Here is a 72,089-nt window from a genome sequence, read left to right as displayed (position 1 = left end):
AAAGTAAAAAGAAAGAATTAAGAAAAGACCGTCAAAGAGGCTTACAAAAATCATTTCGAGAAAGTCTTTGTAAAGTCTGTAGGTCGAAATGCTCTAAGGTGTTCAAAGTGTAATAGTAAGGATCATTTTGAAAAAGAGTGTCCTATGGTTTGGAAGCCTGTTAAAAAGGTATGGCCTAGTAATGCTCATTCTACTAACGCCAAAGGACCCAAGAAAATTTGGGTACCAAAGAAAGCTTGAGATTCTCTTTTAATGCGGGTCTCTTCAAAAAGAAAGTTAAGTGGTATCTTGATAGCGGATGTTCAAGACACATGACAGGAGACTCAAATTGCTTTATAAAGATTGTTAAAGTAAATGGTGGAAAAGTTTCATTTGGAGGAAACAACAAAGGAAGCATTGTGGGTTTTGGAACTGTAAAATTGGAAATCTCACAATAAGCAATGTCTCTCTAGTGGAAGGACTCAACTACAATCTTCTAAGCATTAGCCAATTGTGTGATATTGGTTTCAAGATCTCCTTTCAAGAAGGTATATGTTCTGAATTAGCAAAGACTCAACTCAGTCTTTCATGGGTCGAAGGCATGGAAATATCTACCTCCTTGATGTAAAACCAAATGAAGCACAATGCCTAATCTCAATTCAAGATGAAGCAGTCTTATGGCACGAAAGCTTGGCCATGTCAATATGAAACAATTAGCCAAAATCTCATCAAAGAAGTTTGTTCGAGGTCTACCTAAATTGCCATACCAAAAGTCTCATTCATGCACTCCATGCATTCTCGGGAAAGGTAAGAAATTCATTTAAGCCAATAAATCATGTCTCTACTAATCATGTACTACAAGTTGCTTCATATGGATCTCTTCGGACCGACCGGAACCCGGAGCATTGGAGGTAAGAAATATTGCCTAGTAATTGTGGATGATTACTCCCGCTTTACATGGGTATATTTCCTTGCAAGTAAGTCGAAAACCTTTTCGTATTTTGAAAAATTTGCCAAAAAGGTTCAAAATGAAAAAGGATGTGCAATCTCAAGCATAAGAACAGATCATGGAAGTGAATTTGAAAATCAAGATTTTACGAAATTTTGTGATAAATCTGGTTTTAATCATATGTTTTCCTCTCCATATACTCCTGAGCAAAATGGAGTTGTGGAAAGAAAAAATAGATCTCTTCAAGAAATGGCTAGAACACTTATAATTGAAAGCAAAATTTCTTCACGATTTTGGGCTGAAGCTGTTTTAACAAATGCTATATTATAAATAGAGTCTTTTTAAGACCTATTTTAGAGAAACCCCTATGAATTGTTCAAAGGTAAGAAGCCTATTGTTTCATACTTTCATGTGTTTGGTTGCAAATGCTTTATTTTGAAAAATGCAAATGATCGAGTTGGTAAGTTTGAAGAAAGATCGATGAAGGCATCTTCCTTGGATATTCTACATCAAGCAAAGCCTACAGAGTATATAACAAGAAAAGCCAGTCGGTGGAGGAATTAATGAATGTCAAATTCCAAGACTCAATGCAAGATGAATCCAGCCAGACTCAGTATGAAGAGTCTGAACCCACTCCTGAACTTCCAACGCTTACAACTCAAGAAGCATCTCAGTCTCTGGAAGTCCAACATCAAGAAACTCATGAAGATTCAAATAAAGATAGAGATCATCAACCGGGCGAGATCAACCAAGAATCGGAAGCATAAATCCGGTCATCCCAAAGATCTCATTATTGGCGAAATCAATGAAGGAATCCACCACCGATAAAAAGGCGTGAAGAATCTAGTCTTTGTGGCTCTCATTTCTGAAATTGAACCAAAAAGCATAGAAGAAGCTTCATCGATGAAAGTTGGATCGAAGCTATGCAAGAAGAACTCGAGCTTTCAACATCAATGATGTCCGGGAATTGACATCTAAACCAAAAGGTAAAACTGTTATTGGAACCAAGTGGGTATTCAGGAACAAGATGAATGAAGAAGGAAAGTCGTACGAAACAAAGCAAGACTCGTGGCCAAAGGATATACGCAAGAAGAAGGAATAGACTATGATGAGACTTACGCTCCAAAGCAGGGTTAGAAGCTATTCGTCTATTACTTGCGTTTGCTTGTTATAAAAATTTCAGGTTATTCCAAATGGACGTCAAAAGTGCATTCCTAAATGGATTCATCCATGAGGAAGTTTATGTGGAACAACCACACAGGTTTGAAGACCCAAAGAAGCCAAACTCGGTCTTGGGACTGAAAAAGGCCTTGTATGGTTTAAAGCAAGCACCTCGAGCTTGGTACGACAGACTAAGTAAGTTTTTATTACAGAATGGTTTTGTCAAAGGTAAAGTAGATACTACCTTGTTTATCAAAAAGGAAAACAAAAGCTTTTACTTGTTCAAATATATGTAGACGATATTATATTTGGATCACCAAATGAAAGTCTATGCAAGAAATTTTCTAAGTCTATGCAGGATGAGTTTGAAATGAGTATGATGGGAGAATTAACATTCTTTCTTGGACTTCAAGTGAAACAAATGAGGGAAGGAACTTTTATTTATCAAGAAAAATATGTGAATGATCTTGTCAAAAGGTTTGGATTGGAAAAATGCAAAAAGACCGACATACCAATGTCATGTTCTCAGAAGATAGACAAGGATGAAGAAGGGAAGAAAGTAGATCAAAAGCTGTACAGGAGCATGATCGGTTCACTTCTTTATCTTACTGCTTCTAGACCTGATATTTTGTTGAGTGTTTGCATTTGTGCTAGGTTTCAATCAGATCCTAGAGAATCCCATCTTAGTGCTGCAAAACGTATTATCAAATACGTTGCCTCATCTTCAAGCATCGGTCTCTGGTATCCCAAGAAGGGAGACTTTAATCTTCTAGGATACTCGAGATGCGAGATCGGCCGGTTGCGAGTCAATAGAAAAAGTACTTCGGAACTTGTCAACCGCTTGGAAACAGGGACGGTGTCTTGGTTTTCAAGGAAGCAAAGCTGCTTGTAGCTCTCTCAACGACGTGCGAGTATGTAGCTCTTGGAAGCTGCTGTTCGCAAATTCTATGGATGAAACAATAGCTACAAGACTTTGGGATTGAAGACTCATGCACAGATTTCAGATGTGACAACACCAGTGCGATCAATCTCACCAAAAATCCAATCCTTCATTCAAGAGCAAAGCATATTGAGATTCGACATCACTTCATTAGAGATCATATTCAAAATAGAGAAATCTCAATTGAATTTGTTGATTCAAAGAGTCAACTAGCGGATATATTCACAAAGCCTTTGGAGAAAAATCAATTCGACTTTATCCGTTCAAGACTGAACATTTTGAAGCTTGAAGAAGTTAAAGTCTAGAGACTCACCAACTCTAAGACTCTAATCTTTCAGACTTTAAATCCTCGGACTCGCATTCGTGGCTATAGACTCCGTAAGTTGTAAAGGTACGAATTTTCGTTTAGGTATCTAAACTCGAAAAGGTACGATCTTTTGTTCGGTTATTCTATAATCCGCTTAAAATTTGAAGACTTGTCTTTTAAAAAAAAAAGAAATAATTTTGGCGTTATTGATTTTGAAAAGAAGTGTTCATACACTTTCCTTGCACCGATTGAACTTCCTTTTTCAAAACTGAGCTATATATATACAGTTTTTCTTTTCCCAATCTTCAAAACCCTAAAAGGCACTCTCCTCCCGATACTGTTTCTACTGCTTGTTCGTCGTCGAGAAAGTAGTCATTCTTCTTGGGAAAGCAAGTGAAGGAATCTTCCAATCGACAAAGAAAGATGTCTTCTTCGAGGAAATCATCAAGAATCGCAAGTAGGGGACCACAAAGAATGGAGAAGGGACCGACTCACTTCGATCTCACCGAGGAAGAAGACTTAACAAGTCGTGACAAAGTCCGATTCGCTCTCATCCACGTCATTCAACGCCTCCTGCCCCCACAAGGTGAAAGTCATCTTACGGAAGAAGAGATAATCGAGGATGCCGACCCGGTAAGAGTCCAAAACCCTCCTTTATCTATAAACTTTATCGTGCGTTGAAAAGCATCGGTACTCCATTGAAATATATAGATGACTTCCTTAAGGACAAAAATTATGGGAATGAGTATCTTTTTCTGAGGAAAATGGAGGATTTGGGAATTGCCCCGAAAGGAAAAGCAGAGGACGCACTTGCAAACATTCCAAGCGATCCTCGTATGCCAGGACAAAATTTAATTGAAGGGAACGATGATGACAGAATGTTCCTTGAATTTCAACCGAAAATGGGAGTGGCAGCAAAGGTGAAAGGAAATCGGATGGATTTGTTCAAATCCAAGGATCGGGAAAAAGTGTATTTCGGGCTGTTGAAAAGAGGGGTGATAAACCCTAGAAGTGTCGATTTTGACTTCCCGGACGCTATCAACATAAACTTAAGAGAAAAGTTGAATTTGTTTCAACTTGAGAATTTTTGCTCTGATTCTACTGACGGGTATGCTCATCTGACCGCTTATTTCTATTCAAATCTTAGCTTTCTGGATGCGAATAGAATTTCATTTAGTGTACGAGACCAAGTCTACGTGGTAGATGTGAATATATTGGCAAACATAGTTGGAGTTGAACGAGGACGTTATCTACCAATCAAAGTCTCACCTACTCGTACTACTCTGGAACTTGTCAAAGATAGGAACGCAGAGAAGAAAGTTACCTATTCCAGGATGAATGCCATCAACATTGTGCTTCATAAGATTGTAATCAACCGTCTCAGACCGAAGTCTACGTCAAAGACTTCTGTGTCTCTTTCTGAAGCAAAGTTGATGTACGCGATCAACTCAGGACGAAAGTTCTCTCTCCCGCACACTATTATCTTCCATATGTACAGAGCAATGTCGAAAGACAAAGGACAATTGCCTTATCCTGGTTTGGTGACCAAGATCTTCAGACACATGAATATTGAACCGCCACAAACACTTTGTGTTCAACCGTGTGATAAGATGGTGGTAGGTTTGAAAATGTTAACGAAGATGCGTCTGCAAGAACTTTCCAAGGCAATGGAAAAATTCAGAATGAAATCTCCAGTTCAGTCTGCTTCAAAGAGAAAAGGAAAGGAGGCCATTGGTGCCCCATCGAAAAAGAAGAAAAGAACTCTCATCCTGGAGGATGAAGATGAAGAGGATGAAGATCCTACCATCCATGCACTGACAAGAACCGGACGTTACGTGTCTCGGCCGACGATCTTCGGAAGAAACGAGAGAGAAGAAGAAGAGCAAACCAAGAGCGAGAAGAAGAAGAGCGAGAGAGAGAAGGAGAAAGAAGCTGAAGAAGAGAAAGAAAAGTCTCGCCGCTGAATGGGAGAGAAGGGAAATCAAGAGCATGATCATCACTCTTCCCCTTTGGATGTCCTAGAGACGGGGAGTTGGCGAGCAAGAAAGGTCTACACCTCATGCAGCCGATAGTGAAGGTCCAAGACAATCTCCAGCAGACCCGGAAGAATTTCAGGCTTCTCAATTGCACCGAAGAAGGTGATACTTCGACACCAAATCTGCAAGACTATACAGAAGCGCCATCGTCTCCATTTAATCCATCTGAGAAAGCTCATGCCAGTACACAGACGGAAAATTCTGCAGATTTTCATCGCATTATAGATATTCTTCTGGAAATGCGTGGTCAGATATATGCTCGGACTGTGAAATTCAAACCATGAAGAATCTTGGACAAGCATCTTGACCTCGGAGGATAAGATGAAAGACCTCGCTCCGCAACTTCAAGCCAATGCCAAAGGAGAAGAGGTAGCTCATCTAAGGGAGGATTTGAAGAGGCTAGAAGGCTTAATTAAGTCAATGGGAGATTTCCGATCGTGCGCATTCCTAAGCGAGACATGACTCCTTTCTCACCCTTTTTAATGATGACAAAAAGGGGAGAACCAATTTGAACCAAAACAATTCTAAAAAACTTTGACTTTTGTGGTTGGTTATGTTTATTTTTGAGTATGACTTGAGAACTTGAACTTGGGTGTGATTTTAAATTTGACTGAATTGTATGTGGATTTTGATGCTTGACTGGTTACATTTATATCAAGTTTTGTTATATGGTATTACTCATGAAAGACTAACCAATTTTCTGTGGATGCAGAGTCTGGTTGTTTTATTAATCTTTATGAGTTAGCCATATTGCTTGAGAAATGTTTTTGCAGGTCAAAGTTGTTCAAATCTACAAGAAAGTTTTGTCACCATCAAAAAGGGAGATTGTTGGAGAAATCTTTCCGAATATTTTGAAGGCGACAAAACATTTCTATTAGTCTAGTCGGATATCGGCAGTTTAAAGTCTCAAGACTTTGTAAACTCAAGACTCAAGACTCAAGACTCATGACTATTCTCACCGATCTTTCTAATCCGGTGACGAAGGAAATCCAAAGCCGAAGTATATGGTTGAGGATTCGATCCTATCCTCTGAAAAGATCCCTTGGTTGGATAATCATTTCGGATTCTTTGATTCCTATCTAAGATCAATTGAAGATCCAATGATCGACGAAACATTCTTGGAATGTTCTATTCTTGGAAACCAAGATCCTGATTGTATGGGCGAATAGGATTGATGGGCTATCATCAGATTCCTTAAATAGCTCGGATGATCTTCTTAATTGATTCCGTCCAACGGGCAGATTGGAGGAATTCCTTTGGTAAGTGCCAATGGCTATGATGGCATAAATGAGTATAAAAGGAAGACACTCTAGTTGTTTTAAGTGTGTGATTGATAGGAAAATTCCAGAATCTGAAAACCTTGATTGTTAGTCGATACGGTTCGAGCGAAATTGTATACACAGAGAGTGTTTATACTTGGTGATACCTTGAGCGAGTGTAGTAGATCATCTACATCGAGAAATCAAGGAAGATCAACACTGTAACATCTCTTTGTTCATAGTGGAATCTAGCCAATCGGCTGTCAGTGCAGAAGAGTGGACGTAGGCTTGCATCAAACCGAACCACTATAAACCGCGTGATCAATTCTCTTTCCCTTACTCAGTCTTACGATTGATTTTTTAATTATTGCAAATCCTTCATCTGTCTAAGTATTGTGCAATCTTCAAGAAAACTTTTATAAACCTATTTACCCCCCTCTAGGTACTTGTACTAGCAATATCAGTTTTAACTTTGGGAATAAGGGTTATGTGAGTTTTGTTGAGTTGAGGGTCGAACTCACCTGATTCCACAAAGTTTCTGACCATATGCAGCACATCCATTTTAATATCCTCCCAGTAATGTTGATAAAATTGGCCATTCATCCCATCTGGGCCAAGAGCTTTCTGTGCGCCAAGCTGAAAAATTGCCTCTTTAACCTCTTCCATCGATATAGGGGCCATGAGATACTCATTCATTTGTGTGTTTATAATTGTTGGGCACATGTCCAGAATAGGCTGAAAGTTTCTTTGACCCTCGGATGCATATAGTGAGTAGTAGAAGTCCATTATGTGGTGTTTCAGCATGTGGTGGTCTCGGCGCCAAGTGTCTTCATTGATGCGCAGCATATAAATTCTATTTCTTTGTCTTCTCTGAAGTGTAGTAGCGTGGAAGTATTTTGAGTTCCTATCTCCCCACCTCATTCAGTTGATGCGTGATCTCATACCCCAATACATTTCCTCCCTACGCCAAAGCCTCTCAATTTTCTCTTTTATCTCTCGACATGCCATTTGGCTTGAACATTCGGAGTCCCCATTTGTAAGAGCAATAAGTTGTGTTTTGAGATCTCTAATTTGGACAGCTGCATTAGAGAACTTAGATTTGCTCCATCTTGTCAATTCCGTGTCACCTTCTGTAATTTCTGAGACAAATTGGTCTACTGGTGCCTATCATCTCCCTAACAGCTTTTTATAATTTCCCCACACTCTTTCTCCTCCATCCAGTAGGCTTCAAACTTAAATTCCTTTCTCCTTCTTTCTCTAGCAGGATGTAGGGATAATACTAATGGGCTATGATCTGAACCAACTGCTGGGAGGGCCACCACTTCAGCATTAGGGAAAGAAGTTATCCATTCCATTGTGCATAAGACTCTATCCAACCTCTTTTTCACTAAATTTTCCCCGATTCGATTGTTTGCCCAAGTATATGCACAGCCTTTTGTATCAATATCCATTAAGGAACAATCATTTATCATTTCCCGGAAAGCAGCAATCCAGTGTTGGTCAGCTTCCCTCTTCCCTACCTTCTCTTAGGTGTATAGGACTTCATTAAAGTCCCCCATACAAAGCCACGAAATTTGATTAATAGGGTGTAATTCCCGAATCTGTTGCCATAAATGCAGCCTCTCCGTGAAGTTGGTAGATGCATGTATGAATGTGATTCTCATCCTATTGCCACTAGAAGGATCCCTGCATTCTACATCCATATACTCCTCTGAACTAGAGTTTATTGTAACATCCGCCTCATCATTCCACATCAGCACCAATCCTCCGGCAATACCAATAGGTGGCTCTATAAACATATGCTGAAAGTTGAGTTTTCTTCTGATTTTATCTACCATCGTAACTTTGTTTTTGGTCTCCATCAGAAAGACCATGTTGGGCCATTCTTGAGACTTTAAGGCTCTAAGTTCTTGAACCGTCAAGGGATTGCCTAGCCCCTGACAGTTCCAACTTATAATCCTCATGGTGTTTTTGGTGGCTTATTAGGGCTAGCCACCAAAGCCCAATCCTTCCCTTCTTTGACCAGCTGAACAGGGGTCTCTAACAGCTCCAAATCATCAAGGAGGTAAGAGCTAGTAGATTATGCTCTTTTCTGTTTTTTGGCTTGTTGGTGTTTCTGGTTTTTCTTGCCATCACCCCCTATTTGCTCAGATCCTGCAACTTGAGGGCCTTCAAGGTACAATCTCTGAGTTACATTCCCCTCTGTAGCTGCTGCAGGTTTCTTTCCACCCTCTCTGCCCTCCTTTGAAGAAGGACTATCGACTCTTTTCTTATTTCGCTGGTTGATGCTTGTCTCGGGTTTAGTAGGGGCAACCACTTCCATGTTAACTGCCATTAAGGGAGTTTCAGGGACTGATTCTTCTTCTTCCTGATTTGGATCTGTTTTGCCATAAAATGCTGCCCAGTGTGGGCTATGATCTCGAACTTCTGCTTTGAGCCAAGGACCATACTTACCCACCTTGTTAGCTGCCCAATTAGTTGTTTCATATGGTATATCCTCGCAATAAGATGCGTAGTGACCAATTCGACCGCACGAGTAGCAAAAGTGAGGAAGACGTTTATACTTGAACTCCACCCATAGATTTTTGTTTCCGATTTTTACTACCGCCCCTGATTTGAGAGGGGCTGAAAGCTCCATCTCCACTTTAACTTTACCAGTTTTGTAAGGGCTATTTCCTCTTGCCTCCAGTTGAATTTCTTTGACTACACCCACTTTAGCAGCTACATCAGCAAATACTTCTTCTATGAGCCACCCCGGGCGAAGACCAATAAGATGGATCCAGAAGTCATATCTCGAGTAATCATAACAGTGTTCGGGAATTTCTGGTTCACATTGCTTTAATACTAGGAGGTTGCTAGCAAAGGACCACGGTCCTGATTTCAAAACTCTTTCCTTTTCTTCCTCTAAATCAAAAACAAAGGAAAAGAGTCCCGGTTCTTTCTGGGAGCACACTACTTTCTCTGCTTTCCACGCCTTCTTCATAGTAGTCCAAAATGTTGGAAAATTAACATGGGGTTTTGAATAGAGCTTACCGAAAAGTGTGTGATTGCATTCAATTCGTTTATTGAGAGGGATTTCCTGTTGTACTTCCACCACATCATTTTCTGACCATAAATGGCCTAAACTTTTGCACAGGGCATCAAGATGGCGTTGATTCTCCTTCGGGTCCTCCATTCCAGCTCCAGAATATACTTTCTTGCTCTCGGTTGATGGATGTAGCTTTGGGGGTTGGGTGATTGAAGGGAGCTCCGCTGATATTAGGTATGGGGTACAGATTCAATGTGGTTGTTGGGGGCAAGGATGGGGTGAGAATGGTATGTAATCTGGATGGGGGCTGGTTGTGCGAGATTGTCGTCCATGGTGATTGGGGAAGAAACTCGCAATCAGTGGCAATCTGAAGGTTCGGGTATTTAGGGTTTTGTGGTGGAAGAGGTGGTATCGGGGAAGAGATGGGTGGTAATGGGGTCGATGGTTTGGGGTTTGGTTTGGGGGTCTCCCATGAGATCGGGAGGGAGGGTTTTCATCAGACTACAGGCTGCCGAAGAGACCAGAACAGTGGGATTTGGGGATGAGCTCCCATGGAAGCGGGAGAGGAAAGCTCTACCAACGAGAGAGAGAATGCCAAAGGGGATCGAATTGTTGAAAGACCATGATTTGTCAATTCAATCACTTGATCAATATCTTGTTACATTGCAAAAAATTAGGTCAGAAATCAAATCCATAGGTTCTTTCAGTGAATCCCATCACAATGGCAACACTAATGAGAATGGTTGCTACGAAATTGACTTGTTAGATGAGGATGGAGACAAATGAAAGAACTTGCACAAAATCACAAGGAAATCTCCAAAAGAAGACAAGTGCGTGCATAAAATCACCAGAGGATCACCAAAAAAAGCCAAGGTGTAAAATTTCTTTTATTGTTCACTCTAGACAAAAGTGACCGAAAGACATTATAAAAGGAAAACAAGGAAAAGAAAAAAGCAAGGCCTTCAGACTACCTAAGTTCAAGCTTTCTCTTGATCTTTCGAGTGCTCTCAAGCTTTCCTTCTGGATGTTGTATAATATTCGTGGGTTCATTATCGTGAACAACTATTTGGGTAACTTGGTTGTCTAGTTCCCATCATTTTGGTAAAACTATGTCACTCTAATTTATTGACCTGGTAATGATTTTATTAGTTCTAGTGCTGTTAGCTTGAAGTAGGAGGATTTCTCCTTTTGGACTATGTTTGAAAGTTTTGATTCCAAATGCAAAAAGCATAGCTTTGTAATGGATTCCATGGACAAGGGCTAAGGGAATAAATCATTCTGCTATCTTCTAATTATGCGTTTTGAGTTTGAGAGTTAAAGATTTGATAATATTTTGATTTTTGAGTGATACTGAAAAATTAGGCTAAACAATTAAAATGAATTGGGCCATTATAAAGGCTTGTTTCTACGGTTCCTAAGATGGATTCTTCGACGTTTAATAGTCTTGAATCTTAAGACTAGAAGAATAAAAATATTTAAATCTTCCTTAGTAAGGGGTTTAATACCCACTTGGACCAATTATATTTTTGCATGTGTTTATTAAGGGAATCTTGGTTTGAAAGTGCAATCGTTTCACAAGGTCTTGAAAGAGGCATATCTCTTTTTTCAATTATGATTACGTAATCCAATTTTTTCAAAAGCTTATAATTTGATTGTTGAAATATTTAATCAAGTTGGACTTTAGGAATCTTCCCATTTTCTATGTTTATATCTTTTCTATGTATAAGACCTTGATTTGAAGATATTCTTGATATAAAACTAGAGAAAGAAGTTGATTTTTTTAATAAATTCATTTTAACAAGTTTGTTTTACACTACGTAGGTTTTCAACTAGAGCTGACCAACGGTCTCACCACACCAACGGAGGTTTATTGCCAGACCACTATTGATTAAACAAACCTCACTTAAGATAAGTTTGAGTCAAACTCGACAAATCTATTAAAAAGAATGTATTCAGTTAATCAATATTTCCCCCTAGATTTAACGCCACATAACCCTCAAGGTTTGAGGATCTATATAAAGAAAAGAAGTTAGCAAAGAAGATTTTTAATACATCTTTTAGAAAATTGAGTGGTAATTATTTGCTAATTTAATTGTCTATGTTTATTAATTTTAAAATAAAAGTGAAAGAGTTCGATGACTTCTATATCTGAAATATAATTAATGTAATCAGTGAACTTCATCGGTTAAATTTACGTGTTTTGTATAAACAAATAAAATGAAACATTCACATGGGCGATAGTCCGCACTCAAAAGGGTATGGTGAAAAATAATTAAATTTACATGGTGACCTCACGCAAGGGCAGTAATCTCCACTCGAGCAGAGATCCTATTGATAAACAAACTAAGGGAAAAGTTAAATGTGAGTTGCCTCTGCAGGGGCAGTAGTCTGCACTAAACTGGAGATCTCACTTATATGTAAATAAAATAATAGAACTTAAATTATAGAATAATTATGCCAACCAAACTTTGGTTTGTAATTTCATTAAGAGGTAAAAAAAAAAAAAAAAAAAAAATTTCATTAAGAGGTAAATAATACTTATAAATAAAGTGGTACAAGTGATTAGGGGATGATTACAGATTGAGAAGTGAATACAAATGTTTCAAATTATTGGAGAGTGATTTTGGGTGTTCTTCTAGAGTGAAGAAGTGAAGGCAAGATGATGAAAGTTGAAGAGGAAAGTAAAAGAAGGAAAGATGGAGAGAACTTAAAGAAGCAAGAGAATATTTGATTTCTAATATAAAACAGAAAATTCAAAATAACTAAAAATTATTGTTTTCATTTGTTTCGATTTGCAATAGGTTTTCAAAATCTTAGTTAAAAATTAGATTCGTTATTTGCTTTTCATGAAAAGGTACCAATTGAAGTTGGGGGTTTCTTCAAACAATAAGTAGTTGAGCCAACTATTTAATGAAACGATATTGAACATATTTCCCATCTTTTCTCAAGAAACAAGTGGGCTATTTCTTTATAAAATTATTCTCAATTTCAAATGTGAAATTCAACTGAGATCTCTTCGTTAGCTGGGGAAGAATTCATCCAAATCATAATTTTTAGGGACATATCAAAAGAGAATTGGATTTGTATGTATATAATTGTATTTATATTTATTACATATCTTGGATATATTAGTACAATTTATTAGCTAATAAATTTTTATTAAGTAACGATGGAAGGGATTAAAAAATAAATAGAATAGAAAAAAATTCAAAAAGTGACAAATTATAATAAAAAAGTAAATGATAATCAAGTAGAAGACCCCGAATTTACAATTTACAAATTCAAACTTGAAAATAAGTTTTCTAATTCTCGAAGGAGGTGTGGACACCAAAAACTGACCAACTTTTTGGTTAATTTTCGCATAAGCTGTCGCGACCAATATTTTCGGGTGTGAACCACCTTGGGTTTGGCTAATGGATTGTTAAGCCTAGACTTAACTCGGGCTCTCTCAAGCCCATACCAATTCGCGACTTAGGTTCAAGTTCTTAACATGCAAATGATATTTCAATTAGGAGTCGCCACTAATTTATTTTGATGGGTCGATTAGAAACCCAAGTAAAATAATGGGAGAATTATTTTACTCCTACGAACTAGAGATTATGGGTACGGGGACTTGGTTACGCTAGATTTCTCTAACGCCCTTTCAATACCTTTTTTTTTATTTTGAAAAATGTTTGGCAAGTAGCTTGAATTAATTTTAGGCTATTTCCCTAACATGTGAGGCGATCATGCGGGTGCGCAATCCACCAATTTAAGACCCAAGAAAACAAATAATAAAAAATGCAGGACTTTCCTCGTAGCAACGAAAGTATCTGCGTTGTTAGTTTAGAATTCACATAAGCAGTCCTAAATATGATTTCTAATTAACATGCAATTTCTCTTCTTGTTTTCACTTAATTAATGAGAATCATGCTTTATGCAATGTATGCCACTATTTAACATAAAATGATATGACATGGCAACATAACTTAGCTATATGACCTAAGCAATATGACATAAATAAGCATGTAGCCTATCCTAAGCATGAGATGGATTTATTCTAAATAATTTTTTGTATTTTCCATGAGATTCGAAATTAAAAAAATGCAACACTTAAATATGCAATCTAAATTAATCTAATGATTGACAATTTCTAATTAAATGAACCTAACAAAAATCACTAAATGACGTGCATTGTATGAGCCTAATTCTATATGACGTGCACATGATTTTTATTTTCCTAGTAAGCATGCGATCTATGCAATGACGTGCAAAGAATGTCCTGATTCTAATTTTTTTTATGAAATTCGAAATTTCCAAATAATTAAACGTGTAATTCAAATTTAAAACTAACACCCTAAATGAATGCATTTTTTTTTTTTTTCGTTTTTTCAAAAATTCGAAATAAATAAATATCCTATTCTAAACATGCAGGATAACCCTAAAACGATGAATATTCTAAACAAACCTAATCTAAGTCAGATTTTTTTTGGATTTTTCCTTTCTTTTACCGGAGCAATCAAAATAAGACATCAAGACCAACACGGCAACAAATCAAGCAAGATATCATCCATGTCCATTTTGGAAATAAATTGACGAATCGTATATCGCGCATGAGATTGGATTGGCCAATTTCAAATAAAATCGCGAATCGTATCTCGAGCGTGAGATCGGATTGGCGATTTTTCCGTGCGATTGCGAGTCGTATTTCGAGCGTGAAATGGGACTGTCAATCATATGCACGTTGCGAAATTAGGAAAATTTCCTAATTCATAAGGGCACTTCAGATTACGGATATGATAGCATATCGGGAATTTCGATCATATGTATCGAAATTTCAAATAAGAAAACTGAATATTCGGAAATTTAATTAGATAAGATTTTTACCTAATCCGAATATTAGCTTCCAAATAGGGCAAGTCGCGAACCACGATCCTTGGATGATGGATCAATGGAGGAACAAGGGAGGTGTAGCAACTTGGACACTTGCTGGCCACCAAAATTTGTTGTTGAAATCAACAAAGCGTTCTCGATGAAAGAGTGGGTATCGAGAGAGAAAGTCTCCATTGACCTCAAAGAAATTGGCCTCCCTCTGAGAGAAAATCTCCAAAGTGGCGTGCCTTCCTTTAGCGAAAGTTTTATCTAAACTTCCTTTAAAGATGGACTTGATAACTCACGAGAGGCAACAACAATGAGCTTGAGGAGACACCAGCAATAGGTCGTGAGCGAGATGGTCACGGTGGTGAGGAGCTGCGACGACCGCAAGAACACACGAGACTTCCCCGATGGATTGAACTGGAGCGTTTGGAAAAACCTACAAAAGAAATTCAGCAAGCACAGCAAGGCGATTGATATGGCTCGGGGTTGCCGTTATTGGCCAGCGTGGACAAAACGGATGATGGCGGAGCAATCGAGTCGGAATATCGATAGCGCTTGAGTGCAGGACACCCGAGCTTTGCTAGAAGTGACGTCGGACTTGTTGAAGCCAGGTTACAGGAGCAGGAACGGTGGTAGTGCTCGGAGACCGGCTGAGGACTTTGCCGGTTGTCTTGTGCTCGCTGGATTCGGATGAAATTCAGTGGGAAATCTGGGTCCCGCTGAGCAGTGCTTGCCCCTTGGAAATTGCTCACCGGCCTGGAATTGCTGGAGATTCTGGTTTCGCTGAGTTCCCTTGTATTGATCTTCCGTTGACCTACAAAGAGAAAAAGAAGCAAGAAACTTTTTCCTTTTTTACATCTCCTCCCAATCGTGGCTATCGTTTTCTATATCAGGGAGTTCAACCAACATTAGAATATTTCAAGGAATGGCAACAGAATATATGGGAACCAAATTGACCAAAATTCTTAGCTAGCTCTTGATATCACTCGGATGTGTTTCCAAATTTGGACTTGTCGGACGGCAGGAGTGGGGATGGTCACCGTGGGATGCTCATGAACACATTGAGTAATGGCTATAGACGTGGCCAACGAGGACTAAGAATTTGGCACGACCAAACAAAGAGGCTTGATGATAGCGTGCAAGCACGGATGGGACTTATTGATTGCAGCTCCGGGGGGTAATCTCCCCACAAGGCTGTTCTGAATATGGTGAATGACCTGCAGAAAAAAGATTCAGCTCGAGAACACATCCGTGGACTAGAGATGTCGTAGGGATGCTTGAACGCTCTCTGGAATTGCAGGAGCTCGTCTAGAATCGCTGGGCGTTCGTTGGTGGGACTCCTGGATCACTGCGACACTCGGCATGGCGGTGCATGGCTTGTGATCTGGGCAGTGCTCGGCTTGTTGAATTCTTGCCATAGTCCGCAACTCGGACAAACCAGCGGGTTGTCCTGTGGTGCAGGAGACAACAACTTTGTCGACGCTTCCAGCGTAGACAACTTGCTAGAAAATCCGGAAATAACCTGTGAAATAGAGAGAATAGAAACGCAGGTCGTGAGACCAAGAGGAAGCAGCAACGTCAGGCTCAATTCGGCTGAGGAGGCACTTGAGGAAGAAACGCTTCCTCTCTCTTATTTCTCCTCTTTTAGTCAGAAGCTCCCTACGGATGATAGAAAAATTCTCCCTCTCACACACTCTCCGTATCTCTTAATGTGGCCGTGTATTCAATATGTGTGGCCTCCTCCTCAAACCCTATGCATTTAATCTATTTATAGGCCATGATTAGGGTTTTAATTTTTCCAAATCCGTATCCACGAAAATTTCTTTTTCCAAATGCAATATTTACTTTTTATACGATTTAGGATTGTAAGAGGATTATTCTAAAATTTGAAATCTCGCACAAATCAATCCGTAAAATCTTTCCGAGGATACGGGCTTGAGCCGATTTACTCCCTTCGGGCTTAGTCCAATTCACCAAATTAACATTCTGAACCATTAATTTGAACCCATTTGTCACCGGCCCAATATAAATGCAAATTAAAATAAATGCACCTAAAGCTATATGTTATGCAATTAATTAATTAACTAATATTTTTAAGGGTTAAAATTAATCCCTAATTTTTTTTAATTAAAAGGGTCACCAAAATTTAGGTGTCAACACAAGCATTAGACTTAAATAATAGTAGAATTTGGTCAACAATGAACAAAACAATTGACAAATTAAAGAGAGACGGTAACACGCTAAGGAAGTCATTGACAACATCAATCATCAAAAAGAGTTTTTATCAAGATTTGGTTCAACAAACCAGAAGCCAGGTGTAGAAACGGGGGACGGTGAGGGCTGTCAGTGGTGTCCCCTATTCGGCTCAGGGGCGAGGAATGAGAGGCGAGCTCTATAGATCGGACTAGGTCTAGTCGCCTTGCATTCCTCCAAGCTAGAATCCTTGGAGCTGTGATGTGCAAGACTCAAGCTCAAGGCTTACCTCGAATGCAACTTGGGGAAAACAAGGACAATAGGCTTGAGGGTGCGTTTGGGAGCCGTCGAGCGAGCTTTGGGCGTGGCCAGACGGTCGGAGGACTCCTTTTTTCCGGGCTCTCCCTCTCTTGATTGCTTTCTCCTTTCAGATCTCTCCCCTTCTCGGTCTCTCTCCCCTTGGACTCTTGCTAGAGAATCTCCCCTCTCTCTCGCCTCTCTCCTTTTTAACGGCTAGTGATGGGTTTTTATATTTGATGGGCCAACTTAAGCCCGTCTGCCCATGTTGGGCCAAGACCCAACCCGTAAGTGAAGGGCCCATAAAAGAATGCAGTTACTGTAATACATAAAAAAGTAAAAAGGGGGATATCTGTATAGTTGCGTTTTCAGAGAGAGAAATACATTTTCTCCACTTTCCCCCTTGAAGTAGTAAACTCCTCTCGATGAATGGAACCTAGGGCTTCGAAGGATTCCTAAAATAAAAAAAAAATTGTACTTAATATGTGGCAAACAAGATATGTTCAACTCCGTGATATGCCTTCGATTAGTGGAACATGTTTCCTGGGCACTTTTTCTGCTTTCATTTTTCGATATTCAATCGTTTGAGTATTGGATTGATTTTTTAAGGAATTTGTTTCCCAACATTGGTATCAGAGCAATGCTGTTCATGTTTCCCAATTACTTTTGATGTTTATAAATTGCTTTTGGTCGAAATTTCGAGAAACGGTGTCTTTGTCGGACGCTCGGGGATGGAAATCTCGACACCCCGTATCTTGTTCACCCCCTTTTTGATTTTCCGTAAATCAAAACTCGTTTTTGATAGTGCAGGGTTGTAGTTCTCGTTGAGATGAGAAAATAACGAGTGGCTTGCCGCCGGATGCGCTGCCAAAAGAAACAGCCTTGTCGCGAATGCGACCCAAGTGCGGGGTAACCGCCCGCGTGTGCACCACACATGCTAGTTGACGTCATCGTGACGTCAATCAGCAGTGCCCATGCACGCGCAGGGCACGTGCTGGTGACGTCACAATGACGTCACCTAGCCAGGTCGGTTAGTTTGACTCGACCCAACCCGGTCTTTGTTGACCATTGACTTCTTGACCGTTGACCGTTGACCCGTTAACCCCCCCCAAACACACACACACATGAAGAATTTGTTTCTTTTTCAATTAAGTCTCTATGGATTATAAGTAATCCATATTTGTCATTTGTTGTAGGAACAATGCCTCCCCTTCGTAAACGTACACCTATTCACGCACAGTCAGAAAGTCAAAAGATGAGGCTTTCAAGGATAATAACTGAGTTGACTGATTATCGATTGGAAAATTGTGATTTAATTGAATATGTTCTCGAGGTCAATAAGAAGATACAATAAGTCATTTGAAAGGGTTTGTCGCAACCTCTTTTTTGGTGCTCGATTAAGGACGGGCGCCTGCGGAGGCTAATGGCTCGGCTAGGTCTATTAGGCTTAGTCCGGGCTCTTCCAAGCCTACCAATTCACGACTTATGGTTCCAATTTTAAACCTATAAATTAATTTTGAAAATGAGTCGCCACTAATCAATTTGGGATGGGTCGATTAGAAACCCAAACAAAATATTGTGAGGAATATTAGCTCCCGTGCAACTAGAGAAATTAAGATCAGGGATTTGATTACATTAGTTAATCACTAATGCCCTTTCGGTACCTAATCTTGTTTAAACCCTAAGGCTTTTGGATTTCCAAGGGATTTTCTATGCATTTGTGGAGGAAAAACATATTTTTTTGGTCGTTTTCTATTTTTGGACCTAAAAAGCATTTTAAAAATTTTTTGATCCTTTTTAAAATCATTTTTTTGGCTTTTTCTTATTTTTTTGGAAAATTATGAGATTTTTCGATTTCTTTTTTGATTTCTGAAAATAATTTATTTTTTTGATTTTTTGATTAAATTATTGTTTTATTATTATAATATAGTATAAAAAGCGACCCGGGTCAGATTCCCGAGTCCCGGAGTCGGGACTGACCCAAGTTGTCCACCCAAGGCATGGACGAGCCTACAACATGGGCCCAACCTGAGATTCTTTTTTTCTTTTTAAAACACAAACCGAGCCCAAACCATATTGGCCCATCCTCATTTTGAAAAAGTTCTGGCCCAAGAATTAGCTGGCCCACACACGCATACTGATGAGGAACCCATTTAGCAAGTCTTATGTTGACCCACATCGTAGTAGTACACTTGGTATACGTAAAAACTATATTAGGCAATACAACCTCCTCATAATCATACTCAATGTCTACAAGGGCTCCAAAAGCGGTGGTGGGGGTGGCACTTCTACATGTCTAAAAGATAAAGGAATGATCTCGAAGCCTAGCAAGTGAAATCTCTAAATTTAAAATAGGAGTTCAATTTCGCACCCACCCTAGCATAACACTCACAAACAATCGGAGCAACATAATCAAGACATAAGCATACACCATACCTTCTTTATAAGTATCTCACACGAATGCATGGTTATTACCTACTCAATGCACACGTATGACATATAATTTTTTGATGCATCAATATCACTTGGATCTTTATCAACATGCATATATGTATATTATTGAGCATGCCTCATCTTATTTACCTCATCTCTCAAACACTCCCGGGGCATCTCGACACGCGGGACATCTCAACGTCATATCACCCTGCAGTCATGTTTTGTTGTAAAAAATTTAGGGAATTTATAACTTCATGTGGATAAGTGTTGTAGACGATAAGGGGTAGTGAATAGCACAACTTATTGTAACCGTTGTTATTTATTTTATTCAATTCCAAAATTGTAACCGTTGACTATGGGTCATAAATATATGGGTTATAAATAGCCACACCATATTCTTGGAAAAATTGTTTAGAAAGTCATAAATTTATTGTACATTGGCTTTAGCCTTAAACCTTTTAATTGTGCTAATTTAGTCCAAAAACCTCTTAATAATTTGCCAATTCAGTTTTAAAATTTTCAATTATGTCAATTTAGTCCAAAACCCTTCAACAATTTACTAATTTACTCCTAAACCTTTTAATGCATTGCCGATGTTGTCTTCTTGACTAATTTTAGCCAAAAATTATTAATGTAGTGATCTAGTGAACGTTGAACATCCTACATGGCGCAGCCTGGGCTAACATGGACAATTTTTGATTTTTTTTTAGATAGGAAAACCAAGAAAAGAAATGAAAAAAATAATAAAAATAATAAAAATTGATATATTTTTTTTTTAAATTTACAAATCATTCATGCTAGTGCCAGCTGCACCACATAGTAAGACTAACATTGACTAGATCGCCATGTCGGTGATTCACGGTCAAATTGGCTAGAAGAACTGTTATTTGTAAGAAGCTTAGGATTAAATTAGTAAATTGTCAAAATGTTGGGACTAAATTGATACAATTAAAAGGTTTCAGACTGAATTGACTATTTTACAATAAGTTTAATGCTAAATTAACATAATTGAAAGATTTATGATTGAATTGGCTACTGTACAATAGGTGTAAGGCTTTTTGGACAATTCCCCCCTCCCATTCTTTGTAAATCTTGATCAATCAATTAAAGAACTCAATGTTCTTGCAAATTTATCTTTATTTTTACTATTATGCAACTTATCTTTTCCGCTATGTAGATATCTTTCAATTTTTATACTTTAATTGTAGTTTACAGATCTTTGTCATTGATTAAATTCCAATGTTGTATCTTTGTCACCACACTTTGTTGTCAATTAAATTATGGCAAAGCTTCTTATGTCATCATATTGTTGATTAAATTCCATAAAAATCAAAGATGAATTTTGATGAGAGATATTTTGTCGATGATCCAATTTTGATGAAAGAAAGGGGCAACGAGATTAATTAAAAAAGAAAAACTACGCTCTTCGTCTCCTTCTCTTCCGTATCTCTCAATTTTGTTAAAACTTCACGATTCCTTCATAGTTTTTTGGATCACGTTAAAACTTCATGAGGACGACGAGAGAGTTGAAGCTCATTTTCCTCAATAACTCTCTGGTTTACGCCAAAAGTCAACGAAAGCAGCAACTCATTCTACTCCATAACTCTATGGTTCAAGTTAAAGGTGCACAAAAGTAGCGAGAGAGTCGAAGCACTATACTTTTGAGTGTTGCGAAGTTGAATGATCATATTTGCTTCCTTACTAGATTTGGCATTCTCTAGCAGATCTACCGCATTGATGTTACTAGAGTTTGTTCATTTCTTGTTATAGTTGAATGTGTGGATCTAGAATGTTGCAATGAGCTCTTTTGCTATTTCATATTTAGATAGTGCAATAATCATGGATTGATTGATAAAGCTCATTAACGATTTAAGATTTAGATAGTACAATAATCACGATAATTGATGGAAGTTATCTTTGTATGCACATTTGTGTTTTTTTAGCTTTGAACCGTGAAAGATTCTTACCATCTCCACTTGTGTATTTTCAGGTTTGCACCAAATAATGGATATAATACAATAAGAAAGTATCTAATTTTATTATTGCTATTAATCAAATAGTGGATAAGATATAGCAAAATATTTTATATCATAGTTTATCTGGTCCTATTTTGACTGAAACTTGAAATGGCAAAATGCAGCTTTAATGATGGCTATGGTGAGTTTGGGTTGGCTCGATTTTATTAATTTGAGAAGTTAGTTGTTACCTAATGTCCCATGCATTCAATGCAAATTTGAGTCTTGAAAGCAAAAGAAAATCCTAAGGGACGAAAGGACAAGGTGGTCCGATCTTCATTTGGACTATTTACAATCAAGCATGCGGTACCGTTCATCTTATAGCGTGTAAATATGCCTAACTAAAGTAGGAACACGAAAGATTGCTGATATCCAGGAGGTCCATTGGATACAAAATTCGAGATGCAAAGAGAATGACATAAGAGATACGAAACAAGTTGACTTTCGAATGGTTTGGTCTTTGATTACCCCGCAAAAGGTTCATGAAACTGACTTCTTCGCACGCCGACAATGTAATCGACCTTTTCATGCAAGTGTTAGAGCCTCTTTTAGCTGTCGTTTTTAAGAACCATCGAATTAAGAAATGTTTGGCGAAAAGATGCTTGCACAGGCTAAGATCCATATATGCCAGAGCCTCGCGCAATCTCGCCTGAAAATTATAAATCGGACACTCTCGCACTCCTCCCCCTTCCCCGCCATGCAAACAAGAGCTTCGATTTTTAGACTACTCCTTTAGATTCTGATTCGTGTTTTTATCCATTCAAGAGGTACTGACTTCGTACGTTCCGGCACTGTTGTGATTCTCCCGCCATTCCATCCGTACTGAAAATTCCCTCATTTTCGATCTTCACGCAGGCATGGGGTCCCTGGAGAACGGCTCCGACGAGCCCCTGACACCGATAGGGCGCCTGTTCCTCCAGAAGGAGATGAACCAGGTGATCTACTGCGCCTTTGGCATGAGGCAACCCCTCGATGTGGACGCCCTCAAGTTGGCGATCCAGAATTGCCCCATGTTTATGCACCCCAGGTTCTGCAGCCTCTTGGTACGGGACTCCGCAGGCCGAGAGCACTGGAGGAGGACCCGCGTGGACATTGACCGCCATGTCATCCTGGTCCACGGCCCCATCGCCGAAGGCCTCTCTGACGAGGCGGCGGTCAACGAGTACCTCGCCAACCTGTCCACCGACTTGCCGGGGCTCATGGGCAACGACAAGCCCCTATGGGACGTTCACCTCTTGATGGCCCACCAGTGCATGGTGTTACGGATTCACCATGCACTTGGTGACGGGATCTCACTGATTTCGTCGTTCCTGGGAGGGTCCCGGCGGGTGGACGACCCTGAGGCGGTACCGACGATCGGTCCTCCATCATCAACGAGGAGGAGGAGGAGCGACGGTGGCGGCGAGTGGTGGAAGGCAGTAGTGAGGGTGTTGGAGGTGGTGTGGTTCACGGTGGTTTTCGTAGTGGAGCTTGTGCTGAGGATCATGTGGGTGAGCGATCGGACGACGCCGCTGAGTGGTGGCGCAGGGGTGGAACTCTGGCCGAGGAAGCTGGCCACGGCGAGGTTTTCGCTGGAGGATATGAAGGTGGTCAAATCAGCAGTCGCTAATGCGGTAAGCTCCATGTGTTTATCACCCAAAAAGAAAAATAGCACCGCTGATTCAATACTTTCCTAATTTGTTCAATCTTCACTTTATACACAATATTTTTTCCAATGCGATCCCCATTAATATTTTTGTTCAAATTAAACTTTTCATTTAAAAAAAAAAAGGTATGACAAGCAGTTGAATGATGATGTAATGGAGCCATTGCGTATTTATAATTTTTTTAGTAACATAAAAACAACCATATTTAAAAGGGTTACTATTACGAAAAACTCTAAACGGTATAACTAATTAAATTTACTAAAAAATTAAAACTTTAAACTATGAAAAATTACTCCTAAGTAATTTTTTAACCACCAAAACCCATAAATTGACACATTTGTGATAAATTTACTCTCTGTTAGTTTTCATTAAATTATATTAATATCAAGAAAAAATCACAAATCAGTATACTCGTGACAAACCGAGGATAAAATAAAAAACTAGTATATTCATCAACCTGTCACTTATCATTCAACTTAGAAATTTGATAGTAAAATTTAACGGAAACTAATAAAAATAAATTTGTCATGGGCGTATTAGTTTGAGATTTTATTAATTTGTAGTAAATTTTTTTATAGGTGTACAAGTTTAAGGTTTTTCGTGGTATTAACCCCATTTAAAATGCAAAAAATAAGAAAAGTTGAAGCTTATAAAGAAAGAGCAACAGAAAACGCAGATCCCCAACAGGCGCTGTTGCCGATTTCAGGGGCTGGTTGGGTTCGCTCGAATGACTGCCGGGGTCGACTGATCTTGACAAGTGCTTACCAGGGGTTTGCACGACTCTATCGAGCGCGACCAGTACTCCATTCATAGGTCATTTATCTTTAGAGGAAGAATACTACATGCTTTTCTTGTATTTCTTGTATTTCATGACTACCAATGCATTTTGTTGAAGTCAACTTCCAGATGATGAATATTCCATGCTAATACCAAATGATGATGAATCTCATTCACTGCTCCAAATGCAGACCATTAACGATGTTCTCTTCGGGATCATATCATTCGGCTTGTTCAAATACATGGACCACCAGTCTCCCAATGGTAAAAAACGAATAGCATTTCCGCACATACACTCTGATTTTTGTCGATTCAAAGATGACGAATCTCAGACGACTAAAAATGCTCATTTGCCTTTGTCAGCCGTGCGGGAAGGGACTCGAATAACGGGAGTGGCGATTGTGAACTTGCGAGAACAACAGGGGTTGCAGGCGGGTCTCGCTGCTGTTCCTCACTTCTCTTTTCTTTCATGATCTCACTTCCTTTTTCGCCTTTTAACTGAAGTTGACCGAATCAAGTGTGATGTGGTATTAACCAGGAACTATCCAATTTGATGGAAGGCAACCCGGGACTGAGGTGGGGCAACAAGTTCGGGATTATGCCCCTCCCCGTTCACTACAGCAGAAGCTGTGGCGACCCTCTCGAATACCTGAGAAAAGCTAAGTCGATGGTGGACCGGAAGAAGAAATCCCTGGAGGCTCACTTCTCCTACAAAATCGTGGATATGGCCATGACTTATCTAGGAGCACACGTAAGGATCAGTTTGTGCTTCTACAATTCGAAAAACAGAACGACAATAAGCTGACAAATGCGCAATCTGTCTCTGTTTTTGCTGATGCAGGTCGCAAGCCTGCTCTACTACAGGATCTGCTGCAACACCACGTTCAGCATCTCAAACGTGTTTGGGCCGCAAGAGGAGATCACGTTTGGGGGGAACCCCATCACGTACATAAGGGTGAACGTCTCGAGTTTACCCCACGTAAGGCTCCAAAATACTCGCGCCTCATCGTTTTTCTCTTTTCCTTCTTTTTCTGCGGTATCTAGAATGAAATCTTTATCAGGACTGATGTGGGGTGTTTGAGAGGCGATGCATGCAGGCACTCACGATGCACATGGTGAGCTATGCGGGGAGGGCGGACATGCAATTTCTGGTGGCCAAGGACGTCAACCCCGACCCTGATTTTCTGGCCAAGTGCTTTGAGGATGCTTTACTCGAAATGAAAGCAGCAGCTTCTACAGCCTCGAACTCGAAGAAGTAAACAGGGAAACATTCCTGTGAGGTTAGGAGGGGAAAATCTGTATTTTATTCTTATAGATGTGGGATTATACATGGGATAAAAAGAATTGATCCCATTTATATGATGTTCTATTGGGACATGAATAACTATTTTAGGCCATCGATCCGAATTTCGTCTTATGTTGAGCTCAGGATCCATCCACTCTATGTTGAGCTCCAAGCAATTGAAAAGAGAAATGAAGAGAACACATTCGATTGTATGGCAAATAAAGATAGGTACACTAAATTTTAAGATGATGGGACAGGTTTATGTTATTTGAATGTCCATGTCTACCTTTGATCACATCACTTTAACACACAATTTCTCTATCAATCTTGTGCACCTAACATAAAATATTATTGCTCGCCGTATTTAGTTGGTTTAACAGCCGTGCATTGATGATGTACGTCAATCGCTGCATGTATATTTTAATTTTTTTCTGATGTGATTGAATGTAGACAAAAGTGAACATTCAAATAGAAGAAACCTGCCCCATTGTTTTGAAATTTAATGTACCTAGCTTCATTTGTCATCAATCTTGCACGCCTAATATTAGAAATTATCGCTGTCGTATTGGTTTACAACAAATGTGCATTGATGATGGATGTCTCAACCACTCTACACATGTTTTTCTTTTTTCCCATTTTTTTTTAAACAAGCTTTGGCCGTATGTGGCTTCAGAGGGGACTTTGGGTCTTCAATGTTTTTTAGTGAAAATTGTAGTGTTTTGGTAAAATTTTTGTGGATCACTCCAACTCAAAGCTACCACTGGCCCAAGGCAACTCCTCCCAGTTTTGGCTTTGCAGTGTTCTCGAATTTTTTCTTTTTAAGGTCAGCAGATAACATTTTCAAATTCCTATTTCCTATCTTTCCCTCGATTCTACTGTTCTTCGTCTCTCTCAACACCATTCGCTCTTAATTCCGGTCGACGTAAGCCCAAAGGCTATGGTCATTGGGAGATGGTTGACGATTACCGAGATTCGAGTTTGCCGGATTTGGGTTCATTTTCTCCCTTGTTGTTCATCTTCTACCGACATAAATACACTAGAAGTGCCAAAAGTTATATACGGTGCTCATTGTGGTACCAAAAGTTTCTTTTGAATCATGTAAGTGTCACTTTAAAAAAAAAACGATCACTTAAGTACCAACTTTGATCAATGTTGCCGGAAATTCAACGTGGTCATATTTTATTAATTTTTTTTATTCTACGTGGCTTATTGGCGTGGCCAATCAGCATATAAGACCTAAATGACACTGTGTAGACAAGTTGACGAGTGATCATTTGAGTGTCAAAAATTATAAATATGGATTAAGTGAGTGTTAGTTATTGTTAAAAGTGATTACTTAAGTGTTGGTCATTAGTAAAAAAAAATCAGTTTAGTGCCAATCGTTATTAAAAAGTGATCAATTTAGTGACAATTTCATTTAAAAGGTGATTATTGTGCGACGTCATTTTGGACGCCCACGTGGATTGGATTTTTTTAAAAAGGTGTCAAATCACATGGAAATTTTAATTATAACTGCCGTGTAATCAATTTGGTTAGAACATCTCGTTGGAGGCACTTAAGTGATCGTTTTTTTCTCCGATTTGGTACTTAAGTGAGTCGGCGAAAACTTTTGATACCAAAATGAGCGCCATACACAACTTTTAGTACTTTTAGTGTACTTACCCTCTTCTTCCTATCTAATTTCCAGATTCGGTCACTGTTTTGACGGTTCAGTTAATGGTTATGCTCTCCTTGCCGACGGTTCCTAGTTGTCGATGAGGGTGGCCAAGGGTCACTAAGGGTCTGGGTTTGAGCGTTTGGGTCATCGATCATGGGTCTTGGTTGCTGAGCATATGGGTTCGTGAGGGTCTAGATTGCCGAGGTCATGCAGGCTGCAGCCCTCGGTGTTGTGGCTTCTTCGACAGCTCAATTGTTGCCCAACGCTGATCCGGCCTCTTATATGACTGTAGACCAAGCTCGAATATAAGTACGGCCTTATGCATGTTTCTTTTGCACATGTAATAATGATCAAATAAGTTCATCTTCTAAAACATCATTAATAAGTTCAAGGGCAATGTGAAAAAATTGTTGATAACTCTATAAAATAGAGTTATTTGACCTATTTTAGGAAATAAATAATGCAATATCTATGAGAAAATATTTGGATTTCCTTCTAATTAATCGAATTTTCCTTATTTATATAGCATAATGAGATACGAAAAAGATCTAGCAATCGAACATATATTTATGACACGTAGCCAACAAGGGAAACTTTATGATTTTGATCTAGAAATTGAACGTACATTTAAAATGCAGCAAGAGAATAGAGAAATCATGCCAAGGAGATGATAGACAGTGAGAATGAAAGTCGGTGTAGATGCTTGAGAGATTATGCTATGTCCACAGTTTAGGGCACCGCATCAAGCATCAAGAGACCTGTAGTACAAGCAAATTACTTTAAGATCAGGTCATCACTCATTTAGATGCTTCAACAATCAGTGAAATTTAGTGGGCCACCAAGCGATGATCCAAATTCTCACATTGATGCTTTTCTTGAAATTTGTGACATCATTAAATACAATGGAGTTATATATGATGCTATTAGATTGAGATTATTTCCATTCTCTCTCAGAGACAAAGGTAAGTGTTGGCTCTCTTCTTTTTTTGCATAATCGATCACTACGAGGAATGGTATGGCTCAAAAATTTATTGGTAAGTTCTTTCCACCTGTAAAGTTTGCAAAATGCGTGATGATATTATTAATTTTATGCAAATGAATGATGAATCATTGTATGAAGCATGGGAAAGATTACGGGAGTTTCTTAGGAGATGCCCACATCATGGACTACCCATGTGGATGCAAATACAAACTTTTTATAATGGGTCTAGTACAAATTTCCGTTCTATGATTTATGCAACTGCAGGGGGAATTCTGAATCATAAAAAACCAGAAGAAGCCTTCAATCTATTAGAAGAAATTACATCCAATAGTTATTAGTGGCCTACTAAGAGGCTACCAATGCAAAAAACTAGCGGAGTCCATGAAGTAGATGCTTTCGCTGCAATTGCTACATAATTTGAAACACTCAACTAAAACCTAGATATTTTGGCCATGAAATTCAAAATTTGACATGTGATCACATCACTTTAACACACAATTTCTCTATAAATCTTGCGCACCTAACATCGAAAATTATTGCTCTAGTTGGCTTACAACGGCCGTGCATTGATTATATATATATTGATGAGACTGAATGTAGATAAAAGTTGACATTCAAATAGAAGAAACCTACCCCCATTGTTTTGAAATTTGATGTACCTAGCTTCATTTGCCGTCAATCTTGCACACCTAATATTATAAATTATTGCTGTCGTATTTAGTTGGTTTACAACAGTTGTTTTGAAATTTGATGTACCTACCCCCATACACAACAGTTGTTATGATGGATGTCTCAACCACTCTACACATGTTTTATTTTTTTCTCATATTTTTGTTAAGACAAGATTTGGCCGTGTGTGGCTTCAGAGGGGACTTTGGGTCTTCAATGTCTTTTGAGTGAAAATTGTAGTGTTTTGGTAAAATTTTTGTGGATCACTCCGACTCAAAGCTACCATTGGCTAAGCCTAGAGCCCAAGGCAACTCCTCCCAGTTTTGGCTTTGCAGTGTTCTCAATTTTTTTTTTCTTTTTAAGGTCAGCAGATAACACTTTCAAATTCCTATTTCCTATCTTTCCCTCGATTCTACGTTCTTCGTCTCTCTCAACACCATTTGCTCTGAATTCCGGTTGACGAAAGCCCAAAGGCAATGGTCATTGGGAGACGGTTTGACGATTATTGAGATTCGAGTTTGCCGGATTTGGGTTCATTTTCTCCCTCGTTGTTCATCTTTTACCGAGGTAAATACATTAAAAGTGCCAAAAGTTATGTACACGGTTACTGTGGCACCAAAAATTTCTTTTGGATCATGTAAGTGTCACTTTTTAAAAAAAATGATCATTTAAGTGCCAACTCCGATCAATGTTGCCGGAAATTTAATGTTCATATTTTATTAATTTTTTTGATTCTATGTGGCTTACTGGCGTGGCCAATCAATAACACCTAAACGGCGCTGTGTACACAAGTTGACGAGTGATCATTTGAGTGTCAAAAATTATAAATATGGATCAATTGAGTGCTAATTATTGTTAAAAATGATTACTTAAGTGCCGGTTGTTAGTAAAAAGGATCACTTTAGTGCCATTGGGTTCATGAGGGTCTAGATTGTTGAGGTCATGCAGCCCTCAGTATTGTGGCTTCTTCGACAACTTGATCATTGCCCAACGATGATCCGGCCTCTTATGTCATTGCAGACCAAGCTCGAATATAAGTACGGCCTTATGCATGTTTCTTTTGCACATGTAATCATTATCAAATAAGTTCATCTTCTAAAACATCATTAATAAGTTCAAGGGCAATGTAAGAAAATTGTTGATAACTTTATAAAAATAGAGTTATTTTACCTATTTTAGGAATAAACAATGCAATATCTATGAGAAAATATTTGGATTTCCTTCTGATTATTCGAATTTTCCTTGTTTATGCAACATAATGAGATATGAAGAAGATTCAGAAATCGAACATACATTTATGACACGTAACTAACAAGGGAAACTTTATGAGTTTGATCTAGAAATTGAACGTACATTTTAAAGGCGACAAGAGAATAGAGAAATTATGCTAAGGAGATGATAGACAGTGAGAATAAAAGTCGTTAAAGATGCTTGAGAGATTATGCTATGCTCATAATTCAGGGCATCACATCAAGCATCAAGAGACCTGTGGTACTCGCGGTACAAGCAAATTACTTTGAGATGGTGGTGGGGGATGAAGATGGTGATGAGATGAAGATGATGGTGAGGGGGAAAATGGCCTGAGAAGAAGAGAAGGAGGGGAAATGGAGGCTGGTCGGCAGAAGGAGGGAGGGAAATGGCGTGGGGAGGAGAGAAAAGAGAGGGGAGGGAGAAGAAAGAGGGAAAAAAAGAAAAAGGAAAATAAAAAGAGAGGGGGGGGTGTTGGGGGAGGGGGCAGAAGGTGGCGTGAGGGAGGAGGGAAAGAGAGAGAGAGAGAGAGAAGGGGAGTGAGTGGGTTTGGCAGAAGGGGGAGGGGTTGGACGTGAGAGGAGAGGGGGAAAAGGAGAGAGAAAATAGAGGGAGAGTGAGAAAAAGGAAAAAAAAAAAACTTCTTTTAAGATTTTCCTAAAATCTTCATGATTTTCCCTTCCATCCACATTCCACAATTTCCTCTCAACCAAGAAATTTGTCCACTCAAATTTCTTTTATTTTTAATTTCTTAATTTGGTCCCAAATTTCAATTTTGTTTCTTGATCCGAATTTCTTTTTTTTTTTTTTTGTCCGATAATTCCTTTTCTGAAAATTTCAGACTCGCCGATAATTCGATGGATGATGAGACGGCATCCAATAATTAAATCTCAAAACCCTCGAAAATCAATACCCGAAATTGAATTAAATTTCATGATTAAAATAAATCAAACGCGACTTTAATGCGACATAATCTATTGGATGGCTTTTAGAGGTTCTCGCGTGGTTGACCCGTGGCCAATAATTTTCAATCCACATTTATGCCTTTTTGAATTACGGACGAGCCTCAGTTGTCATGTAATCACAAGGATTCAATTTTGTACCATGAATATAATATCAATAGAAAATCGGTTTATCGTAGTTTGACGCGAACATTGTAATCGTGTGGAATTACCCGCGAATCGACTACGCATTTCTGTCGAATCGATTTATATCCATTTGTTAATTGATTTATACAGTGTAGTATTGACCTTTATCGATCCTTATAGTCGAGCGGTCTATTCTGATCGAATTCTCTAGTCTTTCGCGTTTTAACCCTATACGGTCTCGCCTAATAGATTAGTTAACTCGTGAGTAATCTATTCAGAGTAAAGCAACTATAAACGCATCGACGAAATAATCATTTCATAAATTTCGAAATAAGACCAAATTTCGGGATGTCACAATTTCAGTATTTTTCACTGTTTATTACTATAATACTTTTACTATAACACCTTCACTGTAACATTTTTTATTATTCATGATCCTATAAATAACCGTCTCTTCTCATCTAGAGGGACATATTTTTGGGTCTAATATTCTCTCTAGAAACCCTTCCTCTCTCGAAATCCTTTCCCTCTTCCTGAAACCTTCTCCTCTCTCCTCGTACACCTTTCTATCCTGATCATATAATTACATGTAAGATAGCCAACTCTCTCATTATTGGTCTACCTCATAATAAATCACAAGATATACTTCCCTTGAGAGTGATTGACTGCCTTTGCGGATGTAGTGTATCTTTTATTTTTATAATCTTTCACTATTTTAACTTTTTGTTAATGTGATATTCACTTATCAATTTAATTACTGAATTTACGTGCCCATCATCATACTTCACTCATAAAACGCCTGTTTAAATTCGAAATTAAATTGATAAGTGAATATGATATTAATAGAAAGTTATAATAAAATTTGTGTGTGGTGTGCTATCATGAGCTTCTAAACACTCTCTCCTTTTTGCCTGGTATGATTTCCCAAAAGATATAAAGCGTTTTGGCCTAGCAGTATGTTCCGCACTTGCCATAACCACATGGAACCTATGCATCGAAATTTTTTTCATTATAAAGTACTATTATGATATAAATCCAAACTTGAAGAAGATTTAGTGGCTAAAAAGGCAATCCCTATTAAGGCTTATCTATAGAGTTTATTAGTCATTCGAAGATAGCATGCCATTGGTTTTGTTGTCAATTCCTTGATTTATATCATAAACTCACTTTCAAAATAAACATTCACAAGGGTGAAATCCATACTCAAGAGAGGTATATCTTGTAATCTATCATGACAATAGACCAATTATGAAAAGGATCCAGTGGTATGCTTTGCACTATGGTATAAATCAAAACTTGAAGAAGATCCACTGGCTAAAAGGCAACCCTATTAAGGCTTATCTAGAGAGTTCATTAGCCATTCTAGGATAGCATGCCATTGGTTTTGTCATCAAGTTCCCTGATTTATATCATAGACTCCCTTTCAAAGATAGATCAAGTATGAAAAAGTTGGCTATCTTACATACAACCTTGAGAAAATAAAAAGTAATGAACTTGAAATTAAAGTGATCCAGGAAGGAAATTTACTTTGTGATCCTGCCCATCTAAATGAAAAGAGACGATTATTCAAAGGATGATGAATGGTAAAATATGTTATAGTGAAAGTGCTACAGTAAAAGTGTTACTAATCAAAAGTACTAAAGTGTTGTAACTTTTAATCTTTTGGCATGTAATGCTTCATGTTACGTCCCGAACCCTGGGCATGCACACATCCCTCGGCGGTCGATTAATTGCGACGTCCCAAGATGCGTCACCGACCATTTCTTTTTATTTTTCAATTAAGCACATGCGGAAGTGAATTAAATAAACACTTGAACAACCATCAAACATAGGGATAGTAAAACATGCTAACTCTTTTTCACAAACCACACTTTATATACATACCAAGTTAGCCCTACAGAGTTATATACAAAAGGTTTATCTCAAAAAGAGGTCCTAACCGACCTATACCCTGGATCCCTCCGACTCTGGCGCTGGGTCCTCCACGACATCATCTGGGATGTCGATGTCCATAAGGTGAGCTACCTCCTCATCCTCCATTTCGACGGTAGGTCTGTCAAAACCCCGCAAAGGACCCTCCCAAGCCCCATTAGGCTCGTTAATGAACCACGTTTCGTAATAAGGCACCAAGTGAAGGAGGCCCTCATCGACCTAAATTGTGGTCACCACTAACTCACAGGTCCAAGTGGTCTCGAGAATAGGGAAGAAAGTAGACTCAGAATCCATGTGCCACGGCATCCCAAAACGGACATGACGTATCTCCATGCTAAGGACTTGAAAAAGGGTTAACCACGATGGGGTGAGATAAATCTCAGTGAGTCCAAACCCTAAACCCCAATTAAGACGCAAATTCGCCTTGAAGGCGATCCTAAGCACACACCATATAGAACTTACCTCGCCTTGGCGCGTCCCTGCACATTAGTACATCACATATACTTTTCTCAATGCATCAAGCGTAATTTAATAACCGAAACATATCATTTCATTCACATGGGTCCCGATTATAAGGTAAAATGGTTATGACACGTCTTATACCGTGCTACACAATTTTGCTCCATAATTTGGCGCAACTATCACAATCACTCAGGCGTGTTTCAGTTATTACGACCCATCAACCACGGCCAACTCAACAATCGGCGGTCATCCGGCATAATTGGGCATCGTCCCGCCCTGTCGGGCATGGCAACATTTAGCATCCTCCACTTAGACGACATTCCACTGAGGAGATTCGTTTCGAAATCCATCTGCAAACGACAATGTCTAGCATCCTCCACCTAGACGGCATTCTACTAAGGAGCATCGTCCCTCATAAACGCATCAGGACGGGTTCCACTTAGTGACCACATGCACACATACTTGGCTAAGTACACTGTGCTTTGCATTCAAATACCTCATTTTCAAATAATCGACTTGGCTAATTTTCTTCGTATTAAAATTCATCCAAGTAAAATAATCGGGCACAGTCATGTATTTAAATCGAACCATTGAACATGGTACACTCCCATTTCAAAATTCCACGATTTTATCTAGTACGTAAAAATGTTTGGTGTAAAAACCGACACCTACTAATTTTCTAATTAAATACCCAAATTTTGTAATAATAATCAATAATTACCACCAAGCACTCAATTGTACATCATAGCATAAATAAACCATCAAATTTACATATAAATTCAACAACGAGAATCAGCATAAAATTTCATTAAACGACTAATTCGTCACAATTTATGCTAATTACGATTAATTAAATAAATTATGATTAATTAGATTAATATCATGGTTAATCAACCTAACCATGGTTAGCTAATCTAACCCAAGTAAACTAACTTTACTAGGGTAGGCTAACCTAACTAACTAACTTATCTAACTAAACTAATTACACTAACCAAACTAATCTAATTAACCAAACTAATTACCTAACCATTCTAGTTACACTAACTAGGATTAATCAATAATCCTAATTAACCCTAATCTAACTCCCTACGTGTAATTAACAACCTAATCCAAGATTAGGAAATTAACTTATCGGGTTAGGATGGCGGCGGGTTTACGGCGACGGCGGTGAGATCCCGAGGCTACCGCGTCTCCAACGGAGACCCAATGGTGGCTGAAAAGGCCCTACAAGACTCGGCCAAGGGGTTGAGATTCGGTTTTGAGGAAGGCTAATTGGGGCTATTAGTGTAGCTAGAATGGGCGATGGCTGGTGGCGGCGACGGCTATGGTGGATGGTTGGGTGTTGGGTTGGTCGGGCGATGTTGGTTACTAGGACCTGGGTGGACGGGCAGCTAGACGTGTGAAGGAGCTGCGGTGGTCGGTTCGTTGGCTGAGGGCTAGTTGAGACGGTGGCTGGTGGCTTCGGGGGATGGAGGGTAGCAAGTGGCTACTGGACAGGCGGATGGTGATGTGGTTAGGTGGGTGCTGGTCAACTAGAGCTGGAGCGGCTATGCTGATGATGGTGAAGTGGTGCGGCAACGAAGGGAAAATGAAGATGAAGCATATGGGCAAGAAGGGAGGTAGTCGGGCCGAGGCAAAGGAGGATGCGCAAGAGGGGAGGAAAGAGGGAAAGGGAGGGAAATTAAGTCAAATGAAGGGCCAATTAGAATCATAGGGAAATATTTAAATAATGATGAGGTATGCCCTAAAGTCTTTAGCCTACATTAATCAAGGGCTCCTCCAATGGCTATTTTTTCTTCATTTCTTCACAAACAAAGCAATTTGGGTAGTCAAATAAGCCTTTCAAGTAGCAGGTGACTACTGGACAAGCGGACGGTGATGTGGTTGGGCGAGTGCTAGTAGATTGGAGTGGGAGTGGCTGTGTTGATGATGGTGAAGTGGTGCGGTAGCTGAAGGGAAAATGAAGATGAAGCAGATGGGCAAAAGAAGGGAGGCAGTCAGCTGAGGCAAGGGGGATGTGCAAGAAGGGAGGAGAGAGGGAAAGGGAGGGAAATTAAGTCAAATGAAGGGCCAATTAGAATCCTAGGAAAATATCTAAATAATGATGAGGTATGCCCTAAAGTCTTCAACCCACATTAGTTAAGGGCTCCTCTAATGGCCATTTTTCTTTCATTTCTTCACAAAGAAAATAATTTGGGCAGCCAAATAAGCCCTCCAAATAGCAGGCGACTATTGGATAGGCGGACATTGATGTGGTTAGGCGAGTGCTGGTCAACTGGAGTTGGAGCGGCTGTGCTGATGATGGTGAAGTGGTGTGGCAGTTGAAAGGAAAATGAAGATGAAGCAGATGGGCAAAAGAAGGGAGGCAATTAGCTGAGGCAAGGGGGATGCGCAAGAGGGGAGGAGAGAGGGAAAATGGAGAGAAATCAAGTTAAATGAAGGGCTAATTAGAATCCTAGGGAAATATCTAAATAATTATGAGGTATGCCCTAAAGTCTTCAGCCCACATTAGTCAAGGGCTCCTCCAATGGCTATTTTTCTTTCATTTCTTCACAAAAAAAGTAATTTGGGCAGCCAAATAAGCCCTCCAAATAGCCCATCCGAATTTCTTTTGTTTTTCCATTTTGTTCGAAATTGATTTTTCCGCAAAATTCCAGACTCGACAAAAATTCTCCAAAAGATGAGATGACATCCTAAAAATGAATGGTGACATGCTCGAATGTTTGATTCCCGAAACTAAATTCAATTTCGTGGTTAAAATCGACCGAACGCAATTTTAGTACAACCTAACCTATCGGGTAGCTTTTAGGGATTTTAGCACATTCAACCCGTTGATAATTTTCGATCCACATTTGTGCATCTCTGACTCCTAGACGACTTTCGATTGTCGTAAAAATCGCAAGGTTTCAATTACGTGTCATGAGTATAATTTTAATAGAAAATTGGGATTAAAAAATTGGGTTAGTGCCGTTTAATGCGAATTTCACAATTAGGCAGAATCACCCACAATTCAATTACGTGTTTCCATTGAATCGACTTATATCCGATCACTAATAGATTATAATGGTGTCGTATTGACCTTTACTGATTATTATGGTTGAGTAGTCGATTTTTGATCGAATTCTCGAGTTTGTTGTGTTTATATTCCTTAATAGCTTTACATAATAGATTAGTTAACTCGTAAGGAGCCAACTTAGAGTAAAATAACCATAGATGCATCGGCGAAACGAAACAACCATTTCACATTATCGAGACAGGGTCGAATTTTCAGGATGTCACACTTTAGGCTTTTAACACGGGATGATGTCCTTTAGTATGTGATCTTATGATTTTATTCTTTTTCACTATGTTCTTCCTTTGCTAAATCAATTCCATAGCAATCATCTTCGTTGGAGTTTCGACTATTATGAGACGCATTGCTTTGGTCTTCTTCTACTTTTGAAATGATTTGTTTCATTATGTTGAAGTAATCTTTTGGCATTTGGAAAACTGCCAACGTTACTGTTGCAACAGAATTTTGTTGAAAAAAACATTGCGTTTGGGACTTACGATGCCATAATATGAGTTTTTCTATTATTTAGCCAGTTTGCGACACTGTTCAAAAACTTGGTCAAAGAATTTAAAACCAACCCACCCATTTAATCTTGTATCTTCCAACTAAATTTAGAATATTGGGGTTTTATGAAGAACTTTTATATCAAAGTCCTAGATTGATATCTAGGAGACTTAGAAGTATATGAAAGAATGCATGAGACATGGAAAACGTGCCTCATGGGGTGATGGTATGAAGTGATTTGAGAATATATTGTAATTAGGTCTAACAAGGGGGTGTAGTATTTCCATTGTTGGACCAAAATGTTCCCCATTGATTAAACTAGTTTAGTCATTGAAAGGGGTCAAAGTCTGTCACAAAATATAGTAATTAGTGTGTTTTTTTTCATTGGAGTTTTGCCTAAAGAAGGTATTCTACCAAGCTTGTTTGTAATCAAAATATATGAAAATAGGTTGATATGGTAATGGTTGGGTCAGTCTATTGTCGAATTTGATTATAAGGATGGATTATTTGGCATATGATGTGTGTGTATATCTAATGATTTTAATCCCCTATATAGAGGCAAGGTTCCTAGCATGAGGACCAAAAGAATAAACTTGAAATCACTAAAGACTTTCAATGTTATCATAGGTGTTAGTCAACACCATATTTCCATTGGAAATTTATAATAACCCATCCTTCTCCACCGTTCTTCACACACCACATAGTGTAAAATTTTATTCTATCAACGATTCTCATATCACCTTGATTGGAATCACAATTGTGACTCCCCAATCTAAATACTCAAGAAAAGAGGATGCTAATGTCACGGTCATGAGGTCCCCACGACCAAGAAGACCTTCCAAGATCGCCCAAGATTTCCACAGGAGCTTCATTTTTATGGACGGATGAGATGGTAATTGCGCTAAAAATCTAGAACTCTCTCCACATAAATGCTGATAGGTGGTAGGTTATAAGGGGTGCTCTTCCCCCTCATTGTAATAATCCAACCATTTTATAATCAAAGCTTCTCTCTAAAATTCGGGGGAGTGAGTGAGTGAGTGAGCGATCGATCTGAGAAAGGCTTGATTTAGGCGCTCCGATAATCCCAAATGATCCAAGAAAGCTTAAGTCGCCGCATGGTCTCGATCCTAAACGATTGGCTCATGACAAGTAATATTAGAGCAAGAAGACATTTCAAGAGATTGAGGAGCATCAACTATTCGCGAGAATTTCAAGCCAAGAAGTCATGGATGGAGACTTGCGGCCGAACCAAAAGAAGGGAAGCCTTGATGGACACCGTGGGCGGCATTCGATGAGAAGCCCATGAAGGTGAGGAGTGTTATGGTCGAGTTCATGGAAGGGCTCGATGAAGCTAGAGACCGCATCATGGAAGTTGAGGTCTCACTCCATGAAGATTTCGCAAACAACATCAACCAAGCTACGGTCTCGTTGCATGATAAGGATGAAGCCCTCGAAGTGTCGATTGATTTTTTTTAAGGAATAGAGTCCAAGTGCTCAAGGAAGAGAATCCTCGAAGAGACGAGCTTGAAGCCATGAAGGCAGAGATCCAAGAGCTCAAGATCGAGCTTGCCCTATGCAAGATGAGCATCGCAAATGGGACGATGCCCATGCAGGCAGTGCCCAAGGTAGAAGTACCGAACGCCAAACAATTCGAAGGAGGTGAACAATTTCGTGTGGAGCATGGAGCAATACTTTGGCGCTGTCAACATCCAAGACGAGACGACCAATGTAAGAACCACTTCAATGTTTCCAATTGATACTGCAATGCTTTGGTGGCATAATAGGTGCAATGAGACTAAATGCGGCGCCGACCCCATAAACACATGGGATGACCCTGTGAAGGAGTTTTGGGACTACTTCTTCCTCAAGTTCGCTCAACAAGAAGCTCGTAGCAAGCTTCATCGCCTTGAATAAAGAGGGATGATCCGAGAGTATGTGAAGGAATTTACCGAGCTACTAGGTGAGGAGGAGACTCTTAGAGCGTTCATGAATGGACTCAAGCCGTGGGCACAACTAGACCTCAAGCATCGGGATGTGAAAGGTCTCACGAAGGTGTTAAGCATGGTCGAGTCCCTCGTCGATCTCACCAAGGCTGATCCAATAAAGAACCGAGCAAGGGATTTGAGGTTGGATTGACACTCCGAGATGTCTCGGATTGACAATCCAACCTCCAATCCCTTGCTCGGTTCTTTGTTTGGCCTTAGTGAGATTGAGAAGACCAAGGTGGCCGAGTCAAGCCATGGGAAGAAAGAATGTCCAAGTCGTCCTTTCAAAAGGATCGATCCCAAGCAGATTTCCCCACAAGTAAGTTTGATCAATCGTGGCCATCCCTTGCTTCATTTGCAAATGTCCACATTGGACCCAAAAAAGCCCAAAGAAGGGCAACATCAACACTCTCCTCGCCATAGAATAGGAGGAGAATGAGCCTAAAGAAGAGAAGAGGCAAATCTGGTTTGGGGCCGTGAGGTATCCCAATGTTGTCCAAGTTTGATCACTGCCCAAAAAGAAGGAACCCATCCCAAACACAAACATGTTTTTCGTGGCAAATCTGGCTTGTGACTGAGCTCTATATGCCTTGCTTGGCATGGGCGCTTCGAACATGTTCATGTCCACCGAGGTAGCCAAGACTTTGGGACTTCGAGTGGAGCCAAACGGAAAATAATTCAAGACTGTCAACATGAATAGCCTTAAAGGTGTAGGCTTAACTCCCAACGTGGACGTTCAAATTAGATGATGGAAGGGCAAGCTCTCATTCAAGGTAATTCCCATCGATGACTACGATCTTATTTTGGGCATGCAATTCTTCCATAGTGTGAGGTCCATGATTGACAAGACCATTGCCCCGCAATGTCCAGTGATGATCCTCGACCCGCACTGTCTAGTGATGATCCCATTGATTAAAGGGGTGATTAAACACCAAGACCATTGCCATGATATGATGCCTCGACAAAAAGCAAAAGCCAAGAAGCGCATGGCTGAGTCACAACTGAAGCCACTCATAACTTGCCGTAACATGTTGATCCAAGTGCTCTTCCCCAAGGTTGGGTTGAGAACTTGCTGTGTGCCATGCCCGAGCTAAAAATGGAGCCGTATTGTCCACTGATCAAGAGGCTTAGAACCAAGTGAAATAGGAACACTCGAGCTTGTGCCAAAAAAAAAGACCACTCCTCGAGCCAAGAGTGCCGAGGACGTTGCTCGAATGAGTAGGGGAGAATGTCACAACCACAAGATTCCCGCAACCGAGAGATAGTGCAAGATTGAGGAAGACCTTCCAAATCACCCAAACTTCCACAAGAGCTTTTAGAATGTTTCGAGGGATGTGCAAGATGGTAATTGTGCCAAGGATCTAGAACTCTTTTGGCATAAATGGTAGTGGGTAGGTTAGAAGGCACGATCTTGTCTGCCAGATCAAAAGGTAATGGTTATAATTCGAGAGCCTCGGGTGTAGGAAGGGATGCCTTCCCCTTCACAATCAAAGTTTGTTAAGAATTTCTCTCTTTAAAAACTCTCTCTCTCTCTCTTAGATCTGGGGGAGCAAGCGAGTGAGCAATCGATCTGAGAAAGGCTTGGCTTAGGAGCTCTAACAATCCCAAATAATCTAAGAGAGCCTAAGTCGCTACATGATCTCGATCCCAAACGATTGGCTCATGACACTAGCATCGACCCACTACTCAAATTCAAAAAATAAGAAAAGAGGACACTAGCATCAATCCCAATAATTCTTCTGCAACATATTTGTCACTAGAATGGAGACACTAGCATCCACTTACCATAGACGAATTTCGGCCTTGAAGTTTCCCAATCATCAATCTTGAATAATAACCCAAAATTAAATAATAAAGAAAATCAGTCTGAATTCAAGCTCTATCACCCAAAATCATAGAAAGCATTCCACAATCAACTCCGCATCAAAATTCATAAAAATCAATGCTCCAAAACCCATTCCTTTATGGGATTCTCTCTATCTTTGCATATCACATCTACACCTTAAATAAAGTTGTCCACTAATTTGCAAAAATCAACCTCGAATTTCTTAAGGGAACCTATGAATCGAAATAAGAAAATATAGAAAAAAAAAAACATGTCACTAACATCAACCCGAAATGATTTCGTTCTAGAATCGCTCGAAATCATTTAAGTCATTCCACAATCAACTAAACTTTCAAAAGTCATAGAAATCAATATCATGATTGTCCCCTTAAATAAAGTTTGTCCACTGCAGAACATCAACCTAAAAAATTTCTTAATGGAAGCTATGTTGAACATCAACCTACATCAGTCTGAAAACTCTTCTGCAGCATATGTCTTTCTAAAATCAAGACACGCTCGCATCTAGTCACCAAAAATGAGTTTCGTCCTTAAAATTTCTCAAACATCAATCTCGAATAACTACACAAAGTTGTAAAAAATCATTCCCCGGTCAACCTCAAATGATCATCCAAAATCATCGAAGTCATTCCGCAATCAAACCCAACTTCAAAAGTCATAGACAAACATCACTCCAAAATTATTCTACTCAGCATTTCTCTCTAGCTTCGTTTATTACTCTTGCGCCCATAAATGAAGTAAACGAAGCTGTCCATTAATTTGCGGAACATCGACCTCAAAATTTCTTAAGAACACCTGTTAAACCATATGAACAAAAACTTATGGAAACATCACACCATCGTCAACCCAAAAATATTCTATTCTATATTTCTTTGTAGAATCGGGATGCTACAACTACTCACCCTCAAATCAATTTCATCCTAAAAAATTCCAAACATCTTCAAAATTTCTTAAAGGAGAGATTTTGACCAAGGACAATAAACTAAAATGAGGCTTCTGACTATATAATATGAATGGGGTGAATTCTTGAAAATTACACCCGGTTAATAGAGTGAAAAAGAAAAAGAATATTTTCCTTTTAGACATTTTTTTTTGGTAACCGAGAATTTGCCGGGCTCGCCTTTCGCTTACGCTAATCGGCAACCCATGGCCTGTATTGTGGCATCCTAGAATTTCTTGTCAATCCTAAGAGGTGCTTTAATTCATGTTTTGCATTGAGATTTTGGCCAAGCTTTTGGTGGGTAATTATTAGATAGGAAAATTCTATTTTTGGCCATGTGAGTTATGGGTTGGAATTTGTTAAATTAGGTCACAAAGTTTTTGAATTATAAATTTCAATTTGGTGTTTATAAAATTAAGGTTTAAGGTGGATTATTAGGATGTGGGTGGGCTGGACATTTAAAGACCAAACCAACCCATAGCCCCACCCCTTTCTCGACTAGCCCACGAAGCCCAAGGAGGAGGAGCTGCCGTCGGCCAAGTTGGCCCAAGCCCAGCCGGATGAAGCCCATCATGTGCATGGGAGAATTGACAAGTGTTATTCCCCTAAGTCCAAGTGTCTTGCATGCAATCAAATGATTGCTCATCATTGAGGGGAATAAAATAGGAGAACCGGCTTGATGATGAAAGGGGGGGAGTGTCGATCGAGAAGGAGAGAGAGAGAGGGTTACCGAGAGAGGGAGAGAGAGAGAGAGAGAGAGAGAGAGAGAGAGAGAGAGAGAGAGAGAGAGAGAGAGAGGAGAGGAGGGAGGGAGAGTGAGCGTGCGGGAGAAGAAGGAAGGAAGCTGATCGCCGCCGTCGAGTCCGCCTTGCCCTCCGTTCGTGCTTGCTGTGTTTGCTCAGTCTAGAGGCAAGTGGGATCCTTGATCTACTCTTGCATGCTGTGCTTAGTGTGTTTAATTGAATGGTAACAATTTCGAATGTATAGATTGTGAAAAATTGAAGTTATAAGGGTGGTGTTCTAGGCTAGTGTACTGTTCTTGAGAAAAAACAGCTTGACCTTGGATGTTCTAGTGACTTGCATGTGATGTTCGAGTTGAATTTTGGCTTTGACTTCTGAATAAAAGTTATAAAGGACTTCTTGGAGTATAACATACTCAAATTTGGGACAAAAAAAACAAGTATAAGTGGGTGAAATCGTTATTCTTTGGAAAGACTAGATCTGGAAATTTCGGTACTAGGAACAGGGGTTTTAACCGTCCATATTTAATTACCTAGGACGAATCTACTTTTATGTCTTTATAAAGTATCTACCTTATGGTCTTGAATATCACATAGTCAAATTTCATAATTTTTGAAGGTCATTTGGGTATTTAATCGGAAATGTTTCTAAAACTGTGCAATCTGATGCGTTCGGACTTTGTAAGTTGCAATGCGTGGACAATATCGTTTTGTATGAGGTTCTTTTGGAAACGTGTTCTGCATGAAATATCTCTCTTCATGTCTTCCCTACAACATATTCAAATTTCATAATTTTTGAAGTTCATTTGCCTATTTAACTAAAAATGTTTCAAAAACTGTACAAGTTGAATGGTTAGAATAGTAGTGCTGTGATGCATGGTCTATATCGAATTATATGGAGATATTTTGGTGTAGTGTTATTCATGGAATATCTGCCTTTATGTCTTGACTATCATATAATCGAATTTCATAATTTTTGAAGGTCATTAGGGTATTCAATTGAATTTTTTTTCTAAAACTGTGCAAGCTGGATTGTGCGAATTTCAAAAGCTATAATGCATGACTATTCTGCTTTGTATGAAATTCTGGTGGTGTTGGGTTCTTCATGAGATAAATGCCTCTAGAGCTTGTCTATGATGTATTAAATTCTTAAAAATTATTAGGGCCAATCACTAAATTTTAAGAAGTGTAAATTAAAAGAACGCATTCTGTTTCTAAAATTACAGCAATAATCCATGAGTTTGCCCCATGAATTATATTGTTTTTGAGTGATTGAATCTTGCTGCACATGTGATGATATTTGGCATTATACATAAAATCAAAAGCTGAAATTGACCTTGTTGCCATCACATCATGTGCCATGTTGATATTGAGACACAAATGTGAATATGAATTATGATAAATGAGGATACCGTCGGAGGTGTGAGCCGACGATGCCCTGGGAGTGTCGGGATGCCCGGAGGGGAGTGCCAGATGCCCGGAGTGTGTGTGCCGGAAGCCTCGGAGGTGTGTGCCGGGGGGATACCTCGTGATGCCAGTTGGGGTACGAGATGCCCGGAGGTGTGTGCTAGATGCTCAGAGGTGTGTGCTGGAGGTTCCTCGCGATGCCAGGTTGAGTGCGAGCGATAAAATGTGGGATGCAATTACTGGTTCCAGGAAAGAAAATGTTGTGACTCAATTGAAAGATAAAAAGTTGAAATTAAATCATGCATGGTATGGTGACATGTATGCATGGTTGTATGATGTAATATGTATGAGTACATGGTGGTATGAGCACATAAGGCATGTATATGCATGAATGCTTGATGATGAGTGCATGGTTGTATATGCACATATGGTATGATGACATATGCATGGCCGTAAGGTAAGTTATACTTGGATGCATGAATGATATGTACTCTACTATGATGTCATGATTATTATGTTTGATGCATTGAGTAGTTTAATGGATCTTTTACCTGCTGAGTGGCTATACTCACCCTTTGGGGACTAACATTTCAGATTAGAAAGATGCCTCTCCCTCCGGTCATGCGGGGTACCTTTTACGGCCTTTTATCTGACGTGGAGGTCGATTGTATGGAGCTTGATTGTGTCACCATCCTTGGTTTGACATTCATACGGGTTCGTGTGCTGGTGATGTATGACGTGGGCCTGGCTGGGGGCCCGGTTATCCAGGAGTTCTTGTCTGTCCACATCCACCGTGATGGAGTGATGCGGGGGATGTTGCCGCCGCCACCGCCCGACGCATCAGGGTGGGTGTGATGGCCCACGTGAGGAGTGGGAGCTGACACTTTTTGGGGATAACCGACACTTGTAGATGGAGGGTTATACGTGATCGATATAGGGGGTCGAGATCTCTCTTTTGAGCTATAGCCAAGTTTAGCTAAAAGTCTTGGCCTTTTTGGTTGTATCGACCCGAGAAGTCCATCATGAAAATATAAATAAAAAGTGGCTCAGCTTTATCTTTTCTTATGTTGCGTGGTTGGTGTGCATTGCATTATGGTTATTGGAGGGAGAAATGGTGAGACTTGTTTATGCTTCCGCTACTAAGCTGCGCTGGGACCGTTTTCAAAAAAAAAAAAAAAAATGCCTATGAACTACGCTTCCGCTAATAAGCTGCGTTGGGACCATTTTCAAAAAAAAAAAAATTCCTATCAAACAGAACAATCATGACATCATAGTAGAGTGCATATCATTCATGCATCCAGGCATAATTTACTTTGCAGACATGCATATGTCATCATACCATATATGCATACATCATCATGCACTCATCATCAAGCTTTCATGCATATCCATGCCTTATGTGCACATACTCTATGCACTCATACATATCATTTCATACAGCCATGCATACATGTCACCATACCATGCATGATTCAATTTCAACTTTTTATCTTTCAATTGGGTCACCACATTCTTCTTTCCCGGGACCATTGATTGCATCCCACATTTTATCGCTCGCACCCCACCTGGCATCGTGAGGAACCTCCGGCACACACCTTCGGGCATTTGGCACCCCTACATTCCGAGCATCTCGTATCCCAACTGGCATCACGAGTTATCCCCTCGGCACACACCTCCGAGGCTTCCTGCACCCCCACATCCTAGGCATCTCGAAACTCCCGAGAACATCCGGCACCCCCACATTTCGGGCATCCAGCACTCCTCTTTTCTGGCATCTCGACACTCTCGGGGTATCGTTGACTCACCCATCCGACGGTACCCTCATTTATCATAACTCATATTCACAATTTATGTCTCAATATCAACATGGCACATGATGTGATGACAACAAGGTCAATTTCAGCTTTTGATTTTATATGTAATGCCAAATATCACCACATGTGCAGCAAAATTTAATCACTTAAAACAATACAATTTATGGGGCTCATACAAAACAGAATAGTCCATGCATTACAGCTTTTGAAATTTGCACAATCCAGCTTGCACAGTTTTAGAAAACATTTTTAATTAAATACCCAAATGACTTTAAAAAATTATGAAATTCAAACATGTAATAGTCAAAACATAAAGGCAGATATTTCATGAAGAACACTACACCAAAAGACTCTCATAAGATTCGGTATAGACCAAGCATCATAGCATTACTATTCTAACAATTCAACTTGCACAGTTTTTGAAACATTTTTGGTTAAATAGGCAAATGAACTTCAAAAATTACGAAATTTGAATATGTTGTAGGGAAGACATAAAGAGAGATATCTCATGAAGAACATATTTCCAAATGAACCTCATACAAAACGATATAGTCCACGCATTGCAACTGACCAAGTCCAAACACATCAGATTACACGGTTTTAGAAACATTTTCGATTAAATACCCGAATGACCTTAAAAATTATGAAATTCGACTATGTGATAGTCAAGACCCTAAGGTAAACAGAAGATTCCTGCCTCGCGCTCCATCCAGAAAGCCCTTGAATTCGTCACCTACACCCAGTCGCTCGGCCTCATCTTTGCCGCCACACACGACCCAGTCGCCAAGCTGTGATCATTATCGATCCCCCTCTCTCTCCGTCTCTCTCTACCGTCAATGATCAATCGGCCACACGCGGAGCCACGTATGGCTCTGCCCTCTTGGATCGAGCTAAATCCGGCACCATGGGGACTGGCTCGACTGTGATGGGGCTCCATCGAGAGAGAGAAAAAGGGAATGCGCAGACAAAGAACAAAGAAAGAAAACACAGACGAAGAAGGAGGAGGAGGAGGTGGTGAGAGAGGATGAAACGGTCTAATTAGCATTTGAAATTTGAGAAGGAAGGGGAGCGTAGAAAAGAAGCAGCAACGCCCAACGTTCGGATTCACAAAGCCACGTGCTTGGCACGTGTAAACTAAACTCCATGGACCTAAGGTACGGGCTTTTTGAATTAAAAGATGGCCCGACACTCGACTATAGATGTTCTTTTGAACAAAAATATGTGTGTGAGCGTGTGTTTTTCCCCATAGTAAGGTCGTTATTTGTTTTAAAGTTTTAGATATTATGTGTAAACAACATTAAAAAAAAAAAAAAAAACAGAGAAAAAAATAGGAATTTAGTTTATCACATGTGGTCAATTGAGTTGTGAAAATAATTTTTGCATTTGCAAGGAATACAATGGCAGTACAGGTCCACGGCATGAATAAAAATATATAGATAAAGGCATGACCTGTAATTAAAAAAACATGAATAGAAAATAACAATTTATTTGTCACGCCCCGAACCTCGAGCGCGCGCACATCCCACTCTGGTCAATACAAATGCGACTTCCCAGGACACGTCGCCGACCCATTCAATTTTATTATGCATGCAGAAGCGAAACAAATCCCCTGACAACATTTAACTTGTGATAGAAAAGCAGGCAATCAATCACAACCAAACAAGCTTTCTTATAAACACATAGGTTTATATACAACATTGGATTGTCTACAAAATAGACAAGCTCAACAACTAGGGAACTGTCCTATGACCAACTTGCCAGACACGTTCGCCGATTCTTCAACCTCCACCTTCCGAACTCCAGGACTTCCGGTCTTCCACGACCGTCATCTAGGGACTTGAATATTATCCCACAACCGGGATGAGACTACGTCTCAGCGAGTCTTACCCTCTAAAACTCAATTAGGAAGAAAATATGCCTCAGGGCGCTCTGGCCACATAAATAGGATAGATGACTTACCTCGCCTTAGTCCTTTCCTGCACGTCAGTACAATTCATATTCAAACAATGCTCGCACAAGCTAAAACTACCGACACACCCATTGGTCTATCAATTCAATCAATCCAATCATTCGCAATGATTCAATTCCATCATACTATCTATCTTTCCATTTCAATCTGTACTATCTATCAACCATTACTATCTATCATTCAATACCGTCTATCAAACCAAATCGTTAATACGACACATGTTCTCCAAAGCTGTAATATATAGACGGTAGCTCGCTCAAGCTGTATAGATAGATCGTGCTCGCACAAGCCGATAAAACAATCTTAGCTCACCGAAGCTGCCATATATATATATATATATATATATATATATATAAACAAATGCTCGCCAAAGCTAATCATTCAATAATAAGCCATAGAATTGGATATTTAATCCAATAACAACCAACGATTCAAACTAGTCATACAAACCAATTACGGTGCTAAAAGCCAACATCGGGTATTTTCAAGTTAAATACCACAACTTCATCAATATCACTCAATTCCACACTTTTGGAATAATTAACCATAATCATCAATCACTCAATTTCTCAATTTAAGCTTACAATTAACACAAACCGACTGCACCGTCTTTGCGATCGAGTTCGAAATTCTAACGACCGACCATCATGGCATAATTTTCGAAATTATTAAATAATTAAATTTAATTCCGAAAATTAAATAATTAAATAATATATTATAATAATATAATTTAATAAAATAATATTTATAAATTCGAAATAATTAATTAATTAAAAATAATTAATTAGGGCTTAAACAAGATTATACTAATTTAAACATACAATTAGCCCTAATTAAACATCCATTAAACTAATCATACAACTAATCTAATTTACATTAAAATAATCTAATCTAACCACCCAAACCTAATTAGACTAATCTAAACACCCCTCAAGCGTCATTAACTCACTAATTAGAGGATAAACTCACCGGATTAACGTTCCGGCGAGTCCACGGCGAAGGCGACGCCAAGGCGGGCAATAAACCTCAAGGCGGCGACACCAACCAAGGCCGAGAAGACACCTAAAACGGGCCTCGAAGACCTCATGGCTTTCTCGGTTTTCGCTTTTGATCTAGGCTGAACTGCAGAGAAGAAACCAGCAACTTCAACGGCAAAAACGGGCCGATCGGAGCTCCGGCAAGCAGGTGGTTGGCAACCGGCGGCTCCCAGGGGTCTTGGGGATCTTATAGGAGGTTGGGATGGGCAAATGAAGGGTCGGAAAGGGGCGAAACAACAAGAAAACGCGGAACAGGCAGAGCAGGGCGGAACTAGACGGTCCGACGAGTGGCAGCTTCTCTCAGGATTTCGGGACGTCCGAAGAATCGTTCCGGCGAGAGGCGGGCTGCTCCGGAACGTACTGGATGTCCTCGTCACGGAAGTAGGTGGAGCGTTCGCTGATTCATCCGGGAAGTCGACTTTTAACTCGAATCTTTGGCGAAAGGTCGGCTGGAGCAGAAACTGGAATGAGGGGAAAACAAGGGAGGAAAATGGCCGACGATGGCCTTCCGGGCGTGCAACGATGGAGGGGCTGGTGAGCTCGGTTTCCTCTGGTTCTCTTGAGCTTTTCCTAAGCCTCAACCGTAGAGAAAGCCATGAATGAAGGAAGAAGATGGTCTGCTGAAGAGGGGGCCTCCTTGGTGGCTCACTAGAGCTCAACACTTGTCTAAACCTCATTTACTTTGCCCCCACCATGACATCACATGACATCATCCACTCTCTCCCTCAATCTTCCTCCACAACCTTGCCAATAGGTGCAAAATAGCTCTCCCCCCATGGTATACGAATTTCATACATTTGTACATCAAATTCAATCAATTCTCACTCAATTCCATCCAATTGAAGCTCAATTAAATCAACTCATGTGTCCTTGGCCTTCTCATGACATTTCCCGGTCAAATGATCCAACTTGCATCTGAAGATTCGATTAAAAACGGCCCTCCGACAATCTCGAACAAAAACGGCCTTACTTTGCTTTTTCTCGCCAAAAATCTCGGTTTGTAAAAAAATCTTCTGAGGATGAGTCGACGTTCTTGAAATGAATTGTGACTTGACAGGACTTCCAATTTCTGTAATCGGGTTCAATTTCACGGTTAATTTCAATCTTGCGTGACTTTAGCGCGTCCTAATCTACCAAGTAGCTTTTAGGAATTTTCTGTGCAATTGACCCGTGGTTGATTATTTTCAAGCCACGACATAAATCTTCGACACATTGGCGACTCTCGGTTGTCGTAGAAATCTCGAGGTTTCGATTACGGACACAGGGTACCCAAAACGTCAGAAGAATCGGTCTAGTGCCAATCGATGAGAATATTGCAATTAGGTGGAATCATCCACATTCTAATCACATATCTCGGTCGAATCGATCTATTACGATCTCTGTTCGATTTTGACAAAGTGTCGTAATGATCCTTACAGATTAATACAGTCGAGTAGCCGATTCCTGGTCGAATTCTCAAGTCTATTGCGTTTAGATTCATTAACAGCTTCACCTGATAGACTAGTTATCTCGTGAGTGGCTAACTCAGAGAAGAAAGCTATAGACGCGAAGATGAAATGCCTGGCTTATTTAATTGAAACCATAATTGGAAAATCGGGATGTCACATTATTTTCATTTGTTCTGGCCAAAAAATATATATCCACGCATACGGACAACAAAAGAAATCTTTAATTCTTTTATTGTCTTGATAGTGAGAGTGAAAATATATTTGATGGCTAGATAGAATTCACAACTTAATTTTTTTTTTAAATGAATTAAAAGAAAAGCATGATAAATTTGAGATTCGAATAAAAGAGAAGGATAAAAGTTGGTAGCAACCACCAAACCACTAGAACAAGGGTTAACTCTACTGCTGGTATGCAAGCAAGGTAAAAAGGTCCATTGTCAGTTGGCTCCTGACCGAAAAGACCTAACGGAGTAATCCCAACTCTAGGATCAGAGATGCTAACGGGGCGAAGACTAGCTTTTGCTTTGCTTTTGGACTGGAGAGATAGAAGTGATACTAAAGGTGTGTTTAGAATTCATAGCTTAAGTTTTTTTTAAAATGAATTAAAAGAAAAGCATGATAAATTTGAGATTTGAATAAAAGAAAAGGATAAAAGTTGGTAGCTCTACTACTGGTCCACAAACAAGGTAAATAGGTCCATTGCCAGTTGGCTCCAAATCGACAAGACCTAATGTCGTAATCCCAACTCTAGGATCAGAGATGCTAACGGGGTGAAGACTAGCTTTTGCTTTCCTTTTGGAGGAAGTACGAAAATTCAACAATAGCAGAGATAGAAGTGATATTAAAGGTGTGTTTGTTTTATGGAAACCATTTTCTTATTGAATGAACGGAAAATAGTTTTCACCGTCCTAAAAATTATTAAATATAAATTATTGTTGATAAAAGAAATACTTTTTATCAACTAATTATTTCAAGAGATTTTTTTAGAAAATGCAGAGCGTAAATTTGAAGTGTTGGGCCGGCGCGGGAGGGTTGTGTGTGTTGGTTAAAATCCATTTGAAAGGGATCTTGGAGATGAACTTTGGTAGTTTTGTTGCAACATATAGAGATTCGGGGAATGCCGCCGTATTCAAAGGATTAACTTCATGGGGGCAGCATACGAATTGTTTTCCTCCCAAAAGCAACGTTTTTTCAAGTTTGAAGCGGTTATTTTAATGAATTGACATAATCAAAGGACATCAAAACTTTGTATAAAAAAAAAAAAAAAAAAACAGACAGGACAAAGAAAGTTAAAATTTAAAGAGCGAATTGAACACTTCTGCTTTTTCTTTTAGGGTCATTACTATAATTGCTTGGCTGTTTAGATGGAAATTAGCACAACAACCTGCTTTTTTTACTCAAATCTGAATTCGTCGATGTAGGAATGAACCCACCATCATCTTAACATAAGCTCTTGCTTATGGGTCAATTTCAGAGTGGGTAAATTCAATACTTTTTAATGGACTTTGCTTTTGAATCCGTCACAAACGTGAAAGGCTATTCATTAAAAAATATTATCTAACTAGCATAACAACCCACCTATTTAATTAAATTTGAATTCGCCGGGATAGGAATGAATCCACCATCATCTAAAAATAAGCTCTGTGCTTCTGGGTCAATCTCACAGTGGGTGATTAAATACATTTTAGTGGACTTCACTCATGAATCCTTCAAAACAGTGAAAGGCTATTCGTTTTATTAATACATTTTAAAAGATTATTCTATTTTTCTCTAGAGGGTCATGCATTTAAATAGTATCTTGCCTAGGTTTGAAAAATCCTTGGAGATATTGACGTTCTAACATCAAACAGTTGTCCGAATTTTCCTATGAATATCGATTCCTTTTCTTGTGGATTTATCGAGTGGGCATGTGTTTTTTTGCATTGAATAGATAGCTTACCCGCGTTAGATTCAAAGTAGATTTTGTCAATTGAGTGTTGATCTATGAAATCTATATATTATAATAAACTGTAGAGTATTATAATCATATAGTCTTAATCTAGCAGTTGGCATAACAATGTAAAAGAGAGAGGAGGGGCCCTCATGTGCTGACGAGAAGATAGACTAGACGAGCCCCATCTGCCATCGTGCCATTTTCCAATATCCAACGGCCAGAGGTAGCTGAGAACTACCTCCACCGAAGCAAAGCAGGCATTATTGCCCTTCTCATTCACATCAAAGAAGCCAGCCTCTCTCCTCTCCTTTTCTAGAATTCTCTCAACCCTTTTCAAACGTCATTACTTTTGTCTTGCAGCCCTTAAGTTGACGTGAGAGTTATCGGCTGCCTATCGAACGGGATTAGGTGCAGCGCTTGGTCGTTCGATAAAGGCGCACCGCAACGTTGTACCGACATTCTCTCCCTGCTCTATGGACGATAAAACTCCTGTTCTTGTTCGCCGGGATGGATGAATTCGAAAGTTAGGGGCGACCCAAAGCAGAAAAAGAGAAGAAAGAGACACGACCGCATGCACGTCGAGTCGTCTCGTGCTTGACGCAGGAGGAAATGCATCGGGAGTTCGGATGAAAAGCTAGTTGACACCATGATCCACGCTCCTGTGCTTTACATGTGAAGGAACGAAAGTTCCTTTTTTTTTTTTTTTTGCTGGTGGTGTTCGTGGCTGACAAGTGAGAAAGATAGTTCTACGCCCCCGCCCCCCGCCGCCCACAACAACACCCCCCCCGGCGACCCTCCCTCTCCCTCTCGGTTCGTTCATTAGGGTTTCAAATTTGATTGCGAAGATTCTCAAAAAGAAAAAACATTTCATTCATTGCGCCTATGGACTATTGTCAAGTACGTTTTGAAACCTTTAATGCAAACTTGATTGCGGAGACAAAGATTCTCAAAAAGAAAAACCATTTCATTCATTGCGCGTGTCCACATGAAGATAGTGTAAATTTTCAAGAGTCATTAATCTATTTTTTTATAACATTTTGGACCTTGATGTTTCTACAGAAGTAAATTAACTGTTGATGCAAACACAGTGAAACTATTCGCAAACCGAGTCAGCGAACGCCTCTGCAAGCTGCAGGATCTGCGGTGTCCGAGGGAGATGCGGTTCTTATCTTCGCTTCCTTATCTAGACTCTTTGACATCTTGGGCCGCGTTTAGGTCGTTGATCAGTTGATTGACTGGTAAGTAGCAGGGATATGCCTCTACTGAAATACAACTAACACGTTGACTCTGCAATATGACCGCCGATCTTTCGTCAGCAATCTCTCCACTTCTACACAAGATAAATTTTGCCGGGTGAAAACTACATGGTCTGCTGATTTAGTGAAGTTCCTGGTTTTAGTGATGCATCGATGGGTCCGACCAACATATATTTTGGTTGGGGATGAGAAAGACAGAGAGGGGGAGAGTAAAATTCAAAGAAGACACCCAAACATCTGCACTAACATTAATTTTGACGGTACAAGTTGGTTCCCACCAAGAGGCCAAATCCACACTTAAAAGACATCCGACTACCAACAATAATAAAATAAAAGATTGGTCTGGAAATATTAACTTATGGAATGTGCAGTGAATTTATTTCTAAGAATATTGTGCAAAACATGTTTCGGCTTCATCCTTTAATGGTTTAAGCATTTTAAACAAAATGCATGCGTAGGCCGAATAACATGGCATGCAATTAAACGTCTCGACTACAATTCCTTGCATATCTTCACCCGTTTGTGGTCTTCACGCATCTAAGGCTTTCGTCGTCAAGTCGGTTTCCTTGCGAGAGCACCCGACCTGTGAAAACTAGGAATTGAGTATATTCCGCATTGTCCTCTAATAATACCTTTGCCACATTCGTATTTCACTAGATCAAATTGGATTAGGGTTTCCATTTAATACCACGAACTCGACTTTTGGCCATATCCTCATAGTGACTAATCATCATATAAACAACTCGATTCCGGCTTGACTTTAACCCGCTGGAGAATCGAGAGCCACTAAAAAGAAAGCAATAGTGACGCGAAAGGAAGAGGCAAGAAAGAAATTTGGAGATCGAAAGTGAGTTTCACCAGATAGGGTAATCGCTCTTAACGTTATCCGAAGATTGGCGATGCATGTGGGAGACTGCAACTCCTGCATGTCCATTTCCACACGTTTATATCAGTGCACCCCGATTCAAATAGAACAGCAAGGCACGACGACATTCAATGACCTAGTCACTTGATTTCGTGTTTCGTTTCCCCTACAAGGAATCATTAAACAATTGTTCTTTGTTCTCCTCAAAACCTTCGGTTACAAGAAAAGAGCATGCACTGGTGTAATTAAGAAATAGCCTTTTTAAACGATTTTCTTTCCTTCTCTGTATTTCTATGTAAGTCTGATTCGTGCGGTGTAAGATCGCGGTAGGTGCGTTTCGAAAGCTAGTTTTTCCTCACCTAACCCAGTGCTTCTTTCTGCGTCATGGTAAAATACGTCGTGATCTCATCTTTTGCCGGGAGGCATGGCTCATGAGATTTTCACTGCTTTGCACATGTTGTTTATTAGTCATGTTTCGACGATCAATGTGAAACGGATCTTCATTGATGTCTTAAGGGAGCGTAAACACGATACCATCATTGAGTAAGCGGGACATTACCGATCGAGGGGAGTCTGTATGTCGATCTGCAGAAAGATAAGAACGCCCACTGCGAATATCTGCATCAACAACAAGACAAGGCTCGATGAGCAAAACCTTTGCTTCTTTTCTTTTCCTTTCCTTTTTGCGGTCTACCCATTTTCGGAAATGACATATACGAATTCTATATCGAAGAATTGATGGTTTGCGATCATTGTAAGAGGAGAAAGAATTCATTTATTTCACTGGTGCTTGTGTGTGGGGACATATGCTGCATGATCATGAGGACTGCGTTACATCGTCCGCCGAGTCAGATCCATTACGCTATTGAAGAGACGAGGAATAATAGTTCCAATCTTTTGTTCTAATCCTAACGAGGTTGACCCGTTTATTGATTATTAAATTCAACTTTGATTTGGATTCGCCAACCAAACCCTCAATCTCTTTATGTCATCCCCCCCCCCCCCTAACAGTCTCTGTCTCTCCTAATCAACCCTCATGCAACCCCCGAAACCTCATCACGTATCTCGGCCAGTATTTATTCGCGGTTCTCCCTCCGATCTCATCGCACCACACACGCACACAGAAACACGCCAGTCCTCTTACAGCTCCGAAGGAAAAAAGAAAAAGAAAGGAAGAGGATAAGGGAGGAGGAGAAAGGAATGGGGTCTGATGCAGAATCACTGGTTCACGTGCTCTTGTGTTGGAAGATACGCAGAAGATAGGAAAGTATTGTAAATTGATATGTAATATTGTCTATCTTAGGCCTAGAAAGATAGGGATAATTATTTTCCTTTATTATTTCTTCCTTTGTAGTTAAATACAATGTATTGTGCTCATATTACAATATAGAGAAATACACAGAAATTCCCACACCTCATCTTCTCGATCTACCTTTCCCTTCACATTTTGACATGGTATCGAGCTTTGACTCGACATTGCTTCCGCACCATCTCTGATTGCCTACAGAACCCTATCCTGCAAAAGGGTTACCGAGAGGAATCAAGTTCTTTTGAAGGGAATTTTTTTTGTCAAATATGAACCCACCAGAAAACCAACCAGAGAATCTCACCTTCAATCCAGATGATCCAATGTCGACGACTCCTCAGACTTCCAGTGGTACTCCTCAGACCTCCACTTTTGTGACCGAACAACAACTCGGCCAGATCCAAAATCCACATGCGTATTGGCAGAATGCTCCGGCTCAGTTTAATCTGGGTCAGCCATTTTCGGCGTATCCCTACCAATGGATGCCATATCCATGGATCCCAGGGATGAATCCAGTCACATCATCGCCGGGTAGTATGCCGAGCGACGGAGGTCCACCAGCCAATATTGGGGCAGACGCGACCATCGGCCCGGAGCAGACGGGCGCATCGAATTTTTCTGGAACAGGATCTCAGGGACAATCTGGTGCGGGACTTCAGGGACAATCCCAGGGAATACCACCTGGTTTTCTTAATTTTCCGTTCGCGGCCGCCATGGGACGACTAGAGCCCGGCGACGCGCTCTATGTTTCCACTTTCGACGGACCGGAGTTGCGGCTCATCAGCCACCCTCTCACGGGTCCAGAGAATTACTCAACCTGGGCGCGAGAATTTCGGCGAGCCCTAATCACCAAAGACAAAGAGGGTTTCGTCGACGGGACCGTTCCGATCCCGACCAACGAAAAAATGGGAAAACAGTGGAGAAAATGCAACCAATTAGTCAGAACATGGATCGGTAACTGCATCAACCCAGAAATCGCGGCTGGGTTACCACCAACAGAGGATTCAAAAATTATTTGGGACAGCATCCGAGAAATGTACGGCAAATTGGATCGGGCAAAAAAAATTTCGCTCCATCAAGCGCTCAGCGAACTGAAGCAAGGAAACACATCGGTGACGACGTGCTTCAACAGGCTTTCAGCACTCTGGAACGAGTTGGAAGCCGCTGAAGAAAAACTGGAAGGGTCCGAATCAACCCTCCAGCAGTACAAGGCTATAAAAGACAGGGAGAAAGCGACTCGGTTCTTACTGATTTTGAACGATTCGTATCTCACCTTCCGATCGCAGATCCTGGCGATGGAACCACCGCCAACCCTCGGCCGAATCTTCCAGCTTGCGGTGCAAGAGGAGAATCAAAGGCTTGCTTCGTCGAACAGCAAGATCTTCAAACCCTAGCACTCGGCGGCAAGAGTAGAAAAGGAGAAGGAGAAAACCCTAGATCGAAAAGGAGGAGAGAACAGGGAGCAGCTAGGGTTCGCGGAGAACCGAGGGCTGCTAGGGTTCGCGGATCAAAAGCCCTATAAATGGGGCAGCTCGGACGGCTCAGATCGAATGTCGTGATCCGACGGCTCCAGAGGGACGCGAGCTTCGGATCATCTGGGCGGTGGAGATACGTCCGCTTTAAGAGGATCCAACGGTCCTCAAAATTCAAAAGGATATGGGCCAAATTTTCGAAATAAAGGCAAATTATTTTGCGATTTTTGCAAGCAGCCTCACCATACCATCGATACCTGCTGGAAATTACATGGCAGGCCTGGAGAAAAGGAAAAAAGAGGAAAAGAAATATCTGCAGCAGCCTACCAAATTTCAGGATCGATGAATTCTACTAATCAGCCTATTACACATGGGGAATATCAGCAACTTATGCAGGCTTTGCAGAAATTGGATGTCCAGAAAAAGGGAAGCAGCTTTACAGGTATTTCATATTGCCTGGCAAGTACTATTTCTAGAAATACCTGGATTATAGACTCAGGAGCCAGTGATCATATAGCATGTGATAGAAGATTATTTTCTGCTGTTAATGAAGAGTTAGAAAATCCTGTCACTGTGCAATTACCCAATGGAAGTGTTGCCTATGTCACTACAACAGAACAAAGGGAACTTAATCCCCATATTGTCCTTACTAATGTCCTCTATATTCCGGACTTCCAATTTAATCTGGTTTCAGTGTCTAGAGCCTATAAGGACAACTCTTGTCGAGTTCTTTTCAACACTGATACATGTCTGTTTCAGGCCCTTTCGACTGGGACACTGATGGGCTGGGGTAGTCTCTCTGAAGGATTGTTTTTCTGGAAAAGCTTGCCTGCAAATTTCAATTTTCCTTGTAATAAGAAATCATTGTGTAACTCAATTTCCAATGATAGAAATTTCCTTTTGCATTCCAGATTGGGTCATAGTTCTCAATTTCCTTATCCTCATTGTCAAATTTGCCCTCTTGCAAAGCAATCGCGTAATTCTTTCCCTTTAAGTCAAAGTCATTCGAGAAATATCCTTTCCTTACTACATATTGATGTCTGGGGACCCTACCATACAGTAAATCACGATGGATCTCGTTTTTTCCTTACTATTGTGGATGATCATTCCAGAGCCACCTAGATCTTCCTCATGCAGTCTAAAAGTCAAGTTGTGTCCCACTTGAAAACCTTTATTTCCTTATCCAAAACTCAGTTTGGAAAACCTGTGCAAAAAATAAGGACGGACAATGGGAATGAATTCTTTAATCATGAATGTGCGGATCTCCTTTCATCTCAAGGAATTTTACATGAGAGCTCCTGTACTTATACACCACAACAAAATGGAGTGGTGGAAAGGAAGCATCGTCATCTCTTAGAGGTTGCCAAAGCTTTGAAGTTTCAAGCTTCTATTCCAGATACATTTTGGGGGCGATTGCATATTGACTGCTGCTTATTTAATAAATCGAATGCCGACCAAAGTTCTAGATGGACAGTCTCTTTTCCAGGTACTTTTTGGAAAGAAGCCTGACTTGAGCCACTTGAGAGTTTTTGGTTGTCTTTGCTACGCTGCTATTGTCGGGCCCAAAGATAAAATGGGTCCACGTGCTCGCTACTGCATATTCATGGGATATTCTACCTTACAAAAGGGATATCAAATTTATGATCCGAGTACTGGAGAATTTTCTGTTAGCAGAGATATTATATTCCAAGAAACTATTTTCCCTTTTGTCCACCAGAACAAAAGTGGCACTGAACCAGGGCATTCTCCGACCTATTCTGCTGACGATGGATCTGCAGGTTCCAGATATATATTTATTCCTCCGCCGACGGATACACAAGGTGTTTTCAACTCCACTAACAGCACAACACCTTTAGAGGAAGCCCAGGATGAAAGACTGAATGATAATGAGATTTCTTCAGATCTACCTATCCTGCACTCACTTCCAAAGGAAATCCCACAATACATCTTCGGGAGATGATCCACCAAGACGTTACGGGACGTGCTACTCGACCTCCTACATGGACTAAAGACTATATATGTGGAGTCAGGAATTCACCAGGTATTCCTTTTCCAATCTCCTCTTATGTTTCATTCGATCGTTTATCCCCAATGCATCGATGTTGCATTGCTCGTATTTCTGAAGATCAAGAACCATCCAACTTTCATGAGGCAAGCACTGGTCCACGATGGCAAACGGCAATGGAGGCAGAATTGAAAGCCCTCGTGGATAACCATACATGGGATCTTGTTGCTTTACCTCCACATCGTAAAGCAATTGGATGTAAATGGGTCTACAAGATAAAATATCGAGCAGATGGATCGATTGAACGATACAAGGCGCGACTTGTGGCTAAAGGCTTCACACAGAAGGAAGGTTTCGATTATCACGAGACTTTTTCCCCCGTGGCCAAAGATGTCACAGTTCGCTCTTTTCTCTCTGTAGCAACTTCTCACGACTGGTCGTTACATCAGATGGATGTTCATAATGCCTTTCTCCATGGTGATTTAGACGAGGAGCTATATATGGAAATACCTCAAGGCTTACGGAGACAGGGGGAGAATAAAGTATGTCGTCTCCACAAATCCTTGTACGGACTCAAGCAAGCATCCAGACAGTGGTACGCGAAATTTGCTGAATCACTAATAGCTGCTGGTTTTCAGCAATCCAGATTTGATTATGCTGTATTCACATGGACTCAAGGTACGTCGTCTATCTACTTGATGATATATGTAGATGACATACTCATTATGGGGAATGATGAAATAGCTATCAAAGGCCTTAAAGGATACTTGCATTCTACTTTCCATATTAAAGATCTGGGATTGCCAAAGTATTTTCTTGGGATTGAAATTGCTCGATCTAGCCAAGGAATCTCTCTCAGTCAGAGAAAATTTGCATTGGAGATCATTTCAGAAGCAGGATTATCTGGGTGTAAGCCAGCTATAGTGCCTATTGAACAAAATGTCAAGCTGGCAACCGCTGATTATGATGTTGAAGTGCCTCAGGAGGCAGACCCTACTCTCAAAGATCCTTTGGGCTATCAGAAGCTTGTCGGGAAGCTCATATATTTGACTATGACTAGACCCGGACATAAGTTACGCTGTGCAGACACTTAGTCAGTTCATGCATAAGCCAAAACAGTCTCATATGAATGCCGCGCTGAAAGTCGTGAGGTACTTGAAGAAATGTCCTGGTCTTGGGATTCTTCTCTCTAGGAAGTGTGACATGAAAATGATCGCATATTGCGATGCAGATTATGCAACCTGTCCTATGAGCAGAAGGTCAATAACCGGTTTTTGTATCAAATTGGGGGATTCTTTACTTTCCTGGAGAACGAAGAAACAACCAACTGTCTCGTTATCTTCGGCAGAGGCAGAATATCGAGCCATGGCTAAAACCACATGTGAAATAGTGTGGTTGAGAGGATTACTTCAGGATCTTGGAGTGCATGTCAAGGGACCAACAAGATTGTTTTGCGACAATGATGCAGCTCTCAAACTTGCATCCAATCCTATCGTGCATGAGAGAACAAAGCACATTGAAGTCGATTGTCATTTCACCCGAGAAAAAATCCAGGAAGGGATGATTGAGACACAAGGGATTGGAACGCAAGAACAACCGGCGGATGTCTTCACCAAACCTCGTGTCAAAAACAGCATGCGTATCTCTTGAGCAAGCTAGGCGTCTTGGACATCTACAAGCCACCAGCTTGAGGGGAGTGTTGGAAGATACGCAGAAGATAGGAAAGTATTGTAAATTGATATGTAATATTGTCTATCTTAGGCCTAGAAAGATAGGGATAATTATTTTCCTTTATTATTTCTTCCTTTGTAGTTAAATACAATGTATTGTGCTCATATTACAATATAGAGAAATACACAGAAATTCCCACACCTCATCTTCTCGATCTACCTTTCCCTTCACATTTTGACATCTTGGTCTCCCTCCCCGCCCAAGGCCACGTCAACCCACTGCTCCGGCTCGGCAAGTGCCTTGCCTCCAACGACCTCCTCGTCACGTTCACCACCCCCGAGAGCATCGGCAAGCAGATGCGCAAGGCCAGCAACATCGCAGATGAGCCGGCCCCGGTCGGCGACAGCTTCATCCGGTTCGAGTTCTTTGAGGACGGGTGGGACGAGGACGAGCCGCGGCGCCAGGACTTCAACCAGTACCTGCCCCAGCTCGAGAAGGTCGGCAAGGTGCTCATCCCCGAGATGATCCGCCACAACGCCGAGCGCAACCGCCCCGTCTCATGCCTCATCAACAACCCCTTCATCCCGTGGGTCTCCGACGTGGCTGAGAGCCTCGGCCTCCCCTCGGCGATGCTCTGGGTCCAGTCCTGCGCGTGCTTCGCCGCTTATTACCACTACTACCACGGCCTTGTCCCGTTCCCGAGCGAGTTGGCAATGGAGATCGACGTGCAGCTCCCATGCATGCCGCTCCTCAAGCACGGCGAAGTCCCGAGCTTCCTCTACCCAACAACCCCGTACCCTTTCCTCCGTCGGGCAATCCTCGAACAGTACAAGAACCTCGACAAGCCCTTCTGTATATTGATGGACACGTTCCAGGAGCTCGAGCTCGAGATAATCGAGTACATGTCCCAGATATGCCCGATTAAGACAGTCGGGCCACTGTTCAAGAACCCGAAGGTCCCAAATGCGAATGTGCGTGGGGACTTCATGAAGGCTGATGACTGCGTCGGGTGGCTCGACTCAAAGCCTGCGGGGTCGGTGGTGTATGTCTCATTCGGTAGCGTGGTGTACCTGAAGCAGGACCAGTGGGACGAGATCGCGTACGGGCTGTTGAACTCTGGCGTGAACTTCTTGTGGGTGATGAAGCCGCCGCACAAGGACTCCGGCTACACCGTGCTGACGCTGCCCGAGGGGTTCCTGGAGAAGGCTGGTGATAAGGGCAAGGTGGTGCAGTGGAGCCCGCAGGAGCAGGTGCTGGCCCACCCGGCGGTGGCGGCCTTCGTGACGCACTGTGGATGGAACTCATCGATGGAGGTGCTCGCGTCGGGGATGTCGGTCGTTGCCTTCCCGGAGTGGGGGGACCAAGTGACCAACGCCAAGTACCTGGTGGACGTGTTCAAGGTCGGGGTCCGGATGTGGCGCAGTGAGGCGGAGGACAAGCTCATCACGCGGGATGTGGTGGAGAAGTGCCTGCTCGAGGCGACGGTTGGGGAGAAGGCTGCGGAGATGAAGAGGAACGCGCTGAAGTGGAAGGCAGCGGCGGAGGCAGCCGTGGCGGAGGGAGGGTCCTCGGACAGGAACATACAAGCGTTCGTGGACGAGGTCAAGAGGAGGAGCGTGGAGGTGGCGCTCGCCAAGGGCAGCAAGTCGACGGTGGTCGAAGCTCCAGCGGTGGTCAGAGAAGGAGCAGGGACCAATGGAAAGGTCAAGCTGGTCTCCTCCTAAAGGGAGGACGACGTGACGTGGCAAGAATCGACGCGTGGATGAGTTGATTAGAAGGTTCGACGAGAAAATATTGTGTCGGACATAATTACATTGTGGGAAAAATAAGTGGAATTAATTTGAGTATGAATCAGACCTGATGCTTTAGTTTTGGGAATAAATCATGCTATTGATGGAATAGGGCGGGACGGCCTTATATTTTGATTCAATGTTCTTGAAATCTTGTAGCAATTTGTAATCTAATCTAATTTTATATGTTCCTCCTTTTCCAAATCCTCCGCTCTTGCTTTTGTTATCCTTGTTTTAGTTCGATCTCACATTTTCCCTTTTTTTTAACTCACCTAAGTAAGGTATTCCACAAACCAATAAGAAGATTGAATTGATTTCTACACGTGTGAGCTCGGTGCTAATTCAGATGAGATTCGATGGTGACAACGTAATAATGTTTATAGAGACAAGTTTCTTATTTCCAACCTCTTTGTCAGTCTAATTAAGTAGATTGAGTCTATCTTATAATAACAAAGATGATGCGATAATGTAAAGGGATCGTTAGAGAAATGTCCGAGTTGTTCTTCCCCCAATCACCCAATAATTTCAAGTCCTAGCCTTAGTGAACAAAATTTACCGGCCATTGTCTTGTTTCCTGATTTAAATAGTTGTAGCCTAAACTTTTTACTTAAGACTAGACTCATGGGCTTAAACATGGTCACGGTCAATTGATAAAATAAAGCCTTATTAAGTTCCACCACCATCAGCTACCGCCTTACACGTGAAACGGTTGACCCGCGAAGCTTGACGGAAAGTAAAATTTTAATGGTTTTAATCGAGTTTATCGATAGATCACCTGCCGGATGGACTGAATTGGTACTGATGTAATATATTTAGAACATTTTTTAGTACTTTTCCCCACATAACCCAATAGCTCGATGTTGAACTTTATAAGCACCAGTGCGATTTGCAGATTCCACAAAACAAAGAATGAAGCAAGGGAACATTTTCTCATCCGCTAAGAGTAGGTTCATCCCAAAATCGATTACTTTATTGTGATTCCAGCTAAAACATATAGCCAATCTGCCACCCAACCAAACCTGAGGGAAAAGAAAACAGATTTTTACCATTTTCATTATCATCCCATTTCAAAATTTCTTCACATTCAGCTAAAAATGAAGCCACAAAAGACTTGATTATATCAAACTTAGGTTCCATTCATTTCGCGAAAAATGTAATGTTTCTATAAATTATTTTTCAAAACCCATTTTTAGGAAAATGAACTAGAATACTTTCCACCATTTGATAAGGGAAAGCTTTTCTTGGATGTACTCATTTTCAATAATTTTTTAATTATTTTATTTCTTTAAAATCAATTTTTAGTTTTTATTTATTTTTTCCTTTCCTCTTCATTTTGTCTTTTTCTTTTTTTCTTATTCTTCCTTGGCCTTGGCAGGTGACCAGCTATAGCCACAGCTTGCAACCAGCCATTAGTAAGCTTCAACCTCGCTCCAGGCTGGTGAGCTAGGCAAGGCTTGAGCCTCGCGCAAGGTCTTGGCAAGGCTCTGGCCACCTCGGGCAAGCTCAGCTTTGCCAAATCAAGCGAGGCTCTACCTCGCCAAAATATGACAAGCTCGAGCTTCGCTGGCCGGTGATGAGGCTTGAGCTCGTCTATGACTAGTCAATGGTTACAATCGTGGCCGGCAACCAGATAAGGCCTAGGAAGAAAAAGTAAAAGAAATTAAAAAGGGAAACATACGAGAAAGTGAGGTGGAATAAGTTATGGAAAATATTTTCCTCAATTTTGAAAGTGTTTTTTCTAATATCGGAAAACGTTTTTTTAATTAATTCATTTTCTGTTAAACGAATACTAAAAATTTTTTTCCTCAAAATTATATTCCGTGAAGCGAATAGAACCTAAGGGTGTGTTTGTTTCACGGAAAACGTAATGGTTTTGGAAAATATTTTCCAGGAAAACAGTTAGTTTTCCTTTGTTTGGTGATATGTGACTGAAAATATTTTCTGATGTTTGGATTGCATTTGAAAAATGATTGAAGGTGTAGAAGACATCGACGAAGAGGAAGAGGAGGGAGTGAAGCCAACGGGAGTGCAGGAGGGGCTAGGGTTGGAGGAGGCGGTGGTGATGAAAAGGAGGGGTGAAGGAGAAGGAGAGAGGGAGGAGGAGTTAGGGTTTATGTTCATAGGCAAAAAAAGAAAAGAGAAAATAAGAAAAAAAAAAAGAAAGAAGAAAGAAAAGAAAATATATAATAATAACAAATTCAAAATTTTTAATTAGAAATTCTTTTTAATAATAATTTTTTCATCAAGTAAGGACCTTAAAATATTTTGGAAAACGTTTTCCGGTTTTTTCAAAAGGGAAATCGTTTTCCTGAATTTAAGCTTTGGAAGGAAAATATTTTCCGTTTACTAAGAAAATATTTTCCGTTGACTTATTTTTCTAAAAAAAAAACCAAACGCTGAAAAATGAGGAAAACGTTTTCCAGAAATTGTTTTTCGCAAAACAAACACACCCTAAGTAAGGCATAAGAACTGAAATCCCATAATCAACAACATACTTTCTGATCCGAATTTCGATCAGCAGTACCCTGTGTCTTTCCCAGCTTCCATTGATCACAAAGAGAGAGACCTCGGCCGCGCAGTTAAGGAAAAAAAATCCATTTTTGTCAAGAGAAAAAACAAAAAGCATCACCTGCTTGATGACGAAAGAGCTAGCAGAGCCCGCGACGATGTAGACGAAGTTGAGATTGCTCTCTCCAACTTCTCTGATGTCCAGGTCATCGAACTTCTCCCCAGCTTCGAGGCGAGGGCGGGCGTGTGCTGGATGTACTCTACCAGGGACTTCTTGTCCAGCGGCCGGAACTAGGGGTGAGCGGTTCCAAGTTCCGGTTCGGTTCCGTCTGAACCTGGAACCTACCCTCAGGTACAGGTTCCTCAAAATGAGGAACCTGGAACCTACCCGTGGGAACCGAGAACCTGGAACCTACCCTATCACAGGTTCCAGGGTCGGTTCCAGGTTCCAACAGGTTCTTTTTTCTTTTTATTTTCAGATTTGAACTATAACATATGCGCACGTTACCCAAAAAAACTATAACGTACACGCACGTTACCAAAAAAAAAAACTATAACATATGCGCACGTTACCAAAAAAAATTATAACGTATGCGCACGTTACCAAAAAAAATTATAATGTACGCGTATACTACACGGTAACTTCCCATTGACATGTTATCTTAATACATTAACTTCGCACTGCACAACAATAATAGAATATAATTAGAAATTTCAAAACAAATAGAAAACTAGAAAGTAGAATAAAACACCACTAGAACAAGAATGTCTAGAGGTACAAGTTTTGAAAACAGTTTCGATTAAACCCTTAAATGAACTCAGAAAATTCTGAAATTTGGACACGTTGTATTTAAGACCTAGAGGTACAAGTTTCATGAAGAAATCATAGTCCAATTCGTTCTGGATTAAAAGATAAAATTAATTTTCTTTTCCTATTCTCTACTTGCACAGTTTTTGAAACATTTTTGGTTAAATAGGCAAATGAACTACAAAAATTACGAAATTTAAATATGTTTTAGGGAAGACATGAAGAGAGATATTTTATGCAGAACACATTTCCAAAAGAACCTCATACAAAATTATATAGTCCACGCATTGCAACTTACAAGATCCGAACACATCAGATTGCACAGTTTTAGAAACATTTCCGATTGAATACCCAAATGACCTTCAAAAATTATGAAATTCGACTATGTGATAGACAAGACCATAAGGTAGATACTTCATGAAAACATCAAAGTCAAATTCGTCTAGATAATTAAATATGGATGGTTAAAATCCCTGTTCGTAGTACCGTAATTCCAGATCTAACCATCTCCAAAGGACCACGATTTCACCTACCTATTCTTGTTTGTTTTCTCTAAATGTTTGATATGTTGTACCTCAGGATGTCCTTTACAACTTTTATTAAGAAACCGAAGTGAATTTCGACAAAAAGGTTGCCTTATAGTCCATGCATTCATCAAGGGTCGGTCCCAAAATCTCCAGATCCAGTCTTTCCAAAGAATAACGATTTCACCCACTTATATTTGTTTGTTTTGTCCCAAATTTGAGTATGTTATACTCCAAGAAGTCCTTTACAACTTTCATTTAGAGGCCAAAGCCAAACTTCAACTAGAACATCACATACAAGTCACTAGAACATCAGCTTTTTCTGCCCTAAGTAACCGGTTCCGGTTCCCAGAAAAAGGAACCTGAACCGAACCGGTCCCCTTGGAACCGGGAACCGAACCGGACCCTCCTCCGGTTCGGTTCCGTTACCGGGTAACCCGGAACCGCGCTCAGCCCTAGTTGGAACTCCACGAAAGCCATGATGGAAGCGGTGTCACCGGCAGGGACACGGGCAGCGGTATTGAAAGGGTCCGAACTCGGGCTCGGGCTCAATTCACGAGGTACATACGATGAAAGTTGAAAGAAGATGGGAAAAAGGTAAAAGTGTCGAATAGGATGCTCTGGTTATCTGAACCTAGCCTTCTTCTCGGAAGAGAGAGGGAATGAATGTCTTTCGTGTTGACCCATTTCTTTGACTATATATAGTTTCTCCGTTTTCTTCGTGTTCCATCAAGCCCGGCTGCCAATTAAGGCATCAACTTAGGCTAAAAATGCTGGGAAATGATAAGCTGACGATACGGTCACCCTTGGAAGAGCGACGGTGCAGGCTGCACCTCGCATTTGAAACTGGACAACTTGCTCGTCTGGTTTCCCACGGAAATCGGACCACCTTTTTTTTTCTTTGCTAGATATTATTGAGGAGTTGTCTAGAGAGTTTCCCACTGTTGGAGCTCTCTCTCGTATCTATCCCCCTCTGTCTCACCCTTGGGATACTAGGGGTGAGCACGGTTCCCGGTTCTAAAGGGACCGGTTCCCTTTTTCTGGGAACCGGCGGTTCTCGGTTCCGGTTAGGTTCCAAAAAAACCCTAAGTTTACCCTAGTCTCACTCAGTTCACTTCACACTTCACACTGCTCACCCTCTTCTATCTCTGTCCGACATTGCTTGCCCTCGACGAGTTCCTCAACAAATCTCCACACGGAGTTGGGCCTCAAGTCCCTCAACAAGTTCCTCTCCGGCAAGACCTACATCTCCGGATAACGCTTCCTCAATGAATCGGACGATCACCTTCTTAGATCTCCACACGGAGTCGAGCCTCAAGTCCCTTGATGAGTTCCTCTCTAGCAAGACCTACATCTACGGGTAACGCTTCCTCGACGAAGCAAGCGATCGCCTTCTTGGATCTCCACACAGAGTCGGGCCTCAAGTCCCTCAATGAGTCAAGTCCCTCAATGAGTTCCTCTCCAACAAGACCTACATCTTTGAGTAACACTTCAATCTCTCTCTCTCTCTCTCTCTCTCTCTCTCTCTCTCTCTCTCTTCTTTCTTCGCGCGGGGGATCGATCGGTCGATCCGGTATCTTGGGCCCCTTGCTTGTTTGGGAAGTTTATCAGCATCGTTTTCGATGGTAGAGATCAGCTCACGAATGAGGAAGGACGACATCAAAGGTGTTAAAGATTTATAAAACAACAATCAAAACAGAAAACATCTTTGTTGTTCGAGGGAGAAAAAGGAATAGAGCATAGCACTTCATACGTCTTGTTCAAAGGAAAAAATTGTCGAGTACCACAACTAAATACAAAGCAGAAACTGCTCACATACGTGCAATACATAACAGCACACAAATGTGCTATTAACTTCCTAGAAAATAGCAAAAACACTAACTGCATAACTAAATGAACTTGACTGTAAAATAAAAACAGAGGAAACACAACCAAGCATTAGCAGCACTGAGACAATTCCAACAAACTCCTCCTTAGATTAGTTGCTGCTGCAAACTCCTATTTTCTCTCTTAACAGTTCAAATCTTCTAGCCTGAAATGGGTTTGTGAACATGTCTGCAAGCTGATCTTCATATTTGCAATAGACCAACTTAACTTCACCACTTTGTTGCACCTCATGCAGAAAGAAAAATTTGATTTTGAAATGCTTGGTTTTGCCATGGAAAACTGGATTCTGTGATATTGCTAGAGCAGTCTGATTGTCCACATTGACTTTGATACAATCATTGGAATTCAACCACAAATCCGTCATTATCTTCTTCAACCACAAAGCTTGATTTGCAATTGCAGTAGCTGCTATAAATTCAGCCTCTGCAGAAGATTGAGCTACAATCTCTTGCTTTTTAGAACACTAGGAGAAATAAGCAGAACCAGGACTAAAACAATATCTAGACGTACTCTTCATGTCATCTATTGAACCAGTCCAGTTACTATCAAAAAAATCCTTGCAAATTAAACTTCTGACCTTTCTTAAACTTCACACCATTGAGATATCTCAATACCCTTTTTGCTGCAACCAAATGTAACTGACTAGGACTACTCATAAATCTGGATAAAACACTCACAGCAAATAGAATATCTGGTCTAATTGCTATAAGATACATGAGACACCAAATCAGACTTCTATGCATAGAAGCATCTACTGCATCTGTTTCATCATTCTTCTGCAGCTTCTATTTAGCAGCCATAGGAGTGCTTACACTTCAATAATCTTCCATCTGAAGCTTCTTTAGAATTTCTTTCATGTATTTTTTCTGATAGATGAAGATCTCATATGAAGCTTGTTTGACTTCCAGACCCAAAAAATAAGCCATCTTTCTCAAGTCTGACATCTCAAAACCTGTAAATAGATCTTGCTTCATATTCTCTATCAATTCCATATCATTCCCTGTCACTAATAGATCATCTACATAAAGTGACATAATTACAACACTATGATTCACCTTCTTAACATAAAGAGTGAACTCACTTAAGCTTTTTACAAAGCCAAAATCCTTCAAATATCGATCTATCTTCCCATACCAAGCTCTTGTAGCTTACTTCAGTCCATATAGAGCTTTCCTCAACCTGTATACACTCTCTTCTTGCCCTTTGATACTGAAACCTTCAGGTTGTTCAACAAAAATCTCCTCCTCAAGCTCTCCATTCAGGAATACAGACTTGACATCTAACTGAAATATAGGCCACCCATTTTCTACTGCAATAGCTAACAGTAGCCTTATTGTATCAAGTTGTGCAACAGGAGCAAATGTTTCAGAATAGTCTACTCCCCATATTTGTGCATAGCCTTTCACAACCAGTCTAGCTTTGTGTTTATTGACAGAACCATTAGGATTAAGTTTTGTTCTAAACACCCACTTAACCCCAATTATATTCTTATCAGATGGTCTGTCAACAAGCTCTCATGTGTGATTTTTCTGGATCATTGCAATCTCCTCCTGCATTGTTGCAATCCACCTCTAATCCTCCTTAGCTTCCACAAAGTTAGATGGTTCGAGCACTGCCACATTGCTTCTTTCATAGATTTCAGCAAGTGACCTTGTGCCTCTCACTGGTAAGTCATCCATACTGTCTTCCAATCCATCTACAACTTCATCAACCTCTACATCTATTGCAAGTTGTTTTTCGAACTACTGCTGTTCTACACTCTTTCCTTCCATCCAAATCCACTCATCTTCCTCTAGAAAAATAACATCTCTGCTCACAGTCACCTTCCTTGTCATGGGATGGAAAATCCTGTAAGCCTTTGATAAAAAACTATACCCAATAAAGATTCCAAGCTCTGCTTTCTTATCCAATTTGTCTCTCTTGACCTTAGGAACATGAGTGTAACACAAACACCTAAAAACCTTCAAATTCTTCACAGAAGGTCTAACACCATGCCAGACTTCAAAAGGTGTTGACAATCTATTCAATAGAAACACTGCAATATTAGCTGCCTTAGCCCAGAACTTCTTAGGTAACTTCTTCTCCTGCATCATACATCTAGCCATCTCCATAATGCTTCTGTTTTTCCTCCCATTGACCCCATTCTGTTGAGGTGAATAGGGAGCAATGAACTACTGCACAATTCATGCTTACTCACAATTCAACTTAAACTTGTGAGCAGTATACTTAGAACCATTATTAGACCTGAGCATTTTAATTTTCTTCCCACTCTGATTCTCAACTAAGGCTTTAAACTTCACAAACACATCAGCAACTTCAGACTTGGCTCACGGAAAATAAATCCAACTCATCCTAGTCATATCAGTAGTGAAGGTAATGAAATACCTGCTACCATTGAGAGAAGACTCGGACATAGGTCCACATAGATTTGTGTGGACTAATTGCAGCTTTTCACATGCTCTCCAGCCTCCTCCTTTGAAAGGAAACCTGGCTTGCTTGCCAAGAAGACAAGTTCTGCACCGTGGAAATTCTACTCGACGTTTCTCTCTAGACTTGTTTATTATCCTTGCGCCCGTAAACGAAATTGTCCATTAATTTGCGGAACAACGACCTGAAAATTTCTTAAGAACACCTACTAAACCATATGAAAAAACACTTGCGAAAACACCACACCAGCATCAACCCCAAAAGTATTCTATTTTATATTTCTTTGCAGAATCGACATGCTACAACTACTCACCTCAAATCAATTTCATCCTTGAAATTTGCCAAACATCAACTTCAAAATTTCTTAAAAGAGAGATTTTGACCAAGGACAATAAGTTAAAACGAGGCTTCTGGCCACATAATATGAATGGGGTGAATTCTCTCTACGCATGGCAACATTTCTTGGCCGGGGAACAAAATTTTTTCAGAAATAGTTCTTTTCTATTTCTATTTTTGGAAACAATTTCTGAGCAAAAAACCCGTTTGATAACTATACAAAATTTCTATTTCTGGAACAAAAAAATAACAGAAACACGTTTGATAACTGCACAAAATTTCTATTTCTAGAATAGAAAAAAAAAATAAAAACATGTTTGGTAATTGCACAAAATTTCTATTCCAAATTTTATTTTAAAAAAATTAAAAATAAGAAAAATGAATAAATTAGATATTACATAAAAATTGACAAGATCAAAATATTATTAGATTAATAATACATTTGATTAGGTGTAAGCATTATAGTCGAATATGCTTGTAACATAGGTGGTATTGTAATGGAACATGAGCTATTATTTTATATCTATGTGTGAGGATCTTTACTTATGTTTTATAGCATATTGAATTTATGTAGCACTTTGTTAGAATCAATATTCACAAACTGATGTTTTGAACTATAATTCTCAATAATATATTTTCTTTTTGCGAATTTTAATGTTTGGTATAACAAATATTGCGAAAAAAAGCACACGTGATATTGTCAGCCAAATTAATTTATGCTCATTTCCTTGGGACTAAGTTTTTACTCTTAAAAAAAAAAATTGTAATTCTAGTGCATGCGTGGCTTAGGGATTTTAGTCTCTTCTAATCTTGACATAGATGTCGGGTTGGGGTTGGAAATTTCCAACTGTTGGAATGGTGCATGCATGGCGTGGCTTTATTATCATTATGCATTTAGTTCATAGTATGCTCCTAAAACACTTAGTAAAGACCTCGGTTTCTTGCATTTTGAACTGTCGATGCATCCCATCTTGATGTTACTTTTTACCTTGCTTCTTCCGAATTATCTTGCTATCGTTATAAGGTTTTGGCTAATTTTGATAAAGGGAGGTGTTTTTCTTCTCCTCTTTTGCTTTTTTTTCTTTCTTGACTAGCATACAAGCTTCGAACGGCGGTTTGTAGGTCTTGAAGTGTCAACTATGCAATGGCTTACCATTTGCTTCTCTTCTATTTGTCCATATTTATGATACATTCAATGGCATTTATGCTCATGGAGATATAATTGGATGACCTTAATACTATTAATAAAAATGTATTCATAATAGTTTACAAACACATCGCAAAAGTTTTCACCAAAAAACAAAAAACACGTCGCAAAAGTCGAAAATAAAAAGTCATGGAATCTCTTGCATATTGTGA

At 40.2% G+C, this 72,089-nt stretch overlaps 3 protein-coding genes, 1 long non-coding RNA gene and 1 other non-coding gene across 5 annotated transcripts; 4 read left to right on the top strand and 1 right to left on the bottom strand.

Moving 5' to 3' along the window:
* The first annotated feature begins 22,314 nt into the window (after positions 1-22,314).
* On the top strand, positions 22,315-23,133 carry LOC108955188 (O-acyltransferase WSD1-like). Its single transcript, XM_018862413.2, has one exon. It carries the CDS (start codon positions 22,315-22,317, stop codon positions 23,131-23,133), a length of 819 nt encoding a protein of 272 aa, XP_018717958.2.
* A 662-nt stretch (positions 23,134-23,795) lies between these two features.
* On the top strand, positions 23,796-24,303 carry LOC120288131. The gene is made up of 3 exons (XR_005546409.1): positions 23,796-23,916; positions 24,072-24,144; positions 24,244-24,303. It is a non-coding gene; the product is annotated as an uncharacterized LOC120288131 (long non-coding RNA).
* A 121-nt stretch (positions 24,304-24,424) lies between these two features.
* On the top strand, positions 24,425-25,139 carry LOC120288472 (O-acyltransferase WSD1-like). The gene is made up of 3 exons (XM_039302466.1): positions 24,425-24,631; positions 24,722-24,859; positions 24,978-25,139. Exons 1-3 carry the CDS (start codon positions 24,434-24,436, stop codon positions 25,137-25,139), a joined length of 498 nt encoding a protein of 165 aa, XP_039158400.1. The 5' UTR covers positions 24,425-24,433.
* Positions 25,140-27,884: 2,745 nt separating this feature from the next.
* On the bottom strand, positions 27,885-27,991 carry LOC120288639. Its single transcript, XR_005546742.1, has one exon. It is a non-coding gene; the product is annotated as a small nucleolar RNA R71 (small nucleolar RNA).
* Positions 27,992-59,904: 31,913 nt separating this feature from the next.
* On the top strand, positions 59,905-62,429 carry LOC104431595 (gallate 1-beta-glucosyltransferase-like). Its single transcript, XM_039302465.1, has 2 exons — positions 59,905-60,418; positions 60,628-62,429. Exons 1-2 carry the CDS (start codon positions 59,905-59,907, stop codon positions 62,172-62,174), a joined length of 2,061 nt encoding a protein of 686 aa, XP_039158399.1. The 3' UTR covers positions 62,175-62,429.
* The last annotated feature ends 9,660 nt before the right edge of the window (positions 62,430-72,089 follow it).

Source organism: Eucalyptus grandis, chromosome 9 (genome assembly GCF_016545825.1).
Source record: "Eucalyptus grandis isolate ANBG69807.140 chromosome 9, ASM1654582v1, whole genome shotgun sequence".
Classification (NCBI taxonomy): Eukaryota; Viridiplantae; Streptophyta; class Magnoliopsida; order Myrtales; family Myrtaceae; genus Eucalyptus; species Eucalyptus grandis.
This window is presented reverse-complemented; position numbering and strand designations above follow the sequence as displayed.

Bases quoted from the DNA above. Each gene is read 5' to 3' on its own strand.
- LOC104431595 (XM_039302465.1), top strand. From the start codon at position 59,905: ATGAATGCCGCGCTGAAAGTCGTGAGGTACTTGAAGAAATGTCCTGGT. The intron at 60,419-60,627 runs GTATCTCTTGAG...ATTACAATATAG, and splicing joins TCGTGTCAAAAACAGCATGC to AGAAATACACAGAAATTCCC.
- LOC120288472 (XM_039302466.1), top strand. From the start codon at position 24,434: ATGGAAGGCAACCCGGGACTGAGGTGGGGCAACAAGTTCGGGATTATG. The intron at 24,632-24,721 runs GTAAGGATCAGT...TTGCTGATGCAG, and splicing joins TGACTTATCTAGGAGCACAC to GTCGCAAGCCTGCTCTACTA. The intron at 24,860-24,977 runs GTAAGGCTCCAA...CGATGCATGCAG, and splicing joins ACGTCTCGAGTTTACCCCAC to GCACTCACGATGCACATGGT.
- LOC108955188 (XM_018862413.2), top strand. From the start codon at position 22,315: ATGGGGTCCCTGGAGAACGGCTCCGACGAGCCCCTGACACCGATAGGG.